Source organism: Melitaea cinxia, chromosome 8, assembly GCF_905220565.1.
Source record: "Melitaea cinxia chromosome 8, ilMelCinx1.1, whole genome shotgun sequence".
Taxonomy (NCBI): domain Eukaryota; kingdom Metazoa; phylum Arthropoda; class Insecta; order Lepidoptera; family Nymphalidae; genus Melitaea; species Melitaea cinxia.
The window spans coordinates 4,267,132-4,339,220 of NC_059401.1; the positions used below are offsets into that span (position 1 = coordinate 4,267,132).

General features: G+C 31.7%; 1 protein-coding gene across 1 annotated transcript; it reads right to left on the bottom strand.

Annotated features, from left to right (window-relative positions):
- Positions 1 to 15,912: 15,912 nt before the first annotated feature.
- LOC123655900 (igLON family member 5-like) lies at positions 15,913 to 38,620 on the bottom strand. Its single transcript, XM_045591646.1, has 6 exons — positions 38,548 to 38,620; positions 34,388 to 34,587; positions 22,541 to 22,751; positions 21,531 to 21,658; positions 19,805 to 19,973; positions 15,913 to 16,068 (listed from the first exon to the last, which is right to left on the bottom strand). Exons 1-6 carry the CDS (start codon positions 38,618 to 38,620, stop codon positions 15,944 to 15,946), a joined length of 906 nt encoding a protein of 301 aa, XP_045447602.1. The 3' UTR covers positions 15,913 to 15,943.
- Between the last annotated feature and the right edge of the window lie 33,469 nt (positions 38,621 to 72,089).

The window sequence follows — 72,089 nt, forward strand, 5'->3', positions numbered from 1 at the left end:
TCGCAACGTTAATTTATCAAAGTGTAGCGTTTCACCAACTTCTTCATTTTGATAGTCAAGCTATAGTTCTAAGTCACGTCTGACCTCGTAATTAAGTGTTGGTCAAAGTTTAAAGGGTTATATAAATCACCTACATCTCTTTTTAGTTAAATGATACTTTTGGACAAATTGAGGTTATTTTAAACCTTCAACGAAATTAACTCTTTTATTTCAAAAGTACCAAAATCTTTAAAACGGTACAGTATCATTATAAGACAGTAGATTTTTTTTTACTTTCATTATATTCATTATTATAACATTTCATTATAGTTTTTGAGTTTATCTATTACTGATATTCAATAATACAATGTTTCTTCCTTATTTATTAACTGACTTCCAAAAAGGAGGAGGTTCTCAATTCGTATATTTTTTTACCTCAGAACTTTGACTGTGTGGATTAATTTCAATTTTTTTTTAATTGAAAGGTGTGGTCCTATTTAAATTTGATTTAGATCTGACAAGTACTTTTTGGGTTAAATCTAATGATGCGTATTTACTTGACTATTTTTTCGTCTACCTACGTTGTATTACTTGTCGATATAATTGAAGTCGTTTTTTTTTCGTTCGCTTGCAAACACAATTATTAATTTAATCGAAAGCTCATACTTGTCATGTTTTTTCATTTAATCGAGAATTTGATCGAGACCTGATAACTACCTTTTGAGTGATCTTTGATAACGCGGATTTACTTGATTATTTTACGTTTACTTATGTTATATTACTTGTCGATGTAATTGAAGTCGGCTTTTTTCGTTTGCAGGCAAACAAAATTATATTAGTAAATAGATATTAGAAGTTTACATTCCTTTCACCATTCATCATTCTTAAGCACTAAAAAATAAAATTTAATATTTAGTTGTAGTCAAACGTAGTGAGCGAGTGATTGATATATGAATAAAAACAAATCGTCTATATGTATGACAGGGTTTGTAGAAAACTTAAGTAAATCGATATATTCACATAAAAATGGTGGTATGGAGATTTTTAAATCAGCTTGTTAAGTATAAAAAAAACGGCCAAGTGCGAGTCGGACTCCGTACCGAGGGTCCTGTATAAACAAAATTATTAAAAGTATTTTTCTTATATGATGTATCTAAAAATTCATTATTTTCGCAATTTTTCATTTGCGCTATAAGACGTTGCTTTGTACCAAATTTCAAGATTCTGAGTTCACAGGAAGAGTACCCTGTAAGTTTTGATTCTCGTGCAAATGTCGAAAATTTGCAGCATAAACGGCTGTATCTTTAGATTGTGTTGGCTTCGATGTTTGATTTTTTCACATCTCCAAGGGACAGTAGACGTGAATATTTTCTCTGAATTTCAGTTTGATACCTCCACGCGTTCCTGAAAAAAAGAGTCTTGACAGACAGAGACAACAAAGTGATTCTATAAGGGCTCCGTTTTTTCTTTTTAGGAACGGAACCCTAAAAATTAGATGTTATGTTCGATGTCCTATTTTTTTATTTACAAAAAATAGACTAGAATGGACATTAACAAAAAAAAAAATAGTAGACAAATACAGCGCTACATTACTAACCAAAAATACATGTAAGACATAGCTGTAAGAAAAGGCAGTTTTATGTAACATCGAAGTTTTCTTTCCAGTAAAAAAATCTACATTTAATTATCTAAGTTTAATTATGAATAATCCGTTAATTAATAAATTAAATTAATTGTTAGCTCATTAGATGAATTTTCGTTTAAACATTTCGTAATTAATTGGATGCGTACCTTTATATATTTTACAAAAGCCTCACGCTTAAACGAAGGAATCCGACTAAGACAGTGAATGAATTAATGACTGTTCATTATGTAATAATTTATTTCGATTTTACGATTCATTGCTCTTGGTTCTCGTTTATTTTAAAATGCTGTGTTTTCGTAACTTTTATCTATACAAATAAATAAAATTGAAGTGTCTGTTATTATTCGTAGTAATCTATTATTGTATTGAAATAATCGCTTTTTACCCGACTGCTAAGGAAGGGTTATGTTTTTCGCGCGTATCTTGTATGTATGTATATTTGTATGTAATATTCTTTACTACCTCATATTTCCAGAACCACTGAACGGATTTACATAATTGAGGTATCGTTAGGTTTGTCTTAGCTGCCCAAGTGTTCTTAGATAGGTGACATTAAAAAAAATCAAACATGGCGGCTGCGCGAAGCCATTGTAGTTAATGAAAAAAAATTTTTTTCTCGAATACTACAATATGGGTATCAAATTAAAGGGCACAATACAAGGATTTTAAAAAGGTATATCATGATTATTATTACCGTAATACTAATAAAGAAATACAATATTAAAGTTTAAAAAATGTGGACTTTGCTCTTTCACACGCCTATGCCATGCCAAACTCGCCTCCTAGACAACGATCAACTTCGGGGTGTAGCTAGTGTTGCCCAAATGCAAGAACAAGACGAGACTTAGCCAGTCTTGGTCTTGGTCTTGCGCCAATACACCTGGTCTTGGTCTTGGTCTTGGTCTTGCGCTCCCAGTCTTGGTCTTGGTCTTGGTCTTGCAGCAAGAGTCTTGCAAGTCTTGCAATTACCTATTAGTCTATTACTATTTATTAAAGTTTACTTTAAATCTTAGAAAAACGTATTAGAATTGGAACATTGTGAGCTTGAATTAACATAGCCATAGTAAAGATCAAGCAGATTAATAAATAACTGAAGATTTGATAAGAAATTCGAAAAATCAACTGACCTATATGTCGTTTTCCATGGAAGTAACTGTTTCTTAATAAACATTTATGATTTATAAGCTTACATTTGCTAAAACATGTAAAAAAAACAAATTAATTACAATAACTTGACTGTATTTTAAAGAACAATACTTATCTGTCTAGAAAGAGATTGAACCCTCAACTTATAAGAAATTTAATAAAAGAGTTTTACGATTTATCATTTATTTGAATAAAAAATTAAATACAACACAAATCAACAGCTTTATCATTAGGTTATGATAGTTTATATCAATTTTTTTGACCAAGAATTAATACAAAGTAACCATCTGGCTGACTCATCACTTAACCTATTTCTATGTTTTCTAATTACTAATGATGCTTTAGAAAATAACCTCTCAGGAGGTACTGAAGTTGCAGGTATTGAGAGAAAATCACGGGCCATTTTCGATAAAATCGGATACTCTGTCTCATGCGTCCTCCACCAATCTAAAATGTCTTCCGAGCTGGCAGTTCTTGGTTTTCTCAGGTACTCCTCCAACTCGTCTATCACTAAGCCTTGAAGACAAGATCCAGATGACGTCGAGGGACATTCATAGAGTTTATCAAAGTCTATTACGTCTTCATCTTCATCACATACTTTATTTTCTTTTTCTGGTAATTCCAGAGATTTGTTCAGTGAGTGTAGACTTTTATATTCTTCATAAAGTTCATTGAACTTGCGCAGACTTTCTGTTTTAAGTTGCTTCCCCCACATTGTCAGGTCAAAAGTCTGAGCCTTATGCCTTGGGTCTAAAATTAAAGAAGTACAATAAATCCAGTTGCTCTTCTTGTAATGTTTAAGCATTTTGTCTCAAGCTGCTTGGAAAGCTAGAATGAGCCTTTCATCCACTTCAGATCGATTAGGTTTCTCATCTAACTGTTTTACCATGGATTCAATTTTATCTAGCAAGAGATTGAATGATACAATGACTAGCGGTAATGTAACATATTTGTCTCCACCAAGTTTTGTACTTAAAAGTTTAAAGTTTATTAGAAATTTATGTAATTTTTCGAGTACCTGCCATTCATTAGCTGTGATTTGAAAATCATTTAATTCGGTGACAGAACTGCACAATATGTCAATGCCCGCTCTCACTTTTAAACCAAATCCAATCATATCATGTGTTGAATTCCATCTCGTTGGACAGTCAAGAATGGCATTTAGATTTGATGGCACGCCAGCTGCTTCACAAGCAGACTGAAACTTCTTCTTCACTATCTCACTTCTTTTTTTTTTACTGGAAATACTGCGTAACTTTGTTACAGATGTACGTGAGTCAGCAATATTTGGTGCAGATTCTTCATCTTCCTCATCCTCAGTTTCGTCTGCATAGTCTTCGTACTGCTGATCTTGCGCGTTAGTGTCAGACTCACAGTGTAATGCTAAGGTCTTTAATAAATCTTGTACACCAAGGTTTAAAATGTGAGCAAAGCACCGGAAATGTTGATTGTCTGAATCAAAGTGTGGCGGCAGCTGTTTGCCCAGTTCATACATAAATTTGGTATTTGCAGTTGCGTTGTCGACCGTGATACCTTGTATTTTATCAATTATGCCATATTCCAATAAACATTCATGGAAAATCGTTGCAATATCTTCCCCAGTATGTCGACCGCGTGATGGTATAAAATCAAGAACTACAGATTGATACTTCCATTCGTTGTCTATATAATGAATAGTAACCCCGTAGTAACTCCTACCAGCAATTGACGTCCACCCATCAATGGTAAAAGACATTTTAGATGATAATTGTTGAAGTCGTTCCTTGAGATTCAATTGGAGCTCTTCAAATCGCTCTTTGACTTTCCTTCTAAGTGTAGACCTTTTAGGAAACACCATATTAGGGCAAATACATCGAAAATATACTTGTGTAGCTTCGTCATCAAAAAATGAGAAGGGAAGATATTTTTTCACCACCCAATCAACTGTAGCTGTCGTGATGTTGTCACTGCTGTTTTCCGACTGAAACAAAACAATAAATCTTGTGTTATTATTTAAAACATACTAGGTTTGAGCGTATATAAGAGGAGGAGGTTTGTTGTTGTTAAATCGAGAAAATCGTTAAATTGATATTTGTTATATTAAGGTTGCACTGTACTGTAATTTACCAAAATAAAGTACTTAGTTGTTACTGGCCGATTAAATGAAAATATGGGTGTTTATAAAAAATATTTAAGACGATAATTACATACATAGTATGTCGCACCCCTAGATGAAAACACCACTAACTCAAAAATACTTACGTAAGTTAATGGCGTTTTTGAAAGTATCGCATGAATAGCTACGCAGAGTTAAAATTCTTTTAACTGTTAAAAAAATATTCTTACCTGTCCACTTCTTCCAGCGGTTACTAAAAAGCTTGTGATATCTCCACTTAATTTTGGTTTAACAGGAAGAAATATTTCTGATTCCTTTTTGTGGAAAGATATTAGATGTTTCCTTAAGCCTGAAGTGTTTCTGTTTTTCATTTTTATTTCAATCTTTTTATGTTGGCACAATTTACAGAAGGCAGTTTGGGATGCATGAATTATTTCGAAAAACTCCTCAAATTTGCTTTTGGGTCTTTTAGATCTGTGACTCAAACTCTCGTTACTCGGACTAGAATAATTTGAATCTTCGTCACTCATATTAAATTGTACACGTGATACGTTTTTAGAAAACAACGAGAATTAGTAAAAACAATTATTAAGTTAGACTCGAAGCACAGCTCAATTGGAAATGACTGGAATTAAAATAATTCCTTTATTTATAGTACGTTTCCTTGCTTTCTACCGCGCCGCCTCGCCACGTGCCGGCTCTATGAAAAGGATGCCGCCGCAAATCAAACAATGCCGCGTGCGGCGTACAAACACACACTAAATATTACCTACTTGTACAGACGCGACGCGTGAATAAAATATATGTAAAGAATTAGTGCCAATCACTATTCTTTACATATAAGTGAATGTTTTGGCGTACATCTATACTAATATTATAAAGCTGAAGAGTTCGTTTGTATGTTTGATGACAGAAGTTTTAAAATAAATAAATAAGTCCTGAACGTCACTATACCTCCAAAGTTACTATTCCTCGTGGACGAAGTCGCGGGCACAGCTAGTAAATACTTACTCTCATCATCTCTCTCAGAGATATTCGGGCTGGTAAGTAATACAAAACTCTTATCGCAGGCTTTTTATTTTATTAGTAGGTAAGTACCTACGCTTTTTATATTATTTTATTAGTTTTGTAGAATTTTTTTACACGTTTCAAGTATATTTAAAAGTGGCTACAATATTTATTAAACGGGTGATATTTGAACACTTTTTGCTATTTTTTCTTGTAAAAACTTAAGAAATATAATGACTAAATGTACAATAATAGTACCTAAGTAATTAGTTTAAAACCATATAAGTAATCAATATTATAATATATACTTACTAGAATGAATTAATATGACATCTACTACCTATCCTTACCATTTTATCCTAATCATAATACTACTTGCGTGATCAGTATAATGTATTCATTTTCATTCTAAGCACTCTGAAACTTATTTATTCTTTGGAACACCTGTAGGTACTCTTAAAATTCGAAATTATTTTGCATGAGTATACCTACGCCCTATGGCGGCAATCAAATAGTGTCAAATGTTATGATTTCGGCGTGGCGGCAACGATTGTTTTAGATTTCAAAAGAAGCCGCCGGCGCGTGTATCATAACCATGTACTTCCGAAAAGCGGCAAATTTCTTTGAGAAGTAAGTACAAAACCTTTGATGCCGCATTATCAAAGTGCCGATGGTTAAAACATAACTATGCATGCACTCAGTTTGATTTTAATAGATATTTTTTTATTCGCTATGTTTATGGTATTAGTCGTAATGCGCATAGGTCCAGTTTTTCATATTCTTTGATACAGTTTTTTGCGTCTCATAGAATTCCTAAGCGTACCTACCTATACACCGAACTGTTACACCTAACCACTCAGTGAAATAGCGCTAAGTCCTAGCTGCAAGACGCAAGAGTCTTGCAGGCTATGTCTTGTTCTTGCTCAAGTCTTGCACGGTCAGTCTTGGTCTTGGTCTTGCTAAAAATACGCGGTCTTGTTCTTGGTCTTGGTCTTGCAAAAACGCAAGAACAAGACCAAGACTGCAAGACCAAGACTGAATTTGGGCAACACTAGGTGTAGCCTTTCTAATAAAATACATTGTTAAAAAAAACATACAATTAAAATTACAAATAAAAATTAATAAATGTCACACCAATTTACAATTACATTAATAAAATCAATAACAAATACATAATACCAAATACAAACAAATAATTTTAATAATAATTTCATTATATTAAAACTAATAGTTGTTGACTTAAGCAGTCACCTATTTGCTAAAGGTCAGGCTTACGTTGCTTTGAGCAGAGTGAGATCTTTCTCCGGGCTTGCTATCAGTTCTCTTGACCCTAAAAAATTACTTAATCAACCACATGATGTAAACTGTTTTAATGAATTGAACCGATTACGTAATTTGTCTGACTAAAAAGACATAAATAAAATAATAATTTAAAAAAAAAAACAAAAAACCCGCCTGCGTGAAGAACAACTAATAGAAAATCAACTGAAAAAGCTGGAACAAGATAAAAATTTAATATGCACACAAAGTCAGCGAAATAAATAGAAACAATATCAAACATTTTGTGCTGTACATTTAAAATATATTAATACGGTAGTCCTTCGAAACTTTATGCAACGTCGTAGATAATATGCAGTCGGAGGCATGAAATTGAAGGATAAGTCAAATCATTCTCTCTTTGTTGAATGTTTGATATTGTTTCTATTTATTTCGCTGACTTTGTGTGCATATTAAATTTTTATCTTGTTCCAGCTTTTTCAGTTGATTTTCTATTAGTTGTTCTTCACGCAGGCGGGTTTTTTTTTTTTTTTTAATTATTATTTTTACTAAATTCATATACCAAAATAACATTTTTTATAATTTCTGTCTGTCCGTCTGTCTGTTTGTTCCAGCTAATCTTTGAAATGACTGGACAGATTTTGACGGAACTTTCACTAGCAGATTGCTCATGTAGTAAGGTAACTTAGGCTACTTTTATTTTAGAAATTTATTTATTTTATAACTAAGAAAAACTGTGTAATATATCTCTAATAATACATAATAATATATATGCAAAACAATAAAATTGGAGTGTCTGTTTGTAATATTAAAATAACCGCTTTTTACTAAATGCATATGGATATACATCCATACACGGTACATACCAAAATAACATTTTTATACAATTTTTATCTGTTTGTTTGTTCCGGCTAATCTCTAAAACGGCTGGACCGATATCAACGGGACTTTCATTGGTGGATAGCTGATGTACTAAGGAGTAACTTAAGCTACTTTTGTTTTAGAAATTTATTTATTTTATAACTCTGAGAAATGAACAAATACTTTTTTGGTAAATTAAACGTGGATGAAGTCGCGGGCACAGCTAGTAATAAACGTAAGTTTGTTTGTTACGTTTTCACGTAATCAACTAATTAAACGATCATCATGAAACTTTGTACACTTATTCTTGGAGGTATTAGAAGTAACATAAGATACTTTTTTTATTAAAAATAAATAAATAATAGTTATATATAAAAGTATAAATGATTTCAGCAGTATGTATTGTCTGATTTCCAGTAATTGTTAATTTTGAAGTTATGCCAGTATTTCGCTCGGAATGTCTTAGGGTTTACCTCAGAGATTTCGATTGCAATGCCGTTAATTTGCGGATTTGGAACATAAGATGCATTCCATGTGGTATGGTAAAAAGTATGTTTATTAAGATTCCCCTAAGATAATCCCAGAATGCAAAATTCTAATGGTGACAATTTGTTATTCTGTTACCTTATATCAAGAGGTCTTCCGAATCCAAACTTAGGATCCTGATGATGAATTATATAATTCCCAGTTCTATAGAAACATAATTAGGAATTAACTTTACAATTAGCTCTTGGCATACAATAGCAAACTTTTTTAAATCTATTTTTTGATAGGATCAAATTATTGATTATGTGTGTCATGAATATTACACGTTGCTGGACACTACGGTCATAGCCGTAGATAAGATACTTCATAATACGACGTACCGGGTATAGCCGTAAAATTTTAAAAATTAATAATTTAACCTACGGCCTTAGCATTTGGTTATGCACAGAATGAGCATAAAATACATTTAAACTGTCATATTACAATGACTTTTATAGGCCCTACTGTCATTCTATATCACTGTTTTTACGTATTCAGTTGTTTACGTGGGGCATCATACTTAGATAATGGCATATCGAGACTACGGCTATGACCGTGGACGCCTCAAATAAAATCCGTTGGAGTTTGAACTAGTGACGCGCCGACCACAAACATAAATAATAAATAAATATCTTATAACATACACATACGGTCGTCTGTTCGTATATTATCGTTCGTATATATGTATACGGTAAGCAACTTAATGCTTGTGTTACAGGTAACAGCTGACTGTTATAACTATATTTTTTTATATAAATATACATAGAAATAATACATAAGTATATAAATATTTAAATACAAATATTACACCCAGACTCAGGCGGGAATCGAACCCGCAACCCACGGCACAGAAAGCAGTCCTGCTTCACACAACAAAACAAAATGCGCCAACAAGCTAGTCAAACAGCGAAAAATCATTGGCCAGAAATAATTTCCACATCTGAAAATTATAAAAAAAAATTCAAATTTCTCAATTGTAAACAATGTTCCAGCAAGAATGTAAGAAAAGAAACTAGATATAGATGTCCAGATTGTGTTGAACAACCTAGTCTATGTCCAGAGTGCTTTACTGATTGGCATCAAGTACACGGAAAATAAAATCTTTTTTTTTTTATTCTATTATATACTTATGACAAAAGGCTGATTTGTTACTAAAGTTCTTATATAATTCCTACAAGGAGTACAAGGTAATGTTGCTGTAGATAATTATGTATAAGAAAATTTATGTTATGTTTATTTTTCGAATAGTAAAAGACGATAGTTTATTTTTGAAATAAATATTGTTGATTTTTTTATAAATTAATGTTTTATTTATTTTATACTACAAGAACATTACGATATTCCAACTTAAAAAAAGTGCAAAGGCGGTCTTATAACTTACTGATATCTTTACCCTATTTCTACAAAAAATATTGATTAAACTAGGTATATGGCTAGACGCCGCGTTGGCGCAACGGTTACGGTCATGGATTGTGCCTGATGCGCTGGCGGTTGCGGGTTCGATCCCCGCACATAATAAACATTTGCATTGGCCATACAGATTACAGATGTTTGCCGGGGTCGGGATGTTTGTGCAGTCCTTGTGGGTCTCCCCACCGTGCCTCGGAGAGCACGTTAAGCCGTCGGTCCTGGTTGTTATCATGAACACCTGATAGCGATCGTTACTCATAGTAGGGAATACATCCACCAACCCGCATTGGAGCAGCGTGGTGGATTAAGCTCTGATCCTTCTCCTACATGGGGAAAGAGGCCTATGCCCAGTAGTGGGATATTACAGGCTGAAGCGATACTACAAGGGCTTTAGCTGTACAGTCACAATACAAAATATTCACCATACATACGACGCTACGGTTATAACTGTAATACGGCTAGAGCTGTAATGAGATATTACGGCAAATTTCAAAGTATTGCCGTCAATTCTCGATGGTGGAATTATTGAAATTCTCGTGTCACGGTGTTTGTAGTTAAACTCCTCCGAAACGGCCTGACCGATTCTCTTGAAATTTTGTGTGCATATCGGGTAGCTCTGAGAATCGAACAACATCTATTTTTCATAACACTAAGTTATAATTTGGGGGGATTGAGAAGGTTAATAAAATATGTGACAAAACAACGTCTGCGGGGTCACCTAGTTATAATATAATATGCTACATTATATTAATAGATATCTAAATAACTACACAATGATAATAATTTGCGACACCTACAGAACCAAAATCAAAGGGTAAGGGTTCATACAAGTTTAGTATGATTTGAAGATAATTTGCAACTTTTTTGTATACCTCTTTTTATATATTTATATAACTTATATGTTTCGCCGACGATATTGTCATCTTTGCGGAGACGCTGGATGAGTTAGGCCAAATGCTGGCCGGCCTAAACGAGTCCTCCCGACGTGTCGGTCTCTGTATGAACTTGGATAAGACGAAAGTTATGTTTAACAACCAAGTCATACCGATACCGGTATCGGTCGATGGTACCCTTCTCGAAGTTGTTCAGGATTATATTTACCTAGGCCATACTATCCAACTAGGCCGCAACAACTTCGAGAAGGAGGCCGATAGGAGGATTCGGTTGGGCTGGGCGGCGTTTGGCAGACTCCGTCGAGTCTTCACTTCGAAGATTCCGCAATGCTTGAAGACAAAAGTTTTCGAGCAATGCGTCCTGCCTGTGTTAACATACGGAGCCGAGACGTGGACACTGACCAAGGGACTGGTCCACAAGTTTAAAGTCGCTCAACGTGCAATGGAACGGGCTATGCTTGGGGTCTCTCTCAAAGACAGGATTAGAAATGAGACTATCCGCGAGAGAACGAAGGTAACCGACATAGCCCACAGAATTAGCAAGTTGAAGTGGCAGTGGGCTGGTCATCTGTGTCGCAGGACCGATGGCCGTTGGAGTAGACGGGTCCTAGAGTGGAGACCGCGTCTTGGCAAACGCAGTGTGGGACGTCCTCCGGCCCGTTGGACCGACGATCTACGTAAAATTGCCGGTGTAGGCTGGATGAGGATTGCGGAAGACCGGGATGTGTGGCGCGAACTGGGGGAGGCCTATGTCCAGCAGTGGACTGCGATAGGCTGAAGTGTATATAACTTATATTGATTTGTGTTTTCTTCAGGGAAAAATAGAAATAATACACATATTAATTTTGTAATCATATAATCTATACTATTTATTCGTTGATTACTTATAGTATAATTATTAAAAATTGTTATTTTATTCCTCACTTTAGAACTTTTTTTAAAACTTTAATAAATTAGACTTATACTAATTGACAAGAACTGACTAAATTTTAACATTATTTTTAACATTAATATATTCTTAGACTTAGACTTGTGACACAAATATATAAATATAATTATTAATTACACGGAAAACTCATCGTTACCACTTTGCCTCTATGTACAAGTGTGAATAAAAAATATGACAATTAAAAAAAAGTCATGTTTTTTTTTAGTAATTACGTTTTCTATCAGCTAGTAATAATTAGCTACTTATTCCGTATATATTCGTCTTTACAAGTTTTTATTTTATCCTTTTTGACGTTTACTTTTTTTAGTATGTTTTAAATATATTGATTCGCGTTCCAAGTAAATGTTTTTTATATTTTTTTGAAATTGTTTCAAACGAAGGTATTTTTGTTAAATATCATAAAAAAAATATAAATACTTTAACATGTTTATCCCCTTGTTAAAATATTTCAGTAATCGGATTGTGATTTATCGATATTCGCTTATCACAGTCCTTAACGCGTCTTCCTCTCTGCCAATTTATTATCACATTCCGTTTCTGAGATGTTTAAGGAAATCTTTTGATACTGTTAACGTTGATGAGACATTTTACGAGGAATTCATTGATTGAAGTAAGTTATTTGAAACGCAAAGGCTCACACAGAAGAATCTTCAAAATTAGGTAGATATAATTTTGACAATCTTTGTAATGTCAACGATTCTTAGATACAAATATGTATTTCAGGGTAAAAAATGAATTTCTACTAAGCGGTTTGGTTTAAAAAAAATCTTTTACTCGATCACGCCTAAGGGTACTTAAACGTTTATAAACAGAAGTTAATTTTATATTCTCCACGTTTATTAAAAATCTGTTGTACAGCGTCTTTAGCAGGCCTTTATTAATAGAAATTTAGTGGTTATTTATCGATTATGTTACATTAATAACTGAAGAAGCAATAAGGACTTCAGATATTGTTGTTTGTGGAGGTACCTATATTGGGATGTATTCGAATATAAGACATTTTATTTTTTATTGAATTCTATCACAATACAGGATTTACAATTTATCGCATGTTTTAAAAGTTTAATAACAAAAAATCATATCATTTTTTTTTTGTCTTATATTTACATTTTTATGGTTCAAATAGTATCCGGAAATTAGCAAGTCTACTTTAACTTCAGAAGGATTTTTCGTCTAATACTAAACTATTTCCTATAGCTGAAGTCAGATGAAGCAATATAGAAGGGAAAAATATTTACAATATTATAATTTAATATTTACATCATTAGTAGATATACATATTTACATCATTAGTAGATATAGATATAAATACTTACTGATGACGGATATTATTTGTAGCAAGAAAAAATATTCGTATCTGGGGGCACGGTAGTGCCCCCGCCAAGACGAACCAAAAAAAAAAAAAAAAAAAAAACAAAAGAAAAACGAAAAGCACTACCTATCTTTTCTCGAAGTGCTTCGTCGTTTTTTTGAACCCTCATAACTTGGGTTTGGATTATACCAGATAAACAAAATTCTAGGGATATGATGTCAATAGCAGACTTATTAAACATATAAAGTTTCAATTGCATAGCTCTTATACTTTAGATTTTATTGATACCTAAAAAACCCCGATTTCGTCACTCACTGATGATCATCAAAATTCATAGAGTACTTCCTGAAGTCCCAGAAAGCTGAAATTTGGTATGTAAGCTACTATTAGTACACATACAACAAAAAAATTCTAAAACTTGGAACTTTTACCCCCCAACCCCTTAAACTAGGGGATGGAAGTTTGTATGAGACTTCCGCAAATTTTGATGCTAGAGGTCTGAAAATTGATATAGGGACTCCTTGTTATTAATAATAATAATAAAATACATAAAAAATAAAAATCGGTTATTAGTTTATGTCGAAAATTTACATTTTGTAATTTTGGTTTTTTGTTTTGGCGGAGATCACCGTTTGCATATCAGTTCAACATAAAATCAAAAACAGCGTGCTTAAACTGAATATGGTGAAGATTGGATAATATTTATGGTATAAAATGTCTCGGAGGTAAAATGCAACTATAATATTGTCATAAGCAACTTACAAAAAGAAGTGAAATCCCACCAAAAACATTTTCATGTAAAATGTTGCCAAGACGAGATCATATGGCTCGCACATTCAAAAAGTCATCAGATCTCATGTAGAGCCAAGCTTCTAACTCTACACGCCCTAACTCTACAAGCCCTAACTTCACAAACTCTACACCTTAGTCAAAATATGTGGCTTGGCCGTTTCGCTACCGTCACGTAAGGTGAAAATTTTTTTCACTGTTTTTTACTTTTCTTTCATACAATAGTTCTATTAAAGAAAAAATAAAAAGAAGAAGAATAATTGATATACATATAATACAAATAAAAATAAAAAGAGAAAATATATTTATATAAATGAGACAGGAAAGTCGTCATCTACAACATCGGTAGCCGGTAGTAACGAAACGGCCAAGCCACATATTTAGACTAAGGTGTAGAGTTTGTGAAGTTAGGGCTTGTAGAGTTAGGGCGTGTAGAGTTAGAAGCTTGGCTCTACATGAGATCTGATGACTTTTTGAATGTGCGAGCCATATGATCTCGTCTTGGCAACATTTTACATGAAAATTAATATATACATTATTATTTTCTTCAACATTATGTATTTAGTATATTGATTTTTTTTACAATTTGGCAGTAATTTGTTTTTAGTTGTTTTTCAAATAATTGTATAACTTTACTATACATTTTACTACATATATATAAATAACTTGAATTATAATACTATTATGTACTCCACATACATAAAATATATATACATAGATGTAACAACCATTGCTCTCACACACAAGCGAAGCGTAAGTGCAGCCTACAACGATACAAATAAAATTTGTTTAGTACACCGTAACAAACATTTTTATATTCAAAGCAGACGGTCGTTTTTTTAAAAAAACGTGACTTTTACCATTCAGTACTCTTGCAATCATTCAAACGTATATCTTTATAGACGATCGAATTTGTTTGTTTGACAGATGAATAAACAGAGAAACGGCTTTGACTTCTCTATACATATTAGATTAAACTTTGATCAAATTCAACGAGATTAACTGCTCAAAATGTGGAGCAGCCTGACTGGGATAGTACCTCGATCTTACAGAAGATCAAAGCAAAATAATACTGTTTCCAAGCAGTATTGTGTTCCTGTTGGTGAGTAAGGTGACCAGAGCTCCTGGGGGGGTTGGGGATTGGGTCGGCAACGCGCTTGCGATGCTTCTGGTGTTGCAAGCGTCTATAAGCTACGGTAATCGCTAACCATCAGGTGAGCCGTACGCTTGTTTGCCGACCTAGAGACAAAAAAAAGAGATTAAATATTGCAATGATTACGTAAATTGCTAAAATTGTAGAATAATAGAGAAATTTTCGTCTTCACCAAATATGTTATAGATATTATAAAATAAATTGAGGTAGAAATTAAATGCTAAGGTGGTGGCGAATGCTAGCGCGACCCAATCTCGCCCCACCCAGGCGACTGCTCACACGTGGTGATTTTTTTAGTCAGTAGGAGTCTGACATAACCCTCAGGCACCCCCGCGCCGGAGGGTATCTATAAGGTAATATCCTGCTCAAAATCTGGAGCAGCCTGACTGGGGAAGTACCTCGACCTTACAGAAGATCATAGCTAAATAATACTGCTTTTAAATAGTGTTATGTTTCTGTGGTGAGTAATGTGACCAGAGCTTCTGGAGGGATTGGGGGGAGGGCTTGCAACACGCTTGCGATGCATCTGGTGTTGCAGGCGTCTATAGGCTATAATAATCGCTTATCATCAGGTTAGCCGTACGCTTGTTTGCCAACCTAATTGTATAAAAAATGGAATTCAACACTATAGTGTTAATTTTGTTGCTATATAGTTATAAAAAATAGTTCCAGTTTTACATTTTTAGTGTGTTTTTAAACAAACTGATCAATAATTATTTCTTTTCATAATTGATTGCACTATAATAGTATTAGACACATTTTAGTAAATTAAATAAACTATAAAATACATATGATTGACTCCACAAAATTCACTCATAGCAATTATAATTTTATAAACATAATTATTTTATTTTTAAGTTTTCTTTACTGAAGTTTTAAGTTTACTTATTTTTTTACTATTCACGTTCCAAAGTACATGTGGTTTGTTAATAATGTATATAATGATAATACACAAATAAGCATTGACGCTGATAAATCTAGACATGACTGCGCACTGCCTTGCTGCATCGCTGCTGGGTGTTCACCTAAAACAAAACATACAAAATATTAATAGTCATATCGGCCACCAATTGCTCATATGAATCGCTTTTCTCTTAGTCACGCCGCAGTTTGTAAGCGACTTTGTCGATTTCATTTTTTTTTAGCGTTTCCTTATATTTTGTAGACAGTTCTTAAGGAATGCAAAATTAAAAAAATATTGCAGATAATTCGAAAATTTAAGAAAACTTAACGAATATTTTGACTTCACGCGTTTAATAGTTCGTAAAGGAGGTAATTATTAGTCGGATCACCTTGTATATTTATTATAACAATTGTATTCTCAAATACAAAAAACGACTTAAATTTATTACATGTACTACTTTTTTTTATTTAAATTTTAACATCCATAGGCTCTTGAGTGCCCATGCCTTTTTTATTTACATTTTAATTTTCAAGCGTTGAGGCGTATTATTTTCAACACTGCATGCTTCAAATTACGAAGTAAAGCTTATTGTCTCTAATTCGATGGTGAGTCCAAAACGGACCGTGAGAGATACCTATATATACATATATATTTATGTAGGTTACATGTACATGTACTACTATGAGTATCGATCGCTATCGGGTGTTAATGATAACAACCGAGACCGACGGTTTAACGTGCTCTCCGAGACACGGTAGGGAGACTCATAGAGACAGACATCCAAGCCAGAAAAAAATATTTGTACAAATACGAATATCAATCCCGAGTGGGAATCGAACGCACAAACCGATTACCCGCACCTCAACACCAGAGCGGTTGTTATACATCAACAGCGTTGTTGAAGTGAATTCAATACACGTTATTAGGAATTGCTCAAAAACTTCTACTACCCAGATCTCGTTCAAATTGTAATAGGACAGCACGCTAAAGAACAGCTTTCGAATAAAAAAAGAAAGTAACAACATTGGCATACCTAGTAAAAAGTTATCATGTAACATTCATAAAAAATACAGTCAAATTGAGAAACTCCCTCTTTTTTGAAGTCGGTTAAAGCTATGTTCTTTTTACGATGAAACGAAATTGGCCCATTTATTTATTATTTTTCTGGTTTGCAAGTTCATACATTTTAGATGTTTACATTTTTTCAGTTCCAGGAAAAATGTTACCGATTCCACGACTCGCGTTTTGTGAAAATGCCTTCAATTAATGAATGAACGGTTGAAAAAATGGATGTTTTATATTGAATTCATAAAGTTCGTAGAATGCCCGACAGCTTAAACAAAAGTGACTGAAATCGATAAAAATAATAAAAATCATATTGAAAACTTTTTTTTAAACTTAATACCAATGAAGATTAGATATAAATCTAAGCTGAATTTTATTTCATTAATTATTCTTGCTAAAAATGTACTTATATAATTGTATTCATTTAAAAATTTAGCAATTGCTATAAAGAAATATATGGAAAAACCTATTCATAAATATATCAAATACACACAGTATACAGAAAAAGCGTAACAGATTTTAGTTAGAATATTTCTACCTCTCAATCAGTTACGACGATAAATAAATAGCCACAATTAAGCCTATTAATAAATGTACTTAAATTTTGTCAAGAATGTAACTACTGGTATATCTCCCACTTGAAGAAAATAATAAGAATATGGTAGGTACAAAATCTGTCTGTAGTAATGACAATGAGGCGGGAATATCAACTACTCAATATATAGATTTTATTTTGGAAATGAACATATTTTAAGACCCAATGCTAGATGGAACGTTATGTGCATAAGTACTAAAATCGGTTTGTGGCTACAATGAAATATGAATCATTGAAGATTCATTAAAGATAAACTACCCACGCTTACGTATGTACGAAGCTATTGAAATTACAACATTTTTTACATTATAAAAAAAACAAATACATCAATAACGCACACTTGCAAATATTTTATTCAACAATTAGGTCAAGTAACCGTTTAACTTCTAATTAAAATAAAAATTCTGACAAACATGTCAATTATGTTCAATCGACCGAGTTATATTAAAGTGACACACAAATTTGAATTGTGTTAGTATATTGAAATTTGAAAGATATCTTGTTACAAATCGTAAATTTATACAGTAAAAAATTTTTAGACTGTATACTAAAACGTACATTAGTTAAATTACCATAAAAATAAATCTCCAAGCCTCTCGGCTTTTATTATCATATTAATGAAAATGTCTAGTTTAAATTATAACGCTTCATATTTTGTGAAATATGTAATTTGATAAAAGTTTACACCTGTTTCACACTTCTAACGCGCGTAGTTTCACTCAAAGTTATAACGACGTTGCCAATTAAAACTTATTTTTAATATCGTAACAATATCTCTTAGGTACAAAATTTTCTAAGCTGACATGGCGACATTTCAAAACTTAATTCATTGTCGTTTTTGTGTCCCTCTTTTTTATGTAGGTAGATAAAAAAGTGACATTAAGACTACGGTGCTTAAATATTGCCATCTGCATTAAAAGCTTTAACGTTTTTTAACCGACTTCCAAAAAAGGAGGAGGTTCTCAATTCGATTGTATTTTTTTATGTATGTTACCTTAGAACTTTTGACTAGGTGGACCGATTTCAATGATATTTTTAATTGAAATTCCTGTCGTAGTCCCATTTAAATTTATTTGAGATCTAACAAGTACTTTTTAAGTTATATTTAATAAAGCGTATTTACGTGCCTATTTTTTCATCGACCTACGTTATATTTTACCGCATAAATTTTCACTGATATTCCGATTTTGATAATTTTAATTTTAATCGAAAGCTGGCGCTTATTTTTTTGTCCGATTTCCGAAATTTGACCGAGATCTGATGACCAATTTTGAGTAATCTTCGATAACGTGTATGTATTTACTTGACTATTTTTTTGTCTACTTACGTAGTTTTACTTGTCGATATAATTGAAGTAGGTATTTTTTTTCTTTTACGAGCAAATAAAATTATTAATATTTATTATTATGCAGCGTTATTATAACGTTGAATATATATATATATATATATATTATATATATATTTTATATTATTATATTATATATATATATTATATATATATATATTATATATATATATATATATATATATATATATATATATATATATATATATATATATATATATATATATATATATATATATATTCTCCCAAATTCTTTTCGATGTATTAAAGAACAAGATTATTTGTAACGCTTGAGACAATATATGAAAAATCTAGCTAAATTATAATTAATAACTTATAAAGGGTTTGGTTTCTTGCACCTGAGAATATTGTACCAAAATTATCAGTATCGTAAACGGTTACGGATTTAAATCCCGCACAGAAAAAACTTCCCATTGCATACACATTTTTTTAGTCATAGTTGTTGTCCTTGTATTTATTTACGTTTCTAATTCCAATAAAACACTTAAATCTGTCAAGCCTGATCGCCATAAACACACAATATTAACGACGAAGTGAAATTACCCGCGAAACAGCGCGTCTGACAAATGGTTCAAACGTTGTTAAGTGAAACATTATTTTGTAGCTACTATTCAGTTCAGGTATGGCCGATCAATTTTTTTGATACTTTTTATAAAGATTAATTCTAGAACTTAATTTATTTTTTAATGGAACGTTAGTGAAATTACGTACAAAAATTATATACCCCAATTTTAAACTTAATTAAAATATTTCAGATGTATATGCTATTACTATACAATTTACTAATACGATGCACCATTTATGCAATTGGTTGATTATCAAATCTCTTACCGGATAATACATGTACTCGTATTGTTGCTGGGGGAGCATTGTTAGGACCGCATGTGTAAACTCCAGCATCTGATCCCCTCGCTCGCTGGACAAGTAGACGACTGGTGCTTTTAAGACCTTTTTCTGTTACCAGAGAAATCCCTCCTCGCGCTGAATCGAAGTTTATTATCTAAGTAGAACACACAAAATATAAGATACACGTTATCGATAAAATATCACGTATTACAAACAATTACTGAAAGTCATATTTTCACTTAACATTAACTAATTCATGAATAACGATATAATTGATAACACATACATATATATGTATACAAAGGAACGAAAACTTTTGTGTTCCCATAATTAATGTAAATATCTTTACACGTGTAATTTATCAATTGTTATCTTCATTTCAAGAAATGTACCAAAATATAACGAAACATTTTTAATAAAAACAACAGCATTCTTAGTCAGCAGTGCACTTAACAGCTTAAGTAATCTCTTTCTCGTTGCGTATTAATGTCACAAAATTCAGTCTCAAAAAAATTTAAATTATCTTTTCTGCGAAGTAAATGCTTTTTCAATGTATGGTTTCAAATAATACAATAAACTCTATTATATTAAAATTAACTTTTACGGATATACATAATTTCATGGTCAAATACTCAAATAGTATTTTTGATCTCGTATTGCTTATACACTTCTCCTACATTGAGAAAGAGGCCTATGCCTAACAGTGGGGTGTTACATCCTGTATTTCCTTATAAATTGTGTCACAAAGAAAATCAAAAAAATAAATAACGAATACCTTTATTTTAAATATTATTAATATCATGCGTGATAAACCAAAATTAAGAAAGTGAAAATTTAATACAATGTCCATATTGTACCCTAAAATGAATACAATAATCAATTAATAGGTATTTAACTGTAGAGTGAGTACAATTAATAAACGTTTCAAAGGTCGACCAAGTAATCTGAATAGTCAATTTAAACAGTTTAATCTTCAATAGAGTCTCAGGAGACATAGTCACTAATTATTTCGTCGAATTACTAAAATCGTTGGCAATGGAGGGTGGAAATTTCCGAACGGGATTTTCGTCTCATAGAGATAAAGCATTAGGATTTCGGAACCGAGACTAAATTCAAACCAGCCACCGTCCAACTTGTCCGACTATAATTGCCATCTGTGAACTAAATTTTCGACGTTATCAATTATTTCCACAGTTTTGTGCATGCTTTAAATTCGTAAATGGTTACCAATTTTAAGGAATTTATGTAGAGAATTTTATAATAATTTTAATTGGTATTAGTTGCTCATTGCGAGAAATATTTGAGAAAGTATTAGAAGAAATATTTACTTTTAATTTACTTAAAGCCGTTTTATCGTTTATTTTCAGATAGCACCGCCAGATTGTCAAAATATTCCTATTGGAATATGTACTTAATTGGTAGCGTACATTGCAAACAAAAGTAATGAAAGTATAATACCATCTGATCCAGGAATATTGAAGATATTTGTATACATATAAATACAAAAAAAATCGTCATAAAACAGAACCGTTCATTAATTTATTAGGAGTATTTAAAGAATTAGAGAAGGCTTCAAATATGACTCTTGTGATAAGATTCATAATCTTGATTGTGTCAAGTGATATTTTTGGAGATTAAGACAATACTATTTTTTATTTATGTATTATTTTAGAAATTTCTCTAGTATAACCTGATCTGATATAATATTTACCTGATCTCCATGTGTCCATGTTATAGATGTAGGTGGTTCGGGTGTATGTCGGACAGTACAAGTTAGATTGATAGTCGATCCTGACTGTATAAATAATTCTGCACCACTCGATATCGTTGTCTCAGGTTCTATAAATAAGGGAGTACTATAATATCAGTCTTTGCTTCTTTGTAATATACCTTAAGATGTACGTAATAGCATAATAAATATACATTTGATATTTAGTATAAATACTGCAATATATTTTAAAATGTTTATGGCGTTTTATTAAAGACAAAAAGTTGTAACGTTAACTAACGTTGTAACGTTGAATGTAATGAAGTAAAAGTTTTACTTCATCACAGTTTAAAAAACATATTGAGTGAATAAAATTATAGAAAAAACGCTTTACATCACTTTTTCCTCATTTAGTTGAATAAAATAATACAGAGTAAAGAAATAAGGAGAAGAGAAAAAAAATATTATCTTTCAAAATAATAATTTTAATATTTATGAGGGCATTAATTATACCGTAATAAAAAAAAAGAAGATTGTACATCGATTGGACGTGTGAACTATCTTTTCACCGCGACTACGAAAGAACATAATTTTTTTTATAATTTATCTGCTGTATTAAAATCCTAATTGTACAACAACTTCTTCGTTTTAATCATAGACTTAAGTTTTAATTTGATTAATCTAATCTTCTCTAGGCTTTTAATACATGAGATTATAAATCAAGCCGTAAATCTTTTTTTAAATTAGTTTTTTGGTAGATAATTATTTTGACACCATGGTTACTGTTAATTCTATGGCCTAGAGTTGATTTAGTATTTTAAGCTATAATGTCGCCATGTTTCATCCGATTCGCGTAATATTTTTGAGGCTTGCAAGGTCATATAACTAATAATGTAAGCAATTAAAGAGCCAATAATGTTTTTTTTTTTATAGATAACAGTTTTTTTTGGAACAAATTTAAACCGGTTTTTACGAAAAATTATAATTTATTTAAATTGTTTTTTCAAACTTACCGACAATGTTAAGAAAAACGGGATGACCTATAGGGGGTGTTGTGGATATTTGACACTCGTACTGGCCTGAGTCACGGCGCTGTGGACTGCGGATACGAAGCGCCCATTCCTCTGATCGTGGCTTATGTTGAGCTTCGAAACGTTGATCCGACGTGTAAGTATATCGTCCTACCGTTAAAAGATGGATGTCACGGTGACGTACCCAAGATACCTGTTGACAGAACACGTTTTTATTTTTAAAAATCGATCATGGGTGACTACTCGATATCAGCAGTACCAAATTATTATATTACAACTAGCTGACCAGGCAAACGTTGTTTTGGCAATAAACTATCTACCATAAGTGTGCGGGGATTTACTTATAATCGAAAGCGTTGTAGACAATAAATAATTAAAGGAAATTATGAAAAATAATACAAAATAAAAATTGCGATGGAAAATAAGGGTTGATCGTAGAGAGGTGGCAAATTAAGAGTAATATATATTTTTTTATTCTAAGTCATGATAAAACAAAAATAAAAATCTTGCCAAAAAAATTAAAGTTTATAATTAATAAATAAAATATAGGGGTTGATCGTAGAGGGTTGAAAATTTAGGGTTGTATTTATTTTTTAATTTTGTATCAAAAAAAAATAAAAATTAAAAAATTTATCTAAAAATAAAATATAAAGTTTAGTAGTGGACTACCCTTAACATTTAGGGGGATGGAAAATAAATGTCGTTCGATTCTCAGACCTACCCAATATGCACACAAAATTTCATGAGAATCGGTCAAGCCGTTTCGGAGGAGTTTAACTACAAACACCGCGACACGAGAATTTTATATATTAGATATATCAGGACCTCATTGTATTCCACATTTATGGTTCGACTTTGCGGTAGATCTATCAGACTGCTAGCAGAACTCGCTCTCGATTAGGCTTTGTAGGCCAGTCGTGCTATATCTATACAGTATTTCTTTAGGCTACGAAGACTTTTAGGTAATTTCAGTTCTACGAACTAATCTCCTATTCGGAGATCCAGAAACTTCGCAAACTCTGGAGTACTTATTACTTTTATATACAGAAAAAACTTTTAATGTATACCAATATCCCTAAATAAAACGTACGGCGCTAAAATTCCACTATGACTGAAACATATATTTACTTATTTATTTTTAACCATTACGTAACCGGGTCTAAGAATAACTTATGATATTTATAATTACAAACGGAGTGCAAAACTAAGGACTCGTGTAGGTAGACCCTTGAGAATATAGCAACTTCATACAAATTTCATACACAACTTAGTGAATGTTTACTAAGTATAGAATACCCCCCTGCTGTATTTCATTATTGTATGTCAAGTAGCTTACGATATTGTGAGATGAGTGTGTGGGTGATAATGTAGACTTAAGTATGCGCTAGTAATTATTTGGTAGCTAGAGTCCATAACTCAACATGAAATTGTCTTTCTATAACATCGATTATCGGTTCGCAGCTTAACTGAGGTAGGGCACAGCAGCAATTTCCTGCTCAAAATATGGAGCAGCCCGACTGGGGAAGTACCTCGACCTTACAGAAGATCACAGCTAAATAATACTGTCTTCAAGCAGTATTGTGTTCCTGTTGGTGAGTAAGGTGACCAGAGCTCCTGGGGGGATTGGGGATTGGGTCGGCAACGCGCTTGCGATGCTTCTGGTGTTGCAGGTGTCTATAAGCTACGGTAATCGCTTACCATCAGGTGAGCCGTACGCTTGTTTGCCGACCTAGTGACATAAAAAAAAAAAAAAAAGCTTGACAGCTCCAAATGGAAATGTATTCCTCATTTATTTTTTCACATTCATTCATGTATTCATATAAGTATGACTTCGTTATAATCTTTATGACTCGCAAAAGTCTACTTGTTACTTATTATGTTAAATAACACACATTCAAATGGTAATAAATAATTACTACATAACTACTAATGTAATGATTTTTCTGCGCTGACTTTCTCATTTATGTATGCTTTATGTGCAATTATGAGTAGGTATCTTTATGTTAACAATTCTAAAAATTAATCATACGGAAACACAACTGGACGAATTTTAAAAATACATAATTATAAATTAGGTAAATTTTCAACCAGCTTTAAGAAAAAGAATTCGAGTCTCAATTCGATTGTATTTTTCTGTGTGTTCGTCATAACATTTAAATGAGTGTACGGATTTCGATGATCCTTTTTTATGTAGTTTTTTACCGGGTGTACTTATTTTGATGATTTTCTTTGTATTCGAAAGTTGATGCTTTTCATGTGGTCTCATTTTGACGGGCAGTTTTTGAGCTATCTCTAATGGTGCCTTTTAATCAAAATAAAATACGCGGTAATCAGTTTATCTATTGTTTGTAATCAAACACAATTTATATAAATTATGTAATAAGAAGAAGTAAATAATTTTAGTGATTACACTATTTGTCTAGAAAGCTATGTATATCTGAGGTGATATTTTTTTAAGCTGTATAAAAAGTATTTCAATTAAAAAATAACAGTGAAATAAAATGACTAAAGTTATATAATGATATAAAGTGGCATCGTAGGCGAAAAGCTATGTAATAATCTTTCTCTCTGAAGCTAAGAAGTATTACGGCGTAAACTGTCCTTTATAAAATGGCGGAATTGATATAACACTCTTAGGAAATGCTCGGCGTTAGAGAAATTTCTAGAGCTTCTAAGCATTATCCGCTCAAAGAGTTAACCGTCTCAGACAGACAGACCTCTTGATTATCAAGTTGAACAGAAATTGAATTCAATTACGCAATACCATCGGACCATTTCATTTTCCATTTTATTTTAATTATATTATAAAATACAGATAAATATATATTTATTTGTTAATTAAACAAATAACTCTCTCTACGGTCATATCGAATCGGTCATAATCGAAGTTCATTTGTGATCAACATTTATTTGTTATAGTGTATGCTCGCTCGCTTCTGCTATCGCAATTCACTCCTAGACATTAGCCTCCGGGTTATTCTAAACACTAATAAGAACTGTTATTATTATTATTATTATAAACTCGCAAACACACGTGTCTTCTACTGACGACTACATTATTTTAAAAATATACGTCGTTTATAGTAAAAGAAGCCTTATTTAATTATTTCATTTCAATTTCTTTCATATTTTAAATATTTTGCTATGCCCTACCCCAGTTATATTAATTTAACCGTTTGAACTAAACTGTCACTACTAATGCCTAGGGTTAATTTTCAAATTTTAATGTACCGTTTGGTTTTATACTCCAAAAATATTGTCACCATGTACCTCGCTTCAGCCTGTAATATCTCACTACTGGGCATAGGCCTCTTTCCCCATGTAGGAGAGGGGTCAGAGCTTAATCCACCACGCTGCTCCAATGCGGGTTGGCGGATATATTCACTACTATGAGTAACGATCGCTATCAGGTGTACATGATAACAACCGGGACCGACGGCTTAACGTGCTCACCGAGGCACGTTGGGGAGACACACAAGGACTGCTCAAACACCCAGACCACGGCAAACACCTGTATGGCCAATACAAATGTTTGTCATGTGCGGGGATCGAATCCGCAACCGCCAGCGCAACAGGCACAATCCATGCTGTGACCGTTACGCCAACGCGGCGTCTAGCCATGTACCTACCTAGTTGTGTTATATTATCAATATTTTTTGTAGAAATAGGGTAAATATGTCAGTATGTTATAAGACCGCCTTTGCACTTTTTTACGTTGGAATATTGTAATGTTCTTTCATTTAGTTTTAAAGTGTACTTAAGAATATATTAAGCTATGTTGATTTTAATTACTTTAGTTTCCGAATTAAGCTCATGATACTAAGTGATTCTTTAAAAAAAAAAGATTATATTAGATTAGCTTTGTATTAATCTTGTATCAAAAATAAATCACTTTCATCACGTTTAAAACTTAGTAAGCCCTATACTTTATCTTATAAAAACTTTTCTGTTTTCTAATGACATTTTCTTAGTTTAAAAGCTTTTTAATTGCAGAGTGGGCTTTTGCACTATGTTTTATTAATTTTTTAAAGAAAATGATTTTCAGATTGAAAAATTAATGTTACAAACTAAAAAAAAAAATGTTGCATAAGGTTACATATAACTACATAAAATTATTTTATTATGAATATTTATTGATTATATAAAATAAATATTATATTTTGTGCTCTAAAAATTAATGGAAAAATAGAAGTATTTTTATGCGTTTTTTCTAAAAACAATCCATTCTCTCTAAATTGCATTCTAAATTAACTAACTCATCTTGCTCAGTGACTCGAAGTGAGTCTTGGCCTCCGAAACAAGATTTTGCCACTTCGCACGATCTTGCGCGATTTCCCGCCAATTATTGGCTTGGATCTCACTCAAGTGCTCTTCAACCACGTCCCTCCAGCGGTATCTGGGGCGACCCACTGGTCTACGTCCACCAGTCGACCCAGATACGCTCTCTTAACTGCTCGATCCTCCCCCATGCGTTCGATATGTCCGAGCCACCGCAACCGATGGGATTTGGTAACTCCAGTGATGCTTGGCTCCGACACCAGGTTTGCAATTTCAGCATTAGTTTTTATCCGCCAGCTGCCGTCTTGCCCTTTAGTTGGTCCAAGGATCTTACGATAAATTTTCCTTTCCGTAAACAGAAGCCTCTTCTCCTCTCTGACTAAATCCCCCCCCCCCCCTCCCTAAATTGCATTCACTAGTTTTAAATCTATAAAAACAATAATAGCGACTTTTCTTACTTAATATACACAGAGATTTCTAAATAAAAAAACATTCCGTAAAAACACAACCCATATATTTTCACTAATGTTTTAGACGTAATGATAAATTGTATACAACCGTCATCAACAAACCGTGAGTATCTGTATAAAAAAAAAAAAAAAAAACGAACGTCTGATTTGTATGCAATAAAGAAATAAAATAATAGGTTGGGGAAAAAGTCTCTTCGTGTTTTATTTCTAGTGAAGCGTTGCAATAAAATCTTTTTCGTTGTATTATTTGTAACTGGCTAGTTTTGATACAATGTAGAGGTTACATTTTAAAAATGAAATTAAAAAGTAAAAAACAGTTTTCCGCCACTTCTCATTTGTTTTTCTGTCCGCTAAAATAGGTGAATCCAACGACGAAATTCGGTACATTTGAGAGTTCCTTTAAAAAAGAGAAAAATGCGACTCAAGCCGCGAAAAAAACCTTGCGACGTGTATGGATACCTACTGCAGTGTAAGTAAAAGTAGCACAAAATTGGTTTAAGCCTTTTCAGTCAGTTAATTTTGATGTCAAAAATGCATTTCGCTCTGGACATTCAGTAGCTACGATATAGCTGAAGAGCTGAGAATATACCATGAAACAGTTTTGAGAAAGGGTGGTTATACAATAAGATATGGGCGTCATATAAACTTACTGAAAGAAACCTAAAAGACCGCGTCCTCGTTTTGCGATCCTATCTTAAGACGTAATAATAACAAACCATTTTTAAAAATAATGATCACTGTTGACGAAAACTGATGAAAGAGATCGTAGTCAAAGGTTGGTCAAGCTGCACAGACTAACGACATGAAGCCCGAGGTGACACGCAATAAGGTGGTGTTGACTGTATGATGGGATTAGAAGGGGATCATTTATTATGAGCTTTTACCGCCTAGTAAAACTTTACTTTTCTTAAGCAGGAAATTGAAAATAAATAAGGATTTTTTCCTGCGTCGGGGGTCCGGAAACACACACAATATACAAGCACAACGCCCAGACCACGACAAACATCTATATGGCCGATACAAATGTCTGTTATGAGCGGGAATCGAACCCGCGACCGCCAGCGCAACGGCCAGTGCTATGACCGCTGCGCCAATGCGTCGTCAAACGTTAATAACCTTGCAGCCTAAGAATCTCATCTGTTTCGGTCTCTTCATAATTCTTTAGGTAGTGTAAAGTTAACATCAAAAGAGGACTGTCAAAACTACTTGTTATGGTTTTTTATTGAGGATTCCCAGTTCTACAGCAACGGAAGGCTGTCACTACCTATGAGATCGCGGTAAGTCATTGAACAAAATTGTACATACATATCTATACAAATAAATAAAATTGGAGTGTCTGTTTGCAATATTAAAATAACCGCTTTTTCCTAAATTCATATGGGTATATTATGCATATATGGTACATACACCAAAATAGCATTTTTTTTTACAATTTTTGTTCATGTGTGTGTCTGTCTGTCTGTTTCTTTCGGCTAATCTCTGAAACGGCTGGAAAATTTTGACGGGACTTTCATTGGTAAATAGCTGATGTAATAAGGAGTAACTTAGGCTACTTTTATTTTAGATTTTTTTTTAACTCTGTAAACTGAACAATATTTTATTCTTAAATTCCACGCGGACGAAGTCGTGGGCACAACTACTTATAATTATTACTGAAAATAGTTTTTGTAAAATCTTAGCTTGATTTTCTATGTAAAATACGAAGAAACTTTTTCTCCGGCCTAATAAAGATATATTAACAGAGTTTTTTTTCATATTAGCTATTAATTTTGCTCATTTTAGATATGTTGACAAATTTTGCATGAATTACAAATTACAATAATAACTATAATAATTTTTAAATCACTGCTACGCTGCTGCTATGTACACATACGAGTATTCCTCAGTTTCCGTCTTAGTATATCTACTCGTACAAACGTTCTCCTTTGTACGTCCTAATGAGAACTGGCATAGAATGCTTTTAGTGCCTACCGTTTTGTATAATTTAATAATATATTTTACTATAAAGCATTAATAATGAAATTATTTTGCACAAAACAAGAAATAAAATATTTATTTATTTATTACTTAAACATATTATGAATATATAAATAATACATGTGTACACAATTGAACTGAATTCGGAAGCTACCGGAAAATTGAGTTGTCTTTATGAAAGCAATATAAGCCATTTTTTGGAATTTTATCCGCTGTCCATACTTTTATTCTTGCGCCACACAAAACGTAATTGGATGTGCTATCCACAGTTGTAATCCTGGGGTTTGACTTAAAATGTGTGTAGCTTGTGTAGCTTTCATTTTGATACACCGTAAACGTATTTATACCAATTTATTATTATTTATTTGAAAATAATTTACTGTAATGCATTTTTGATTTTCTTATCTTAATGTATAAAACAAATTCGGGTTTGTTAGAACACTTTTAAATCAAAAATGGCTGGACCGATTTACATGGTTTTTGATTTGTTGTATTTTTTTACGTCCCGAATAGCAGAATAACTATTAAAATTATTGGAAAATTGTAAAAAAAAAGAAAAAATTTCCATTATAAAATTTTAATGGGTTTCGTAACTGACAAACACATTTAAAATTTATCCCGTCGATGCGGTAAACTCGCCCCTCGTATTAAAGAACGAATTTAAATAAAGGTTTCGAATACACAAGATATGTCCACAATAATTGGATAATGGCGTATTTTAGATTAAAAAAAATGTAGAATAATGTCAGAGAATAATGAAAAAGGATTGACATATATATTGGTTGTCAAATATTTATGCGTGCGTTTAGAAATTTATGTTGTGCAAGCAGCTTTTAATTTTTCAATCAAATCTCAAGGACTACTTTTTCGAATTGAAAATTCTTTTGTGTTAGGTAGTTCGTTTTCCGACAAGGGCTATATAAGGTTTTTGGCCTTTTTTCTCAAATAAATGCGATGAAATCGCGGCGGGTACAGCTAGTAACTTTATATTTATACTATTTCAAAACATTTCTATATGTGTAAATGTCTATAATACTAATATTTAAAATTGACAAATCCAGTAAAAGGCAAATTCAAAAGATCTCTTTTCTTTAAATATTATATTGTTTTGTCAAAGTAATATAAAATATATTAAACTTTTACGACAGCGATACAAGGAGTAATATCACTTAAAACGACCTCGACTTCCAGCTCTTTGAAAAAACATTAAACTAACATATAAACTTTTGAACGAATCTCAATTACTTTAGAAACTTCGAAATATCGATGGGAATGAAGATAATATGCAAAATAAAATTTTATGAGCGTAATTCATCGTAAACGCTATTGTTATCTTTCTTGTCGTTTTCGTAAGAGACGTTATAAATTAGATACATTTACATAGTTACATTTTCATAGTCACCTATACTGTATGCGTTATCTTCATGTTTTGTAATACACATTATACAGTTATAAATTTGTTCGCCATTTTCTGAGGGTTTCATATTTTATATTTACGTTATGTATTATTTATGTCTTAGGGATGACAACGATCCACATTAGTTAAAAATGTGAACGGCGCTGAAATGTAATTTCAAGATTCAATCATTACAGCCTATACAGTCCACTGCTGGACATAGGCCTCCACAAGTTGACGCCAAAAATAACGTGAACTCATGTGTTTTGCCCATAGTCACCACGCTGGGCAGGCGGGTTGGTGACCGCAGTTACTGGCTTTGTCGCACCGAAGACGCTGCTGCCCGTCTTCGGCCTGTGTATTTCAAAGCCAGCAGTTGGATGGTTATCCCGCCATCGGTCGGCTTCTTAAGTTCCAAGGTGGTTGTGGAACCTTGTTATCCCTTAGTCGCCTCTTACGACACCCACGGGAAGAGTGGGGGTGGCTAAATTCGTTAGTGCCGTAGCCACACAGCACCCGTAGCCACACAGCACAATTTCAAGATTACGAGGGCAAAATATATATATTAATACGTGAAGTAAAAACTTTGTACCGCTTTTTACAGAAATTTCGTGGACGGAGGAGTATGAAATTTTGCACACTTATAGTTTATATCAAGAAGGAGTGCCAATGCAATTTTTTTAATTATACATAAAAATTATTAAAAAAAATAAAACACTACATACACCACCATGTATTTGAGACACACATGCATAATTATATACTCTTTTGTTTATAGATTAATATTGTATAACTATACTGAATGTCAAACATAACCATAATAAATACATTAAAACATTGACAATGTTCAAAACTATAATTTTAATTAATTACGACCGAATTTCGACAACTAGGCGACCTCTAGTATTAAGTAGTTTGTTTAATTCTTGATTGTCTTACTCATAGTTGGCATGTTACATATCTATGATTGAGTGAAGTAAAATACTAACTGCATGAATAAGCAGATGTATAATACTATAAACGACTATTAGATAGTTATTTGATTCTTGACTTAGTCATTGTTGGCATGTGATGTGCTTATGATTGAATACACTTAACTTTAACCTCACGTTACATTTATTATTTTCGTGAATAAAAACAAATAAGTATTTACAATAATTAATTAAATAATTCAAAAAAAAATTATACACACCAAAACCATTATGTTCTAAAAAAAATACTATAGAATAAATTTTATAACGACCGATATCCAAAAAGCATACAATAAACACTTAACTTCAAATCCTAATTTAAAATCGCCGTATTTTAGTATACGCTACGAGTATAATGGCGTCTAAGGGTATTTGCAGGCTACGCTCTATCAATGGGATACTTAAGTGCGCGCTTTAGGGCCGAGACGATAGCTATCAGAAAAGCTAATCATAAATATAAAACCTCTTGATCCCATAACACTGAATATTTTATGTGCAAGCCAAATAAACATGCCTTCAATATATTAGGCAACAACTTTATGGCGGAATATAATATAGATTACAATCAATAGCGCTGTTACTTAGTGATAATGAACAAGTACAGACAATGATCAAGTTATTTTAGAAAATTTGCAGATAGATAGCTAGGCATATAATCATATATCAGATATATTAAAACTGATGTTTAAAACGGATGGATTATAAAACAAAAAAAAAAATTATTCTAATTTTTATGACTTTTCTTTCAATATATTCTTTAATTCCTTTAAAATATTTAAGTCGTATATTGAAACATTATATCGGAATGGAGCTCATAGTTAGTTACAATTTAATAAGAACACAGAAAAATTTCGTTTATGTAATAAAGAAAATTCAGTAAAACTAATCATATCAAAAGAAATATTTTTGGAGTGAATCCGTACAACAGGTTAATAAATTGTCCAATTAAAGAAGTTTTCATTTCGAAATGGCAACCAGGACGAAAGGCATAACGGGTAAAAGCGAATGAAGTCACGGCCTTGTAACAAATTACTTTTCCTTAGTTTATTTTTGATATGGAAACTTACATACCAGTTTACCAACAGATAGAGATTTTTTTATTGGTATCAATTATTTAAAAGACTTCTTATACTTATTGTTCGGTAATATCTCGTATATATCGTTTTATTATATTTGTGCCGGTCAAATTCAGTTTCAGATAATTGTGTTTGCAGGCAAACGAAGAAAAACCGACTTCAATTATATCGACAAGTAATACAACGTAGGTAGACGAAAAAATAGTCAAATAAATACGCATTGTCAAAGATTACTCCAAAAGTTGTAATCAGACCTCGATGAAATTTAAATGTGACCACATGATAAACATCGGATTTCGATTAAATTAAAAGTCATCCAAATCGGTACACCCAGTAAAAAGTTATGCGGATTTTCGAGAGTTTCCCTCGATTTCTCTGGGATTCCATCATCAGTCCTGGTTTCCTTATCGTGGTACTAAACTAGGGATATCTCCTTTCCAACAAAAAACGAATTATCAAAATGGGTTCATAAACGACGGAGTTATCCCCGAATATATATATATAATTAAAATATATTAGAAATAGACGAAAATGTACTTCAGACATTTTAAATATTTCAAATTTTTAATAAGAGTTAATAATTGAAAGATACTTTGTATGGAAATTTTTACAGTAGATTAAAGTTAAAAACACAAAAAATTCTTTCTTTGGTTATTTCACTACAAAACTATGGGAAAATTAAATGTTTTTAAAAATATTATATTTGTATATCACACTTTATTACCTAAGTATTATATGGAGCGTAGTAAAGTAAGATTTGTATACATTTTCATCTTTATCACTTCTTAAAATATTATTAATTTCAAATCACACTGAACTAGAATATTCCAAGGAGATTTATTTTTAAAACTTACAAGCTTGGTTCGTTTATAGAACTGTTTTATTAAATAATACAGTAACCGTTGCACTATTGATACATAATTGTGTTTGCTCGCAAACGAAAAAAAAACCGACTTCAATTACATCGACGAGTAATACAACGTATATCGACGAAACAATAGTCAAGTAACTACGCGTTATCAAAGATTACTCAAAAAGTAGTTATCAGATCTCAATAAAATTTATATGTGACCACATAACAAACATCAGCTTTCGATTAAATTAAAAATTATTAAAATCGGTACACCCAGTAAAAAGTTATTGCGGATTTTCAAGAGTTTCCCTCGATTTCTCTGGGATCTCATCATCAGATCCTGGTTTCCTTATCATGATACCAAACTAGGGATATCTTCTTTCCAACAAAAAAAGAATTATCAAAATCGGTACATCCAGTAGAAAGTTATGCGGTATAATACAACGTAGGTCGACGAAAAAAGCGTCAAGTAAAAACGCATTATTAGATATAACTCGAAAAGTAGTTGTTAGATCTCAAATAAATTTAAATGGGACCAATTGGCACACAAAACCTTTCGATTAAAACAAAATTTGTCGAAATCGGTCTACCCGGTCAAAAGTTCTGTTGTAACATACATAAAAAAAAAAATACAGTCGAATTGAGAACCTCCTCTTTTTTTGGAAGTCGGTTAAAAATGGCAATGAAACAATCGAGGATATGAAAATCTAAAATATTTAGTATACAATTAAATATATACTAATATATTTAATTATATTTTTAGCTTATATAAAAAAAAATATAATATAAAGATATAATTATTACTCACGGTTCTATTTTGTAAATTCTTGACTCTGCAAAGTAGTCTCACCGGATGTCCAACAAGGCCGGTAATATTTCTTGGTGTACTAGGATCGAAGTATGGTGTGTCTTGCGCACTGTGCCATTCTTGTAGGAATTCTGAACGGAACCGCTGCGATGATATGTCCATGGTTGTATTATCGAGTGGAGCATCTGTTCCGGAACCAGCTAAGGAATAACTAGTTATAAATATAGGTAGTTGTTTCAAAATTAAATTAAAATCACATATATATATCTATTTTTATATATTATTGTATATTATTTATACGGTCCGTATTTGAATTAATACGATCCAAACAGTAGGGTGTATATTAAGCGAAGCTTATCAACTATTACTATTTACTGTAGCTATACCAGTCGGCTGTTACCTATAACACAAGCATTAAGTTGCTTACTTTAGGAACAGATGACAGTGTGTGTATGTTGTAAATATTTATTTATTTGTTGAACTATATCTATTAATAATAGTGTCTTGAAAATTTAAATAAAAAATAATTATTTTGTATCGTAAGATCCTCAACCATGTGTTTTAAAGTATACAACATATGATTAAGGCTGTCAAGGGTGGAAAACCTGTGTGATGAGGCAAGTTCGTTTTGAAGTAAAGATAATTTTGAAAGTTTAGAAAATGAATGATTAATAATATTTTAAGAACTCAAATTATGTATCATTAAAGTTACGAAAAACTGCTATCATCATTCCAGCCTATTGTAGTCCACTGCTGGACATAGGCGACCACGAGTTCGCGCCAAAAATGTGTGAACTCATCATGTGTTGCCCATAGTCACCACGCTGGGCAGGCGGGTTGGTGACCGCAGGGCTGGCTTTGTCGCACCTAAGACGCTGCTGCCCGTCTTCGGCCTATGTGTTTCAAAGCCAGCGGTTAGATGGTTATCCCGCCATCGGTCGGCTTCTTAAGTTCCAAGGTGGTAGTGAAACCTTGTTATCCCTTAGTCGCCTCTTACGACACACACGGGAAGAGAGGGGGCTAGTATTAGTGGTAAAAAAAAAACAAAATTGATTGTAAAAAATTAACAATATTTTTCTAAGTTTGAAAAAGTAAGTGAATCTAACTGTTAATTTCTTGTTAGTTAACTAAACATTGGATTATGTATCTTTCACCCTCACGACAGCGAAAAGCACTCAAAGGAAGAACAGGTTCGAGCTGCGGATATAATATTTACATCGTAATAGAGCATTTATTATTCGAAGAAGGAAACATTATATTGAAATACGTCGACTATATTCTTAAGAATTAATAACCTTAGAGGTCTATAAAGAGACAAAGAGCACGCCACTTCATTCAGCTTTATAGCGATCTTATCAAGCTTCGATACATTCGAAGCCAGTGGACCGAGAAGGAAATAAATACAATATTTCAAATTTGGAGTATTGTATACTCCGACAAATATCGTTTTTAAAATATTTATACATTATGTTTTAAGAAAATAAATTGGGTCAAAATCTCTTTTTTACAAAATAGATATTAGAGCTACCACTGTTCGGCCTGTTTCACCAGCTGTTCGCTTCAGTCTGTAACATCTCACAGCTGGGCATAAAACTCTTTTTCCATGGAGAAGAACGATCAGAGCTTAATCCACCACGCTGCTCCAATGCGGGTTGGTGGATATATTCCCTACTATGAGTAACGATCGCTATCAGGTTTACGTGATAACAACCGGGACTGATGGCTTAACGTGCTCTCCAAGGCATGGTGGGGAGACCCACAAGGACTGCACAAACAGCCAGACTACGGCAAACATCTGCATGGCCAATACAAATATTTGTCATGTTGTGCAACAGCCACAAACCAGTTTTGTGACCGTTGTGCCAACGCGTCGTCAGTTGTGGATAACCATTGACGGATTTTCACCATCAAATTTTACTGCATTTATGATATATATTTCTATTCGCAAAAAAGCAATAGAAATATGTTTATATTTGCAAAAATGGATTTAAAAGCTGTAGTTTATTAATTGATCTTAAACAGGTCTTACGTCTTTTAGGTCGACTGTGTGGTTAAGGCAGCAAAGAATATAGCCACCTCCTCTCTTCACGTGAGTGTGGTAAGAGGCGACCAAGGGATAACACAGTTCCACTACCACCTTGGAACTTAAAAAGCCGACCGATGGCGGGATCACCATCCAATTGCTGGCTTTAAAATACGCAGACCGAAGACGGGCAGCAGCGTCTTCGGTGCGATAAAGCCAGCCCTGCGATCACCAACCCACCTGCCCAGCGTAGCAACTATGGGTAAAACACATGAGTTTACGCCATTTTTGACGCGAACTTGTGGACGCCTATGTTCAGCAATGGACTGCGATAGGCTGTTATGTAAACTGGTCTTAATGACATGTTCTACCCGCTGCTGTTAAAGTGTAATCGTAACTTATTTGCTAGATAAACTAGTGAAACAGGCCCTTAATAAAATAAATTTTATATTAATAGCTTGATTTAATTATAACCATATTTTTATATATCTTATCTTGAGTCGACGTTGTTCATTTTGAAATTGAGAATCAAAATAAGCTTGCACAATTCATTCATAATTTGATACTTGTCGAAGGAAAGATAATAGTTCTAACTTCTTGACTAAGGAGTTTTACTCAGTTAACCGACTTCAAAAAAGGAGGTTCTTAATTTGACTACTTTTTTAAGTATGTTATCAAATAATTTTGTCGGTGTTGACCGCCTGCCCAGCGTGGTGACTATGGGCAAAACACACGAGTTCACGACGATCGTTTTTGGCGTGAACTTGTGGAGGCCTAAGTCCAGCAGTGGGCTGCGATAAGCTGAATCGATGGAGACGATGACGACGACTAATTTCGATGATTTTTTTTTCAACTGAGGTAGGGCCAGCAGAAAATTTCCTGCTCAAAATATGGAGCAGCCTGACTGGGGTAGTACCTCGACCTTACAGAAGAGAAATGACACTGTTTTGAAGCAGTGTTGTGTTTCTGTTGATGAGTAAGGTGATCAGAGTTCCTGGGGGGAACTGGAAATGGAGTCGGCAACGAGGTTGCAATGCTTCTGGTGTTGCAGACGTCTATAAGCTACGGTAATCGCTTACCATCAGGTGACCCGTACGCTTGTTTGGCGATCTAGTTACATAATTTTAAAAAACGAAAGGTGGTGCGTGTCATGTGGCTGGATTTAAATTTTTTTGACTTGACTTATTTTTCGTCGATCTACGTTATATTACTACAACTTCTTAACAATACATTATATAATGCTATTTATTCGTTATCTATGATGAATAAATAACGTGGCATACTTAGTTAAAGAACCAAAAATATATACGTAAAATATTTATTTCTGTTACAAGTAAAGCTGAGACCCAGACCTAGGTCACGCGGTAAGCAGAGTTTTGAGAAGTATGTTTCTAATGCCTCTCAGAATATTAATAGCAGTGATCATCTACTACTATTTACGTATGTACTTCAGCTATCGGTATTCTTACTTTCCGTAGAATAAGAGTAATATTTATTTAAATAGTAGTTTCCTTATAATATTTACTTATCTTAGTAATCCATTATTAGCACAAAAAAACATATAAATCCATCAAACCGCAATATTTACAGACCAACCACAACTACCTTTATAAATAAGGATTGAATTTACTAAGTGTAAACTATACACGGGAAATGTATAACCGCTCCATTAATAATGCTAGCCTAAATTAATGTACTCATTATCAAGACATATAGCGCTACACTGCTAGAGTACAACAGGTATACGAAAACGATCAATATAATTTTTGACGACGTAGTGGCGTACGGTTCATATAACTTGTCACTGGTTGATGCGCTGCGCTGGCGGTCGCGGTTTCGATCCCCCTGACGGAAATTATTTTGTACTAACTGTGCAAATATGTTCCGTAGTTTGGGCATTTGTGCTAGTGTATTGTGTTTGTTTCCGGACCCCCAAAACAAGGGTGATTCCTACTGGTTGACGTTGCGTCTAAGGCATTTATTTATATATCACTGAACTAGCAGACTACCACAAGTACAAGAAATTTTCTGATTCTCACGTAGAAGATAAACGACGTCATTAAAAATCTTATCATTGAGTTAAAATGTTAACCTTAATGATCTTTTTAAACCTTACGGTAATGAGCGTCATACGTACCGATGAGAAAAAGGCAGCCATGCAGAAGAGATATCCACAATGCGGATTTTACTCCACTTGATGCTTGGTTCATAACGTTTCAGTCACTTGATTATCTGTGAAATAATTAACGATATATTAGAAAAGGTGTAAATATTTATATTATAAATAAAAAAATATATAAATAAACATTACATTATTGAGATTTTGAAAAAGACTTCAAGGACAATAAGTTAGAACTAAGCTTCATACATTAACATACATTTAACTGAGGTAGGGCACAGCAACAAAAATAAAAAAATGAATTTTGAAAAAGACTTCAAGGAAAATAAGTTAGAACTTAGCATCATACATTAACATACATTTAATTGAGGTGGGGCACGGCAGGAAATATTCTGCTCAAAATCTTAATCTTCTCAATATTCTCAATATTTCTAGAGTATAAACCTAATGGTAACATTGATATATGAATATTAAGACATGATATTAGTAGTGACAGTTTATCTTACTAGCTTTACAAAGAAATATTCTCCTCAAAATCTGATGCAGCCTGACTGGGGAAGTACCTAGTCCTTACGAAAGAGCACAGCTAAATAATACTGCTCTTAAGCAGAATTATATTTCGGTGGTGAGTGAAGTGACCAGAGCATCTAGGGGGATTGGGAGAAGGTAGGCAACACTTGTTTTCTGTGTGTTACCTCAGAGCTTTTGACTGGGTGGACCGATTTAAATTATTCTTTATTAATTTAAAGAGGGCGTGTCATGTGGTCCCATTTAAATTTAACTGAGATCTGACTTCTAATTTTTAAGCTATATTTAAGGCTATAACAATACACTATTTCGTGTCATTTATATGTCAAATAAAACTTAACTTAGTAAAATAATTATTATATTTAAAAAGCTTATGCTGATTCTTATTTTAATCGAAAGCTGAATCTTGTTTTGTGGTACCATTTAAATTTAATTTCTACTGTTAGAGAACTATTTGATAACGCCTACTAATATCTTTTATGATCAAAAACTTAGGCAAATAATGCAAACAAGTTGTAATATTTCGGTAATATGAATTAAAGTACCACTATTACATATATTTCCAATCACAAGTAATGTATCTTTACTAATTTTATTGATAATACGAGTACTTACATAGAAACACTATTCGCGTAAATACTTTTTATACGTTTATACTATTGTTAGCGGTTGAAGACAAATAATACTCACGTATAAATCACCACTTTTTGTAATTATTTTCTAGATCGTCACATATTTATATATGATTAAATTCAAAATAATATCTTTTTTTTAACAGAAATAGTCTTTTACTACTCATTCCACATTCGTCTTGTCTCTAATTACATCTTACCCTCCCCAGTCCATGTTTTTCTTTTTAATCTTATTTCTACCCACAAAATAATACTCGTATATTTTTAAAAAGCGTTGCAATAGTATAAATTTAATAAATATTCAAAACAATACTTCTAACACATATATTTAAAAAAAAACTGTTGTAATAGTATAAATTTAATAAATATTCAAAACAATATTTCTAACACATATATTTAAAAAAAGTGTTGCAATAGTATAAATTGAATAAATATTCAAACAATATTTGTAGTATACATATGACGAAAATAATTGTACTATAGGTTCAAACATTTCCGTAAATATTTTCTTCAGAATTTCTGCAAGGTGTCGTTTACCTCTTACTAGACAATTAACCACATTCTATTAATTATTTAAGACGTGGAAAGGTCACAAAATTACTCTGCAAATATTTCAATTAAGGGATCTCCATCAGCTCGACAAATATTTCATTAAATTAGTCTTTAAGGGTGTGTCCATTGTAATAAATTAAAGCCAAACAATCAGTGACATCACGTGGTAATAGTTCTAAGCTTGGTATTTCAATTAAGGCAATTATATGAATATTATTAATCTTTGCCATATAACATGTGATATTTAAACTATGATCTATTTTGATATATTTTACTTTATAACAGGTTTTATTATCGGAAAAACTATATAACAAAAAAAAGTGTGTGTGTCAGCTCCGACGCACGACTTTAGTTTAATCCCTAATATACTGTCTAAATAGGCACAAAAAAGGCTTACTAGCCTAGAAGAAGATTAATTAATACGTAAATAAACGAATCAACGAAATCAATCAATCAAACGAAACGTAACGAGGTCATTAGTTCAGTAGATTTTACTTTTCATATTTTTTAACACCGGAAGCCTTATATGAAAATGGATTCTTAAGGAGTTGGTCCAAAATTTAGGACCATTTCTTTGAATTTTATCTTAGATTAGATAACTCAAATGACTTTACTTACAATCGGATGTTCCTAGATCCTGTTTTATATGACACGATGAATGATGTAAAACTTGGAGGGTAGTTGTGTAAAAATTTTGATCGTATTGTTAACAAATTAAAGTTGTTATAATATTATACTATTATCTGATTTTTAATATTGTGAGCGTCCGATGTCAAATGCCGGTGTGCGGATAAATCAACAATGATTTTAGTCACACCGTTGCATGCTAATGTTTTTAGTTAAGATTCTTTGTATTTTAAATAAATAAATAAACATAACAAAAAAAAAAAAACGTAGCATTCTAACATTCATGTCATTAAAATGTACTTAGTTTCAGTGTTATAATCAAATGCGAAAAAAATTGAACTTTGAAATATTTCATAGTCATTATTAACGAAATGTTAACTTAATTAATGATTAAGCCTCAAAAGCGAGAACATAATTGAGTCACGGTTAAAATATTTTTGGCCACATCAAAGGTTTAATTTATTGCGTTATAGCATACCAACTAAAAATAAAACATTAAAAATGATTTTTACCTATTAAGCTGATCAAGTCTACAAATATAATTTAAAAGAAAAAACAAAAGTTACACATCACCAGTACCTACCTACCAGAAAACCATCACCTGCTTTCAAAGCAAAAGTTGATTAAATAAAAAAATTCGACTAACATTAAATTAAATATTTTCGATATTCAACTGAATCATTCAATTGCCAAACGATAATCGAAATAGAATCGTTTCATCATCATACCGTGAAAAGTTAAATCTCAAATCAAATGTATATACAAATACGTGTCGTATTATGAACATAATCTATTTTCATCGGATCTAATTTTGCTATACGATAAATATTAAAAAGTTCAGATATTATTATCTATATCTATACAAATAAATAAAATTGAGTGTCTGTTTGTAATATTAAAATAACCGCTTTTTACTAAATTCATATGGCGACATAACATTTTTTATAATTTTTGTCTGCCTGTCCGTCTTTTTGCCTGTCTATCTGTCTGTTTATTTCGGCTAATATCTGAAACGGCTGGACCGATTTTTCCGGGACTTTCACTGGCTGATAGCTGATGTAATAAGGAGTAACTTAGGCTACTTTTATTTTCGTTTTTTTTTTTTTACTCTGCCAATTGAACAATTATTATTTTGTTAAATTCCACGCGGATGAAGTCGCGGGCACAGCTAGTTATATAACATTTTTTGAAGATCGTTGACACTTATCAAAAACAAATAATGACCCAAATTGAGACCTTATAAATATATATTTTCTTTTTAAATAACGTTTGGAATCAATTTAAAAGTAACTTGGTATTGTATGTAATTATTTTAGGCAAAGTCGAAAATAAATAAAGTTTGTGTATTTTGTATATGTCTATAAATTTTATAACTTTTTTATGTCTTTTTTTATTACATACTTTTATGAAATAACATATTTATCACATGCCACTTTTACACTTCTAAATAATTTTTAGTGATTCAAATCAATTACTGTTAAGTTTTAGTTGTAAACACTAATTTAGCTTTAAAAAAACTTTATCATTTAAATTATACTCGTATAAACCTAGCACTAGGCTTTGAATATTTTTCAGATATTGTTTTAAGATTTAGGTTAATTAATTTAGATAAACTGGAAAATACTTATGTAACAAATTATAATTGAATATTTTATGTAGTTTCACATTACTGGATCTTATTACTTATCTTTCATTACCTTTTTATTTTATTTTTTAACCGACTTCCAAAAAAGGAGGAGGTTCTCAATTCGACTGTATTTTTTTTTTCTTTTTTTTTATGTATGTTACATCAGAACTTTTGACCGTGTGGACCGATTTCAACAATTTTTTTTAATCGAAAGGTGATGTATGTCAATTGGTCCCATTTAAATTTATTTGACATCTAACAACTACTTTTCGAGTTATATCTAATAATGCGTTTTTACTTGACGCTTTTTTCGTCGACCTACGTTATATTATACCGCATAACTTTCTACTGGATGTACCGATTTTGCTAATTCTTTTTTCGTTGGAAAGGAGATATCCTTAGTTTAGTATCGTGATAAGGAAATCAGGATCTGATGATGGAATCCCAGAGAAATCGAGGGAAACTCTTGAAAATCCGCAATAACTTTTTACTGGGTGTACCGATTTTGATAATTCTTTTTATGTTGGAAAGAAGATATCCTTAGTTTAGTATCATGATAAGGAAACCAGGATCTGATGATGTTATCCCAGATAAATCGAGGGAAACTCTCGAAAATACGCAATAACTTTTTACTGGGTGTACCGATTTTAATAATTTTTGATTTAATCGAAAGCTGGTGTTTGTCATGTGGTTACATATAAATTTTATTGAGATCTGATAGCTACTTTTTGAGTTATCTTTGATAACGCATAGTTACTTGAGCATTTGTTCGTCGATCTACGTTGTATTTATTACTCGTCGATGAAATTGAAGTCGGTTTTTTTCGTTTGCGAGCAAACACAATTATTATTATCTTTTATACCTAGAATCGTTTAAAACACCACAAGCATATGTGAGTGAATGTTAGCATCTATATCAGATTCTAGGCTAAACTTATTTTTTCTAGAACATACTGGTTTATCAGGTTATATTAACTGATTGTTTAGCAAAGGACAAAGAAAAGTTAACAAGACAAGAAGCAATTTTAGTTAAAAAGAATATTTGTCCAACTACTGAGAAAAAGTCTTTATTTTTTTTTTAAGAAGAAGAAAAACTGGTGTTCTGTTCAACATAATCCTTGACTTTATATATGGTCTCATAATTTTCTCAGATTCCTTTACCGAGTACGATTTGGAAGAATTGTAATAAGAATACGCAGCGATACTTTTTCGTATTTAAATCGCAGCTTCGCTAGAAGATAAGATTTTAAAAAATAAAAGCAATAAACATCACGGTCAAATTAATATAAAACTAGGACAGTTCACTATCATATTTCTTCCAGCCAAATGAAACAAACAAAAGTAAGCGTTCATGTTCAGATGTTTTTGGAAACTTGTACCAATTAGTCTCTGTTAACTCTCGACAGACAAACAGTTTATGGAGTAGTTATGGAGTTGTACCTGCTCGATATATTGAATTTCTAAAAATACATTCGAATGTAGCCCAACTTCATGACATATCAAAAGTTGTTATGTCAACGAAAAACACATATATATTATGTTTGCATACATGCATGGGTTTTTTGTATTTGTACATATACGTTTTTAGTCTAAAAGTATATAATATAATATTTTTTCAACTTCTTAATTGATTCGTGTTAGATAAGCAAACTTTACTCACATTAGTTCAAGTACATTTAAGTTTACATGATAGTGATATTTTAACGCCAAAATAGAATTTGAAACAAGTTATTCACCTCACCTTATATACTTGATGACGCCTCTAAGATCGATTACTTATATAATTATCTGATGAGTTTTAAATTAAATATTATGTTAGATGCATGATATTTTTTTTTACGTAATAGTGAACAGAAAAGTTACTATTGAGTTACGAGTTTGCCGTTAACTCAATCTGAGTTTGAAACAAGTTTTTCACCTATACTTATATACTTGATGACGCCTCTAAGATCGATTACTTATATAATTATCTGATGAGTTTTAATTTAAATATTATGTTAGATGCATGATATTTTTTTACGTAATAGTGAACAGAAAAGTTACTATTGTGTTACAAGTTTGCCGTTAACTCAATCTGAGTCACACTTTACTTTCCTTGTAATATATATTATGCAAAATTCCTACAGTTGTCTTTTGTACGACAAATATGAGCTTAAAGCTCTTTCCCTTTTTCATTCTTAGTTGCTTTCGGAATATAGTCGTTATTCCTATAAAAAGCGTAGCATTTATGGCTCCTCCGAAGTTGCATATATTCATAGGCGATGTTAATCACTCAATACTACAACTTATGATTGTTTTTAACAACTTGTGACTGCCTATTAAAATATGTAAAAGTATTTATATATATTTATGCTAACCTTTAAAAGCAATTTTATTATTGCCAAGATTTTAAGTAAAAGACAAATATGTAAACCCCTGTTTCCTCATATTCTCATTTCCACAACATTTTTGACACGTGTGAACTGTGTGGAACTGACGCAGCGTGGTTAAAAAAAATAAAAAAGTGCGTGCGTACAAAGTATACATGTTAGAAGTGAAACTTCTTTATCAAACAAATTTTTAAAACTTTAGATTTTCATTTCAGCGCCATCCAGTTAGTTTACAATGTGATACTATCGATATTAATGTAACAACCTTTGTAGTTTCTATAGTACACGCTAGGTGGCTCTGTTGTTCGACAAAAACGTTTCACATCTTCGTGACGCTAATATTATTATTATTGCGTTTCATCCGTAAAAATTTTACCCTCGTGCACCTAAGAAGTTTCACTTCAAAAATTCTGTAACGCTATTAATTAATAAAAAAAAAAAATACACTTTTTTCAATACATAAATTAGTAACAAATATATATTTTTGATTTCTAAATAATATAATGATATAACTAAATTTTACGGAACAGAACTGTTGATACGTCGTCGAAGTTGAGCGCTTAAACAAGTACAACCACATGAAATTTTAACTCGCGTCATGGAGTTTTATTACGATAAAAAGACATTCCTTATTTTTCGTTGTAAACAAATTGCCATGTAATACGCGTGTCACGAAGACCACATTCGTCATGAAGAAATGGAAGGAAATATAATGTTTTGAAGCGAGTTCAGTTGCTATGTCATTGTCGAATTTTCATTTTGACGGTATAAAACTTTGTGAAATACGAAGTGATACTCTGAGTTTCAAACGTGTTGAGTTTCAATTAATTATAATTAGTTGGTAGGACGCCATTTACGGACATTGCTTCAATTTGATTAGTCGTTCAAACTCATATGTCGCTGTGTTGTGTGTATATTTTTACACTAGTTGTAAATCTAATTACTTTTAATTTTTAACCGACTTCAAAAAAGGAGGAGGTTAGTCAATTCGACCGTATATATATATATAATGTATGTTCGGGGATAACTTCGTCGTTTATGAACCGATTTTGATAATTCGTTTTTTGTTGGAAAGGAGTTATCCCTGGTATGGTACCATAATAACGAAATCAGGATCTGATCTTTATTCATCGAGATCTGATTACAACTTTTGGAGTAATCTTTGATACTGCGTATTTACTTGACTAATTTTTCGTCTACCTACGTTGTATTACTTGTCGATATAATTGAAGTCGAATTTTTTCGTTTGCCTGCAAACACAATTATTACATATGGTATGGTATGATTAACACGGGCTGGTTTCCGCAACTCGAATTATTACACATAAATTTTATGCCAGAGCTTTTCTTAGGATATAACACTTATATTAATCTAACTGCTATGTCTGACACACATCGCACACTTCCGGTTGCGAGAATATCATATTATATTAATGTTTATTATTGCCTCAAGTACCTAGGTGATAACATTTTTTGTTCATACATATTACAAGACATATTGATTTATTTATATATTATTTATTTTGTTTGTATTATTTTTGTGTAATACCCACGCTTGAGGAAATTATAAACATTTTTTAATATCGTATCATAAATACCGACCGTTCCAGTGGGGATTGAACCCGCACCTCGAACTCACCGTGTCGGTGCTCATAGCCAATTAAGCTATGGAACGATTTACTCGTCCGGTCGAAATTCTTGATATGATGAATTTTTATTCGGTCCGAAGAGTCGGAGGTGGAGGTTTGATCCCCACTTAAACGGTCGGTATTTTTGATATGATATTAAATGTTTATATTATTTATGTGTATTTTACTTATTTCTTATTTCAATGTGTTTATAACCTAGTCAATGCCCCAATTACAATAGTATTCTTGTTCCTCACGGGCATTTTGAAATAGCAGTGTTGAAGATTAACGAAATAGTTTCTATTATATGTACTAATTTGGCTACGATTTTATATTATCGTTGTTGTTGATTTGGTAGAAATTCAGTTTATATAATCACAGTCAATTCACACCTTAGACCCTAAGTTTTTAAAATGTGTGCGTCAACATCCCTAGCTTGAGTTTATACAAGATGTTGCGTGTGTATATTTAACGTACCTATATATTTTCTAATATCAGCACTCATACGAGTGTGCCAAAATAGACCTCTAGAATACTTCACCATTGTGTTACAATAGTTACTAATAATTCTAACTTTTATTTTCTATACCCTGGAGCAGATAATTTTTTACACTAGAAAAATATTTTACATTAATATTACCTGTGTGACATTACGGAAAAACTTTGAATGTCGATCAACCTAGAAAGGGGGATACTTTCGTAGCTTAAACCTTAGATTTATTGTATATAGTTTTGGTTTTTTTTTTTAGTGCTATTTTTCTTTTATTTCATAAATATTTACTTTATTATCATTGTACTCTAATACTTAAAAAATTTTTTTACTTATAAAAGGTAAGAGAAAATGCAATAAAAAGAAAAATTTCTTGTATGTATTGCAGGTAATTGTTAAACGTAAAGTTGCTTCGTGTAAAATTATATTCAAATAGTTTCCGTTTATTATCCATTTACATTATAACGAGTAATATAATATCTATTGGATCTAAGTTTCATTATTTGTTCAGTCTTAAGCAAACAGAGGACAAACACAAATACGAAAGTAAGTCCAATCAAATTGTACAAATCTCCGACGCTGACGTGGACAAAACTTCTGAGAAATTCGTTGATAGCGAAGTTACTTGTCACGAACAAAAAAAATATAACTTTATTAAGAGCTTAATTATTTATTACGAGTAGATAGATTTAGATAGAATTACCTTTAAAATACGTTATTAACCATTTACTCAAATTATATTCATTTATTTTCAATTCATTTCACTTCAAACGTGTATTTATTTGGTAAAAAATACGAGGTTTCTTTTTGACGAAAAAAGTGACGGAATATTGAAGTCAGTTTTTATTGTGAAGCCCATTTTTGGTTACTACTACCTCAACTTACTTAATACTACCTCAAAGTTTTGTAACTTAGTATCACACATGCAATTATTTTTGACCCACTTCAAAAAGCAGGGAAGTACCTTATCCCTCCAGAAGATCATAATTAAATACTACTGCTTTTAAGCAGTGTTGTGTTTCTGTGATGAGTAAGGCGACCAGAGCTCCTGTGCGGATTGGAGGTAGGGTTGGTAACTCTTGGTTACTGGGTAGACAGATTTCGATTTCGTGCTTGTTATGTGATTCCATTTAAATTTCATCAAGATCTGACGAGTGTTTTTTAAATTATCTCTAATTATGCGTATTTATTTGACAATTATTTAATCTTTACCTACATTGTACCGATTTTGATGATTCTTTTTTAGATCGAAAGCTGGTACGTGGCATGTGGTGATCATATTTTCTTGACTATTTATTCGACTACCTACGTTGTATTACTTGTTGATGTATGTCCTTTTTTCGTTTGCAAGCAAACACAATTACGTAGTAGTTACGTTATTGACATTAGCTCCTAAACCTTACCTTCCCACGTCTGTAAATAAACAAAATAATTGTAATACATACCTTTATTAAGCTTATATAACTCAATAAAATAATTTATTCTTACCACCTTTGAATCCCCTATCTGTTACGCGATTTTCATTAGTAACAGATTTCCCGGAATGTATCCATTTAATTCATCAATGTTAATTAAGGTCATTAATAGCAAGGACAGAGTTTAATGAAGCTCATTAACATTCTTATTATTACTTACTTGCTTATTACTGAAATGTGTAGGTTTTCCTTTTACAACGGCATACTAAGTATATATATATTACGAGTATATATTGAAATTGATAGGCGTCGTTAAGAAGTAAACGAGAAGAGAGTAAAGTAGAACTTCGCTGCTTTTTACAATTTAAAATCGTCAGACGTAATAATTCAGCTAAAATGCGTAGTACCCTGTGATGATAAAACTGTTACTGTAAATTGATTATTTTCGCAACAATTTTGTGGCTTTCAAATTCACAAGTTTAATAAGTAGATATTTCCTTTGTTTTGTCTTTAGTTAACATCAAATAGCCCGCTCTTAAATCTATGATAATAAATAAAGTAACATTTTTTTTTGTTTGTTATAAAAGCCAAAGGAAGAACACTCGAAAACTGGAATAACATTCTTTCATTATCATTTCAAAGAGAATTTAAGTTCCCTAATTGAATTAGCATTTGACCTCACAAAAATGCTGTTTTTTTTTCTTCGGCAAAGTTAAATTTGTAAACGTGCCATTTTGTAACGTTCGAATAGAAATAAGCCTACTCTGTACCCAAGAGGGTTTTTGGTCATTACCAAGAAACTTAAAAGGCGTGGAAACACCCAACTTGAAAAGTATTAACAATGCGACGAGAAGAACTTTTAATTTCTTATAACGGTCATATAATAATTAAAAAGAAAACTGTTTTGTTTTTCGCTTTAGTTTTTCAACTAGTTGTCCCTGCGACTTCGTTCGCGTGGAAAAATCTTCCTGGATACTCATTATTCTTTTAACGGCGTAATCCGGATCAAGTGCGAATTAGGGATAAAAATATATGTTGCGGTTAAAAAACGTTTTTAATTTTTAAAAAAGTAAAAATAACTTTAATTTATTTGTTTATTAATATGTATATTCGCCGACCCGCAGTGGAGCAGCGTTGTGGATTAACCTCAAATCCTTCTCCTCCACGAGGAAAGAGGCGTATGCCCAGCAGTGGGATGTTAGAAGCATTAATATTTATATATTTTGTTTTATATTTTTTTATAATTTAAAACTTTTGGGATTTTTCAAATTCCTAATCAAGCGTCAAAAGCATTTTTTAACCGACTTCAAAAAAGGAGGAAGTTACTACAAACCGATTTTGACAGTTCTCTTTTTGTTGGAAAGGAGATATTCCAAGTGTAGTAGCATGATATGGAAACCAGGATCTGATAATGGAATCCCAACGAAATTGAGGGAAACCCTCGAAAATCGCAGTGACGACTAGTGCGTTTGTTAATTTTTTTCGTCTACTTACGTTGTATTTATTACTTGTGGATGTGATGAAGTCGGTTTTTTTCGTTTGCGAGCAAATACAATTATAAAATCCCTACATGGGCTTTAATAATATAATAATAATACTCTTTATTGTACACCATTAAAAGAAACAACAGAGAAAAAAGGGGCTTTATTTTTCGACAAACGTTAAATCTTTCAATATAATTTTTATTTGGCGCAAACAATAATAATCAACACATAATTCAACTTCAAATTCCAGATGATAAGCTTTGAGGAAACTCAACTAAGTTTCTCAACAAATCAAAGAACATCTTTAAATATTAACAAATGAAAAACTAAAGTTATTTCAAATGCTCGTTTTTCGCTTCCTCCCAATTCTTTAGAGCTCTGCAAGTGAACTTTTTGATTTTTATCAGAGAGATAAACCGCTGAATAATATCGGACTGAGTGACGTTGATGTGATGGTTATGTTTGGCGTGAACTTGGGGAGGCCTATGTCCAGCTGTGGACTGCAATAGGCTGAACTGACTGACTGGCTGAGTAACGTTCACTACCTTCTCTAAAGTTATTTTTTTTTTATATAATTAATAGCAGGATAGGTACAGATTTTCGTTTCAATAAGCATACAAAAGATATATTGTTCGTGTCATAAGTAAAATTTTTATCAATGTTTGCGCTTGAGTGGTCGTGTAATGGTCCCGAAACATTGTCAGGTTTTGTGTATTGAAAAATTAAATATTTATAATATACATTTAAGTTCAAAATTTCCTTTCATTGTTTTGTGCAAATGAAGTAATATTAAAATTTAAAATGTCGATAAAACACTTTAAATTTATAATCGAATAAAACAATGTCATGAAATATAAAGTGACGTTATCCACTTACTTATACGTTTTAAAACAAAGAATTTTGATAAATTTATTATATTTTATTAGTTATCAACGTCTATATTCAATCTATACAAGTAAATAAAATTAGAGTATCTATTTGTAATATTAAAACAATCGCTTTTTACTAAATGCATACGGATGTATAAACGGTACATACACCAAAATAACATTTTTTAAATTTTTTGTCTGTCTGTCTGTCTCTCTGTTTGTTCCGGCTAATCTCTGAAACGGCTTGACCGATTTTGACGGGACTTTCACTGGCAGATAGTTAAAGTAATAAGAAGTAGCTTAGGCTACTTATTTTATTTTAATTTTTTTTATTTTATAATTGCAAACTGAATTATAATGTCTTTGTTAAATTCCACGTGAGTGAAGTTGCGGGCACAGCTAGAACTTTAATAAATTCAAACAATTTAATTTCAGTATACAAAATACTATTTATGATAGATAATATATAAATATATCTTGATAAACATATCACCGCGAACTAACAGCAGGTCCATTCCACGTAATTTGTGGGATGCCAGCCCCGTATCCGCCTTTTATCCAATTTGCTACAGGATAATAATGGCACAATGAAATACATCGTTCGTCTGATCGTCTCATTCACTCCTCTTTGAGCGATGCAATGAAAAAGTCACGGTCGTCACGAAGAAAGGTCGAGTGGTAATCGGTCTGACCTTTATTCAGATATCATTCTTTTAGCAATAAGGATGTATTTCGTACTGATTAAAATGTTCATGTCTTCCATTTTTAAAGTAAGTTTAGTCAAAATGTTTTAGGACTATAAGAAAATGGTTGTAAAACATTATACCCGGTTGAAACAGACATATACATGTATAACTCGAAGCGAATATGTATGTATATTAATTACTGTTGTACCTATAGGTAAATTTTAAATTAAAAATAGTTTTTTTTTTCATATTTTTTTAGTTCCAACAAATAATTGCAAAGTCCAAATCTAATAAATGAGCTATAAGTTGTATAGCGTATGCAATATACCTACCCTTGTAAAACATAAAAAATAGGTACCTACCTTTTTTAAAAAATAAGAAAAACTTTAGCCCTTTATACATATTTCCCTAAAAGTTGGTAGCCTAAATGACTTACCCAACAATACTGAATCTAACAGCACCGCCTACATTATAACCTTCCAAGTGTTTAACCCACAGAGCATGCCAAGATTATTGTAAACAAATATGTGAGTATACATATATATACATATACTATATATATGTATACTTATATATCTGTATTACTATAAATATTACTCTAAATAGAACCAAAATAAATCCTTTACAATGGTGCTTTTGTATGTTAACGTATAACATTAAACAAAATTAAAAAAAAAAAGAAACACATTTGTTCCCGACATTACACAAATCGCAGACATTTTTTAACAAAAAATATAAAAAACAATTAAATAGAACTAATGATAAATAATATATTTATATTTTTAGTTTAAAATACGATAAAATACGAACTTTTATTACTTGTCAGTGTATACGACGTTTAAAAGAACAAAATGATATCAGACGTAGATATCGTCAGCTGAACAGAAAATAGAGTCCATAAAACTAGTCAGCCCAGGGTAAACAAATAAATCTTATAAGGAATTCCGCCCCTCGACCAGAGTTAACCACAGCCACATAGTTTGCTTAATATCAAAGAATTTGAAACGGATTTTAGTTGAGTGAGCTTATATTTTGATAGTGAATGTTAAGATTTAGTTTTAGTTTTTCTTGTAATATAAAAATATAAAAAATTCCTGTGTAGCTGTGTATTCTCTTTTATATTTTAATTAAAAATTACCTATTGTTGCGGGCTGATTTAGTAAAAAAAGTGTTGAAATCAGAATTTTTTTATTGTAATTTTTGTAAAAGTTGGTAACAAAAATTTATTTGTATACACTAATAGTAAGATTGTTTTTGATAACGATTTTTAAATGTCTTCATGAAAAAGGAATTTCTCAATTCTACTGTTTGCTATTTACAAGGAATCCATTTCTATGCTACAAGCAATCCATTACGTAGATATTCAAAATGAAGGTATTAAAAAGACGTATACAAAAGCCTACATCTTTAATCAAAATGATTGATTTAGGGCACAACATTGTTGTGTTCAATTTTTTTTGTCCAAATTCACTGAGTTTGCCATCATCGTGTATGGTTTCAAAAGCGAGAACAACAGAGCGAGTCATTTTATGAATTAATATTTTAAAAATGATTATTTATTTTTAGAGTGAAGTTTTCACCGATTTAGCATATTGATTCTGCTGAGAAGAATTAAAAAAAAACTCCGCAGTTTCACTTTTAATATATATATATGTAATGCTTTACCGAATAATAAACTTTATCTATTAATTTATTTTTAATAAACACTTTAAATTTATGTTGAGGTAATTGTAAAAGTGTTTGTCTAACGATTAAATTTAACACATATATATGTAAATCACTATAAAAGTAAGCTGTTGCAAATGTAAATACCACTACTACCTACTATTATAAAGAAAAAATAGGAGGCAGATGAAGATATATGAAGAAGGATTTTTTACAAAAAGAATTCTAGAGATATTTGTGTTTCCATACTGTAGGAATATAGTACTGTATAAAAAAAATTGTACGATTTTATTTTTGTGTTACCGACATTAGGAAATTCTAAAAAAATTTTTTAATATCATATCAAAAATCGACCGTTCCAGCGGGGATCGAACCTGCATCTCCGACCGTGGCGCCGTTCGCTTAAACCGAATATAAAATCATCATATCAAAAATTTCGATCTAGCGGGTACATCGTTCCATAGCTTAATTGGCTAGAGCACCGACACAGTCACTCGGAGATGCAGGTTCGATCCCCGCTGGAACGGACAATTTTTGATATGATATTAAAAAATGTTTAAAATTAAAATAAATAAGATAATTCAAAGAGAAAGTAATAGATTTAAAAATGCAATGTTTTCTAAATATTCAACATTACAAATTGACTATATTATAGGTAAATAGTTGATTCGATGAAATCCAATTAAAACTTTATTTCCAAGTACGTAGGTATTTTTTTATACTCATAATTCCTTACTTTATAAACTTAGTCTACAAAGTAACGAATTCTTCCATGTCCCTTCTATTTTAATAATTTATGTATGTACAGAAAGTCAAGGAAAGGACGCTTAAAATAAAAGTCATTCGTTGAAACATTTTCTTCATAACTTACAATTTAAACTTGGAAATCTAATTTACCCTCGCTGACTGAACTGACTGACCGAAGATTTCTGACGCCTTCATAACGTTTTTATGCCTTTTAATAAAATAAAAAAACCACAAAATGTAGGTTATAATAATGCCACGGTTTATAAAGTGGTAACTCAAAAGGTAAATTAAATTATACCCAAATGAACAGTTAATATTATTCAGAGGTAGTAATACAATTTGATTAATGGAAGAATACCACGACAGTTTCATTAAAGCCATATTTTATTAAGACGGTGTTTTCTACACTCTTCTATTTCCTGGGTTTGAATTTGTCACGGCGTTTATTTAGATTGCGTTTCACGGAGAATTCTATGGGGAAAAACTTACGAGTTTTTGTATGGTCCTTCGTAATGACTCGTGTAAATAACCGACGTACGAGATTATTAGCGTGAACTAGATGTTTTCTTATCATGGAGACAATAAGCTTGTGTTGCGTTTTGGATAATCAATAAGTTACGTGTGTACCTGTAGTGTGCAGTAACATCCGATAAATATTGTATTTTGTATAAAGCCGCTTATCATTTAAATGGTACGTTGTAAAGAGTTAAGTATACATAGTATGGCAGATAGATCACGCTTTCCTATTGTTGGATGTTTAAATTATATTCTAAAATCAAAATGTCATCGAAATATTATCGAAGTATCATTCAATAAATGTTGTATGGATTATTGTTTTATATCTTTAGTATATAAAAAAAATAAGTTTTTATTGCTCTTACATTTTAACTTATTTGACTAAACATTACTTTTTATGAATAAACTACATAATAACAAAAGTAATAAAACTATAAATTAACTAAACTAAAACGTATTCTTGTCATTCATTCAGCATATCTTTCCTCTCAACAGCTTGTCTTTCGAAAAAAGGCCTCCTCTAAGGATTTCCATTTGTTTTTGTCCTCTGCTACACACACACACGCGCGCACACACACACGCGCACACACACACACACACACACACACACATGCACAACACGCACACACGCACACAGACGCACACACACGCACACGCACACACGGCTATTTATATTTATCGGCTCCACTGGTAATCAAAATAGCCGGCAACTAAGGGCCGAAATTTTCGGCGCGTACTCATGAGTTTTGCCCGTAGTCACCACACTGGGCAGACGGGTTGGTGAACGCAGTGCTAACTTTATCGCAACGAAGACGCTGCTGCCCGTCTTCGGTCAGTGCATTTGAAAGCCAGAAGTTGGATGGTTACTCCGCTACCCCGCTATCTGTCGGCTTCACCAGTTTCAAGATGGTAATGAAACTTTGTTATCCCTTAGTCGCCTCTTACGACACCCACGGGAAGAGCGAGGGTGGCTATACTTTAAATTACCGCAGCTACAATGCATTTTATCAGCACATATTATTAGCGTCAACGAAATTCAATCTGTTTTTTGCATTTAAGAGACTCTCTTACCCATTCTTATAAAACAAAAAATCCCAAGTCTGAACATGACATGTATTTACGTCACTTCATGAATTTAAAACAACATCATGAAACTATTATAAAAATACATTCGTTAAGCACGCAATGGTTACCACATCACATATAATTGTAATTTTTCTTTTAAGAAATACAATTTAAGCATTATTTAGATTTAAATTCAAACATTTCGACGATAATACTTTAAATTGTTTTATTGGTAATTTATTATTATGGAATAAATTGAACCATGTACTCGGTAAAGTTATTATAAACTTTGCTTGCGCTATAAAATTAAAACGTTGTTATAATATTCTCAGTAAAAACATACTACTAATGGGAGTTTGAAGATAAAGCCCAAAATGTGATAGATAAATATATAATAATAAATAAATATCTTATAACATTCACACATAGTCGTCTGTTCGTTGCTTAACTTAATGCTTGTGTTATAAGTAACAGCCGGCTGATATAGTTAAATCTTTTTTAATCGGCTTCTAAAAAAAAAAGGAGGTTCTCAATTCGACTGTATTTTTTTTTATGTATGTTACATCAGAACTTTTGACCGGGTGGACCGATTTCGACAATTTTTTTTAATCGCAAGGTGGTGTGTGTCAATTGGTCCCATTTAAATTTATTTGAGATCTAACAACTACTTTTGAGTTATATCTAATAATGCTTTTTTACTTGACGCTTTTTTCGTCGACCTACGTTGTATTATACCGCATAACTTTCTACTGGATGTACTGATTTTAATAACTCTTTTTTTGTTGGAAAGAAGAGATCCCTAGTTTGGTACCATGATAAGGAAACTAGAATTTGATGATGGGATCCCAGAGAAATCGAAAGAATCTCAGAACTCTCGAAAATCTGCAATAACTTTTTACTGGGTGTACCGATTTTGATAATTTTTAATTTAATCGAAAGCTGATGTTTATCATGTGGTTACATATAAATTTTATCGAGATTTGATAACTGATTTTTGAGTAATCTTTGATAACGCGTAGTTACTTGACTATTTTTTCGTCGATCTACATTGTATTACTCATCGATGAAATTGAAGTCGGTTTTTTTTTGTTTGTGAGCAAACACAATTATTATAAATATACATGGAAATAATACGTATATAAATTTATATATACAAATATTACACCCAGACTCAGGCGGGAATCGACACAACCCGCGGAGCAGAAAGCAGGGCCACTACAAACTGCGCCAACGGACTAGTCAAAAAATATATACAAAAAGATATAAAACAAGTCAGATTAATGATACGTATCTTTAAAACCTATGGTTTATCTAGACAAATATTTTGCTCAATAACTAACCCTGGTATTATGAAAAAACCTTCGTACGTTATCTAGACATAATCCATTACATTTTTTTCTAGAATTATATACATATATCTTTTAATGTTGAACCAGAGCTATTTACTATTGTATCATGTAAGACGATAAGTTATATTTTTTCTATACCTTTGTTTCATCTGATTTTATTTCGTATTAAAAATATTGTTCTTTGGTTATGCGTATAAGATGAAAACAAACTTATTCAACTACATAATGTGGAAAAAACTCGTAATATAAGTCTTAAGTACTTAAGCGGTGAAAGTATAAAAGAACTCTCTAGAATTCCAACGTTTTAATATATTCTTGAATACTCTAATGGACAAAACATTGTTTTACTTTCGCAAAGAAAGAAGAGTACATTATTCATAACCCTAGTTTCTTTACCTACTTATACTGAAAACTCTCCTACGTAACGTTTATCAAATATTAAAAAAACTAATGTTTAGCTTCAAAGCCACATCCTGATGTTCTATTTTTGTGAATTTTTTCTTTTTTTTTTTACAAGTCATATACACCCACGGGCTTATAAACCCATGTCCTTTTTTTATTCGAAATACATGCAATTTTTATTTTTATTTTTTTTTGTATTTCAAGGTAGGCGTTACTCAGTAACATCGCTGTTCAAGTCAGACTGTTTTTAATGTCTCCAAAAGAGACGTGAGTCCACCGGACCGGTTCTTAATCTAATGTATGGTACAATTTTTTTTTTGTATTATTATTATTTCCTTATAATACTATACTTATATCTAGCTAAATCTTACATTATTTACAGGCGTAATAATCGTTTTCTTAAAAATATAAAAAAATTATTTTTGTGAATTATATTATTATATATTTGCTATAACATCGCGTTGGCGCAACGGTCACAGCACTGGTTTGTGGCTGTTGCGGTTGCTGGTTCGATCCCCGCACATGACAAACATTTGAATTGGCCATACAGATATCTGCCGTGGTCTGGGTGTTTGTGCAGTCCTTGTGCATCCCCCACCGTGCATCGGAGAGCACGTTAACCCGTCGGTCCCGGTTGTTATCATATACACCTGATAGCGATCGTTACTCATGGTAGGGAATACATTCGCCAACCCGCATTGGAACAGCGTGGTGGATTAAGCCCTGATCCTTCTCCTACATGGGGAAAGAGGCTATGCCCAGCAGTGAGATATTACAGGCTGAGGCTATATTTACCATTCAAATATTGTGGATGTGTATGAACGATATTTGCATGTAAATTATATCAGGGTTATTATTATAGACCTTATGATAAAATAATTTCCAAGTACGCTAATATAGTGAAAGTAAATATAACAGTAAAATATATAAAAGATAAGTAGGAAGAAAGAAAATAAATTAAATCGGATACGCTTCAGATACTAATATGGGCAACAAAATACCGTTTTTATTGAGAAGAAATGAAATACGTAATACTGATTGCTCGTTATAATATTTGCTCATTTTGCTCTGTTGCTAAATTTATCTCGGCTAGACTGGTAGAAATAACGTCTCAACTAATGCGAAAGTTTAAAAATTTATTGCACAAGAAAAATTTCTACTAAGCACTAACTAATTCTATTGACCTAAAATTTATGTTTTAACGATAATTAAATGCTATTTAGAGAGTTTATAGTAATAGGTAAACTAATAATCTAGGGTTATCAATCATAATTATGTCTTGTACATAAGTACGTATTTAAGTAATTTTGTTTTCGCAATTGCGAGGAAAGTGACGAAATTAATTACTTCAACTAAATATAATTTAGTTTCTTGCCTTCACTAATCACACCCTAATTCACGTAATTTCCACACCCTGGAGGAGTGACAGGTCAATACCAAAACGTTTAAAAATAGATACTGACTAAGTTTCACGTTTTGATAATTTGTACACAGTTTTATACTATTGTCAATTTATTAATGATTGTGAGAAAGTGACAAATGTAAGATTTAGATATTCTACGAAAACTATCGATGTACAGAATAATAACATTTTCTATTTAATTTATAAATTGCTATCATTTTTAACATGTAAATTTTATTTATTGTACTAGTTTTCCTTTGTAAGTACTTAGTTGTGTATAATTTAGATATGATTACAAAAAGTAGTTTAATAACAAAAGCATAATACAAGTAAACAATTTATGTCAGCATTTAATGTACACGAAAGTTAAATTGTAGTAGCAATAAATTTTTGAACTAATAATAAAATAACTGAATTATGTAACCTATATTACAGTCTAAAAATATCTAAAAATATAAAAATAATAGTTTAAAATATCTTTGATTTGCTGCAACTTTTCTCGCTCAATCTTTATACAAATTTTCATAATATCCATATTTTATTTACGCAGTATATGAAGAGAATCCATTAGGAGCACAAGAGTCACGGTGACTCGTCAGAAAACGGGAACCACAAAGACCTCTAATATTTACGATCATTCATCTCTTGTCACTTTGCGATGACAGATTGCTCAGAATTTACAATAAATAAAACTCCACCTACCTAAGCATATCACTTAGAAGTGGCTCGGGCAAGTTGATCAAAGTTTAGTGGGCGGTGTAAACTTTACGCCATATTCGTTCGAATTGTTTAGGTGTTAATCAATTAGTTATTTTGACGTAAGGGGAGAGCGGGGTGCCGTCGCGACGCGTTGGAACGCGGTATGGTCGCAACGCAGCGATATCAACTGCGGGGTTCGAAGAGCGCGCGAGACGCGTTGTACGCACGCATGCGTCCCAACTTCAATGACGTTGGCCTCCAACCGCAAATTTTTCTCTATGCCAGTACAAACTAAATTGCAAAACCGCAAGCGAAGGCAACGCTTGGGGATTTCTGTGTAATGTAATCACCAGCACAACATGTACAACAACAAGATTTTTTTCCTTCCGGCTGAATCGGAGTTAATCTCGTGGACAAATCTTAGAGAGAAATCGCATTTAGAAATATATTTTACCGCTAAAGTGATGGAAAATTTAAAAGTTATTTTATTTGGCAGGTTGTCACTTGCTAATTGACCCAAATTGGCTTTGGATTCGTCTATTTTCTCCAATAAAAACACAGTTTTAATTTATTATATATGTGCAATTTGGCAAGCATTTTACTTTTGGCTTTAATGTGAGGTAGATTTATTTATCAGATGCTAATTTTAGACCACGTTTCTAGAACGTTATTCTTTTTCCTACTCTTTCATTCACAGACATGAACAAAAAAGGTATCAGGATATAATTATAGTAGGTGATTTTCGACAATGAAAAATATTTCAAATTTATAATCGTTCTAAACTGGAGGCTATGAATAGCAGAGGGTAATATTTTTGAACTGATATAATTGTTACGAAATTAATTATTTAACAGCATTCGTAGTTTAATCGGAAAAAAATACTTGATAAAGCGAAAATGTTTCCTTGAGACCTTTCTCATTAATAAGTATTAGAAATGCATACTGATCGATTCAAAATATATAAAATATGAAATACTAACCTATATAATAGCAAACTGGAATAAAATTGTGACTATCAACTTCTCATTAAAAAAAGTGCTGAAACTAATCCACCACGCTGCGACACTGTAGGTTGGTGAAAATACAAAATATTTCTAAGCTTATAGGTTTTCTCAAGAAGTTTTCGTTCACCAACGAGCACGGGATGAATTTTAAAGACAATTTTAACACTTGCAAACTAAGCGACGTTATCTCGCATATCTCAAATATTATAAAATGGTGTAAGAATTCGTATATTCAAAAATGCTCATATCTAAGATCTTATGATATTAATATTCATATTTTTTGTTTTGAAAGCCTATTTGTATCTAGCAAGCGTCATATCATAAGTTTCGGAGGCACAGCAGTGATCATCCAGGTCATTTCAATATTTTTTTTTTTTTTTTATGTCACTTGGTCGGCAAACAAGCGTACGGCTCACCTGATGGTAAGCGATTACCGTAGCTTATAGACACCTGCAACACCAGAAGCATCGCAAGCGCATTGCCGACCCAATCCCCAATCCCCCCAGGAGCTCTGGTCACCTTACTCACCAACAGGAACACAATACTGCTTGAAAACAGTATTATTTTGCTGTGATCTTCTGTAAGGTCGAGGTACTACCCCAGTCGGGCTGCTCCATATTTTGAGCAGGAAATTCCTGCTGTGCCCTACCTCAGTGATATATAGTCATAAATCGATCAATATTTTTAACATGTCATTTTTCTCCATTTCAATTGTATACAAAACAATTAAAAAAAAATTACGAAATCTCTCATAAATACATACATCTTCGACAAGGGTGTTAATCAATTACTGTTATGCTGTTTCAATTGTAATCGTAACGAAGAAGCTTAGAAGATATTTTACGTGGAAGACACCAAAATGAACATAACTTGTTTTAAACTAATTTCTGAAGTCATAATTTTAATATTATAACGAGGCCGCGACCGACCCTTAAAAGTAGCTTCGATTATTTATGTCGAGATAAAGCTACTTCAAACGATTACGTTTATGTCAAAAAACAAAGTAACTACGTGTTTTTTATAAAACCAAAAAAATATAGGAAATAGCACAATGTATTCCCGCTGTGTGATTTCCCATTAAGTGCAATTTATTTTATAGCTTTTACAATGCTAGGAATACTTTTTATGTCATTTATATTTTTTATTACTTTCCAAAAGCGAAAACATGGCAATCACTGATAGATCTTTAAATTGATTCTACAGAGTATATATTTCTGAACAACTATTGTAAAAGTGATAAGCATTCAAGTATATAAAATTTTCTAAATATTGAATTACTAAATGAATATGCTTAGGCAAAAAAATAATGCATCAATATTCTCAGATTCGTCAGAAAATAGGCACTAACACAAACTGCAATGAGGAAAAATGAGCGTGAAACCCAAAAAAAAAAAACGAATTCGCATAGCGAGCGGTTTTAATGCTCCTTAAGACGATGAATAGTAAAAATATTTCAGAGAAAGCGCGTCACGTAGGACCTCCCTGGTGGTTCGGGAAATGCCAACGCGTGTTCTACTCCGATATGAAATGCCTTAGACATAGAGTAAAGGCTATCTAATTGTGTCTTAGAACACTTTTATTTTTATTATTTTTTTTTATAACGTCGGCCGATTTTTCATTATTATCAATGACGTTATTAAAAAAATAAATAGTATTTTACTATTAATGCACAAATAAGTTTAAAAATCGGCCCGGAATGAATAATACATAATGCATTACGAAACATTAAATGCGCAATTTGCAATTTTTTAAATATATTTTCGGAATAACCAAATAAATACAGCTATTGAAAAAACATTGACGTACTAATAAATAAATTAAGTTATCGACCGAGAGAACTAAAGACGCAAAATTTTGTTTGTGTAATTCCCGTTAATAATATAAGCAAGCAAAGAATATATTATGATAAAGAAGTGGTAAATTTTTAAGTTTTTATTTCATATATTCATATAATTTACTAGCAGTTGTAAATAGACAAAAGTAAAAAAAGAAAGATGTAGGATCTTCTAGTATAAATAACTCCACAATGTGCAGGTAGATAGCTATCTTATGTCGTCGTCACGAAATACATTCGAAGCGTGCGATTTGAGAGTATTCACCGGATATTCAAAGCTATTGGGTGAATTGGTGAATTTGATTACCCTATGATATTGAGGTGTCTTGGAGTACGAGAGGAAAAAGATAATGATTTTTTTGTAATAACATTTTGTGGGTAAAATGATCAGGTTGGATAAGCCCTAAATGGGTCTATCATAATATGAAATTGTAACATTTTATAACTTCTAAAATTAATACAATACTATGGAATCTAAAGTTGTAATGTTTTATAAAACTCTATCGCTTAACTTATAAATAATATATGTTGTAGTTTTTGTAATTATGTTTTCATATTATAATCGAGGCTCTTTAATGTTCTTTCATTTATACATATTTTATTAGTAATAAACAAGCGTTGACAACTACACTAGAAAACTTTACTAGAAAACATGAACACCGTTGCATTGTCAAATACTTCAGCAGAGACTTAACTTAATATTTCTGTGAAATAATATAATATCTTTCACGGAAATACTAGCCGGAATTCATTTCAAATTTTTCACATAGCAGTTATAGTTGCGTAATGAATTCCAGGAATGCTGATATTATTGTCTATTCTGGAAAGATCTAAAATTAGAAATCTTAACTGTTTGGTAAGGTAATGTAAGGCATAGTAGTCAGTATTCTTGAGGGAGTAAAATTTTTATGAAAATTTAATGTTAGCGTCTAACCACACTGACTCGTTTCGTATTTGTGAAAAACGTTATGAATTGAATGAGAAGCTATGTTAAAGAGTTATTACAAAAAAAATAATGTAGTGTTCTTAATTTAAATTTTTAAAATGCTACTTTTTTATTATAACTATTACTTATCTTTGTAACACAAGTTCAAGTTTTAAATGACTAGTATATTTTTTCCCCTTAAGAAAATAAATAATTTTTTCAACTTTCCAAATATAAAACTACAAAGTTATATTCTTTGCTTGCAATTCAGTTACTATATTATAAATCATTGAGCGTAAAATAGTCTGAAGTTTTGAAACTATTGAATATTCAAATCATTCATTTACAGTTTTAACTTTCAACTAGGTATATTTTTTGCTTTAAACGCCAATTTAGTTAAAAAGAAAAAAGTATGCTAAAAGGAAAGCGGACAGGAGGGCTACGTATTGAGTTATAATTAGTTCACGTATGTTTGCGAAAAGTTTTATAAACTAGTTACGACCAGGTTTATACTAAAATTATGATAGTCGCGTTAAAGTTGGTTTACTATATTTTGGAATTTATATTATAAATCGCAGTTCACGCCACGTGTAGAATATGATAGGAATTACTGTAGCGTGAAAATCTTGTGTTGGAAAAAACACATACAAGGGGAGATTGATATACATTTACATTCATGCCCGCTAGTGCAGCAGTCACTAAGTATATAAAATATTCAGCATCGACATACCATCCCCATTATTTTTGCTATATAATACAAGTAAACTAGCGGTAAACATTATTTAGTTTTAATACAATAAATAGAAAGTTATAAGCAGTTAAAAGTAATGAAAATATATTTTATATGATATTATATTATGAACAATTGAAATAAGTTATTTTAATAAACATTTAACATCTTTAAAAAAATCATATATAATTAATGTGAAATTATATTTAAAAATAGTACTTAAATTCTGAAGCTTTCATAAAACCGTTTTATTGCGAACGTAAATAAGTCCTTTCCCTTTCTTTTTTAACATTTATTACGGGAAAAATATTTCCCTATCTAAATGCAGCGTCTGACTTCTTGAAAAGATAAGCAGGCGTCAAATGACAAGCCCTCTATTGTTCATTCGACCTTAATCCGCCATTTTTGCTGGTCATTTGCATCGTTTAGGAAAATAAAAATAAGATTATTTTATATTTCTCAACTACTTCCTGCTATTTAAAAAAAAAAATTAATATAAATAAATAACTGACTTTTTAATATCAATAAATAACTGACTTTTTACTAATTATAAATAAAAAAGTAATGATGGTGTAAATAATTTAAAATTAAATAAAAAATTAAAGTTAAAATACTTTAATTCAGATTACTCGTAAGAAATAAATGCGGATGTCAAAATCCTAAATATCTAAAATGAATATTACTGCCGCATACTTTTATCTTCTCATGTTCCTTCATATTGTAGTTCGCTCTGTGGAATTCATATTCTTAGCGTTGTATACGATCTTTTATTTTATACACAGGATTATAAATAGGACATTGTGTAGCAACAAGATGTTTGACTCTTTTTTAATCTATATGTAATGTTCGTATGTACTGATTTAAGGATCATTACCTAAGAACAGCTTTTTCAAAGCTATAGTCCGAACTATTAGAGACTAACATTACGCGATATTTAAAATTACGAAATGAAATCTTATTTATATAGACCGTTAAAATTAACATCGTTTTTATATATTAAAAGCACGTCGGATATATATTAGTTCATATTGAGTGAATTTAAACAATATATTGTGATAAACATCTCTAACTACGTGGCAATAGCGTCATTGTCACGACACCTGACGTGTTTGACGTAACAATAGATTATTGGCACTGTAAATCAACAGAATTGGACACGCTCACTAGCCGATATATCACCTGCAACCAATCTTCAATATAGAAGCATATTGTTAACCAATTTTACGGGAAATCACCACTACTTTGTCCCGATAAAGTGAGGATCGAAACGATTTTGTTCTTGTTTCTCGAATGATTTACGATATGTGCTTACGCGTACAGCATTTAAGCTTCTTTTTTTAAAACATGTTGTTTTCAAAATATAACGGCTCGTAAGTAAAACCAATCTTTTTTTAAATTTAGAAAACAGGTTATTACAGGTATTTACAGGTATTAAAAAATTAAGCCTTTAGCGAGTAAGCGTCACAATAGTAACAGATATACGAAACAAACATAATTTTACGTACAATACTAAAGTTAGTTTTCTACAGTTTTTGCTATGGCTTACTTTATTATACTTATTTATTATTGCTTTATTATACTTTTTAACAGAACAATATTTATAGCGCTTTTTCCTTAAAGTGTGTGTTGCAGTACAAGTTAAGATTTTAATATGCTTTTGGCAATTGCAACTTTTCTTTATTTCAACAATTTTGATAAATAATTAATTATCTTCTTTCAGCTTAATATATGTCAGAGAATAGACTTGTGAATTTATTGGAAAAGTTTTGACCTTCAGATCCAGCATTTTAATCTGTACTTATACAGTTTAATATTGAGTTATTTCAATTTGAGACTACTTAAGAAGTAATAAAGGTTATTCGAAGTTATAGTATTGCGAGAAATAATTTCTTACGATATCACGATAGTTTAAAATTAAGGAATTATTTAATAACCCGTCGAGAGACACCCTTATTTACAATCGATACGTTTAGAAACATATTAAATTTTTTTTTGTTAAATAATTCCAACACACGCTTTTCAACTTTAGTTTATTAAACTATAATTAATAGTTAACTGGTCCTGAATTATGTATTAAACTTCTTAACAATAACTATAGGACCTAGATAGAATCAGAAATGAGAATATTCGCGAGAAATGAGGCTATATTAGCAAGTTGAAGTGGCAGCTGACTGGCCACCTGTGTCGCAGAACCGATTGTCACTGGACCAAACGCAGTGTAGGACGTCAACCAGCCCGCTACCAGTGAAGGCTGGATGAGGATTGCGGAAAACCGGGATGGTTAGTGCGAATTTGGAGAGCCCTACGTCAAGCAGTGGACTGCGATAGGTTGAAGAGAGAACAATAACGAAATTACCATGCTAAAATAACTTATGAAAATGGAAACCGAAAAATTAAATATATAGTAATAATATAATTAAATATATAGTAATAAATAATAGCTTTTTGTACTTTTTCCATGAATATAATATTAAAAAAGTTTTCTTGCCTCAGCGATGTTACATTTGTATTATATATGGGACAAATATTTACCTTAAACCACAGGGTTTCTAATATAAACATAAGGCTTGTCACATGATATATTCAAGAGATTTCCGCGCCTGTCATTTCCATATAATTTACTAGAGTCTTGAATGGCATCAATGTTATAAAGACAGTGTATTACGTATAAAACGGAGATGATGTATAAAAAAAAAATAAAAAAATACTTTCATTATAAGATTATAGAATTAATATCTAAATACATACTTTAATTGTTTGTAATAAGCAAATATTATTATGTTTGTACTAATAAAGAGTAAGATGATCCTTAGATCTCGCTAAAATAGAACCACATTGCAAGTTTAAGTTTTTTTTTAAAAAAAAAGAAAATCAAATTCTCAAAATACATTCGAAGCGAGGACCTTCTTCCTCCTGTTACTTAAGTCGTTTGAAATGGGCTTGAGTACGTATATTGAAGTAGGTATAAATAAGTTATAGGTACATCAAGTGAATTATGTTTACAAATAATATGACTAAATTAAGCAGGCCTAGCCACGATGTTCGTTTGAAACTCCATAATGTTAGACAAAGTGTTACAATGATACTCTTGTACAAAGCAATCCCCGAAATTCAATTACTTCATCACTAATCACGTTTATATTACGAATGTCCTTTAATTCGTTCCTCAAAATACTATCAATGTCTGTTCGCTTCAAGTGTATTACTATTGGCTTGAAGTAGTCTCGCAAACAACGCACTTATTGTAATTTTCACTTTGTAATTGATAATTAAAAGTATTGACCTTAACCTATCCGACCTATTCTACTTAATTTTCAGTTTCCAGAAAGACAATTATTAAATTTTGAATGTTTTCTTTTAAAACTAACCTATTCGAAGAAGATACTAACATTATTGCTTACATAAGTTAGTATATCAATGTCGCGACTTCGGGTTGAAGTTCTTGACGTAAAGTAATTTAGTAAAAGCATAGGCATTCTCGCATAATAACGCAATTATGTAGATTGGAGTCCTACGTTACCATCTGTTTCTGATATACTTAACTGTTTCAATAGTTAATTATAAACTTAAGGACCAACATTTTCGTAAGGTTTGTTCTTCGCATAAACTTAATGCTAATAAAGCAAAAAAAAAAAAACAATGTGTCATGTACATTTATTTTCGTAGTTCAAGTTAAATCTGTGTATAAAATGTATCACTCTGTGTATATTCTTGGATCTACGAGTATGAATGTAGCGATGCAGGGTGGCGAAAATCTGTTAAAGGAAATTTTGTGCGTTGTGCAATCATTTGCAAGTCATGACATCTAAAGGAATTACGGTGTTTACCTCGCAAGAGTTTCGCTCAGTTCACGATATCACATGCCCTTTATTCACTAACCGCTTAAAAGATTGTGAGACGATAAAGTATAAATCAACCGCGGTACAACTAAGAAACATCTCAGTTCAGTTACTCTGCAAACATAATCTAATTACTAAATGTAATAAATTTTAGTTATACCTTTTCTCGATTTCTGTGTAATAAAAGGATGTACATAAAACATTTTTGAGTTGAAACAAATAAGGAACATATCCTTTGGAATCTTCACTTGTAAAACAATTACATAAGTTACTTCATAAACTCACAAGCCATCAAACAAGCTTACATGTGAGCACCTAGTGGACGGTGATGTCGGTAATGGCGTAAGTTTGGCTCCTAACGTCCAAAACGATCACGTTTACGATCACTGTATTTCTCGGCTCACTAATTTTGTATGGCGAACGCTTGCGCTCGTTACGACAGCGCTCGACGGTGTGACTTTTTAGCTCATTAAATTGAGCTAAACTTTAGACTGTTAAAATTTTAGTGGAAATTGAAAAGCGAGTTTTAAACAGTCGTTTCGATTTATTTATCTAGTTTATATATATATATATATATATATATATGCAGCTTTATTTATTTATTTATTATCAAACCAACAACGTTACAATTCGTATATATATAAAATTTAACATAATATTAACAATAATAAAGCCAATAATAGGTTTTCCTATCTATACATCTTAGTACCGTTACAAAAGGGCAGTATTGAAAGCCGATATTAAAATAACTTAAAAAACAAAACAAAACAAAATTAAAGTAGCTTTTTAAGTAAGCTTTAATAGTGGTCTATTTTCGGCTCTACACGTGCATAGCTGCTAAATGAATACTCAATACCTAGTTTTTCATTATCATAAAATGATTATCATATAACTATTACGATTCAACAACAAATAATAAAAAAATATTTAACTTTATATATGTACATGAAGAACCGTCTAAGAATATTTAAAAAAATACACCAAAGTCAACAAGGCCTATAAGCTGAAACGATGATAAAATGCGGTTGAACCCAGTAGCAAATATAAGTTAGTGGCCGCATAACGTTGGGTTAAAACAGGGTTAAAATTTTAGAAACGCCCATTATCCCCGTCTAATTAGGTCTACCTCTGACTGACCCGTGTTGTGGTAATGCAAAGGATTAGACTTGATGAATGAATTTCGTACATTAAAGCATTAGCCTAATAATCCATCGCTAATGAAGCGTTACCCTTCTCAGTTTCCGTGATAGATTGCATAGAATTATTCGTATTTTTTCTTAGTACTGGATTAGTGATATAACATTTATTGTTTTTTAGTCAAAGATTCAAAATCATAAGATTCGATGTTTATTTATTTACATTACAGACTTACTCAACAGAGTAATTTTATAAGAGGATTAAAATATATTATACGAAATTTAATTTACTAAGGACCTTCAAACTAACCTTCGAACGACTCAGTACAACTAAACATAATTTTAACAAGAATGTTGTCACAGTGATCTACCAACAACTTAACAATAGTTATTTCTGTTCCTTGTATTCACTAGACATACGATAGCATACACAGTAGAGTGTATATACACTGAAAAAGAAAAAAAAAAAGAATGACGTTGAAAAAGAGTCACGGTTTCGATTCCCGCTCGGAGTGCATATTTATGTTTATACAAATATTTATTTCTGGTCTAGTTGTGTGTCCTTGTGGGTCTCCCCCCTATACCTTAGAGAGCACGTTAATGTTAGTCCCGATTGTTATCATATACACCTGATAGCGATAGGAAAAATATCCGTCAACCCGCAGTAGAGCAGCGTGGTGGTTAAAGCTGCGATTATTCTTCTATATGAGGAAAGAGGCCGCAAATAAGCATCAAATATTACTATGACATTACCTGCTGAATCGAATGTAGAGATTTTTTGTTCATTATCTTACTAATTATCAAAAGAGATGGCTTTGCAATAACTATAATAAGAATGAATAATAAATCTATACAAATAAATAACATTGGAGTGTCAGTTTATAATATTAAAATAACCGCTTTTACTAAATGCATAATATATGGATGTATACACGGTACATATACCAAAATAACATTTGTTTACGATTTTTGTCTGTCTGTCTGTCTGTGTCGGCTTCTTTCTGAAAAAGCTGAACCAATTTTGACGAGATTTTCACTGACAGATATCTGACGTAATAAGGAGTAATTTAGGCTACTTTTATTTAAGGAATTTATTTATTTTATATCTCTGCAAACTAAACAATAATTTTGTTAAATTCCACGCGGACGTAGTCGCTGACACAGCTAGTATAATATATATATATATATATATATATATATATATATATATATATATATATATATATATATATATATATAAGAAAATAGTTAAGTTTTCTTTCCTTAATGTAAAAATTGGTTGTGTTTTCTTTTACTTAAGGAATCCGAATAGTTACGTTTGAATAAATAAGAAAGGAAGTCTGAGCGATTACTTTTGTGTTTTCCGTGACGTTGATTCGTAGTTGTGTATTATTTCGGTTTTTTAGGGTGATTTAGTTAAGGATACAATATTTTTCTACATACACTTATTGGCATTAAAAGATTATATAAAATTGAAACATATAATTATCGTCATAAGTCAGTTTTACTCAGTACTTATAATGTGTTACGTACATTTAAAGATAAGTATTCGAACAAAATTTACTTTGATCAACTGCTTTAACGCTTATTCAAATATGAAAAACATTTTAGCCGGCTTATAATGAAATCCCAATTTAAAATTATCATAATTAGATATTTCAAACGAATTCCACAATTACTCATTCCTCTTAACTCGTCTAAATTAAAAGGCACACGAATATTAAATAACGATAATATAAAAAGGCTTTCTCCATTAATCATTCGAGTTACTTTCCTACGTGTTGAAATATTACACAGAACCATTATTCCTTGGGGCTAAGGATAACAAGTCGGGAAGGCAGTTTTTCGAATCTTTAATGTTTATAATATGTGGGCTCTTTATTTTCACAGCTTAGTAATGGTACTACTTTATGGTCCATTCTCATGCTACGTAATGTAGCTTAGTGTTGTCACGCGAGATTTAATGGCCCACGACAAAGATTTAAAGCAGGACATTCGCCCTCTTTAGATAACGGTGAAATAAAATTCCGCTTTTTGCATTTTATACATTATTTTTATGTGTATATTTGTACTAAGTGATGTTTCTTACGCAATCGGATATCTTTTATATTTAATAAGTTATAATACACAACAATGGAAATTTTCGTACTAAATGTAATTTTTAACAATGGGAAAACATGTGTTTTTGATAGTAAATGATATTTTGATTTTTTTAGATTTTTGTGGGTTGATAATAAACATTTGTAAAGATTAATAGAGTCTATTATCAATCTAATGAATACACATACATATAGCAATACTTATATAGCGGTGCGTGTGGTGTAATAGTAGACGATGCGGTTTCGATTTCCACTCGAGACAGACATTTGTATTTGTACAAGCTTTTGTTTCTAATCTAAGTATTTCATAGGGTCTCCTCATCATACACTCATGAAAGAACCTAAAATTGTCAGTCCCGGTTGTCACCATAGGTACATCACTACTACTGCTTTCACTAGTCGCTGTAAAACAAATTATTTGGAAATATGTAGTGAAGTAACGTCCCTATTCTTGTATGGAGGAGTTCTTTGTCTAGCAGTTATGAACCAATCAATCATTGGTAGCATAAATAAGTAGTTTCAATACTAATACAGAAGCAATAATTAATTCATTGTCACCGTATAATAATTATCATCAGAAGCAAAGCAACCTCATCGAAAGGTACGTTTGTCATGCATTATTTCAAAGTTATCACTAACCCGGCTCGAGCATTCGACTTGTGACATATTCGGTCTTCGTTAAATAAGACCCGTTTTGTGTCATATCCTCCTAGTACATTTTTATGGTGATAATTTTTTTTTTATTTTGATTTTGATTTTATTTCTCACTTTGTGTCGTTTTATCTTCGATTTATTTGAGTAAATATTCTTATATTATGTGAATCTATAGTAGTTGTAAAGACAAATTAATAATAACAAAAAAATTATGTAAGAAATTAGAAGGTTTCTAAGAATATCATATTACGATATTTTAAATTTTGTTTTAACAAATTAAATATTACCCAGATGGAACTATATGTGTGGGAGTATATATGTGTGGGAGTATGATAAATAATAAAAAAGGTAGTAAGCCTTTCATCCCAAATGGATATAGGACTTTTATAGTGATGAGAAAAACAGATATTTAAGACAACCTGACACTATTCGACTTGATTGACACAATCTTACCAATGAGGTTGTGTTTGTTCGGCTATAAGTAATCATTTTATAAACGTCAATAAATTGTATCAAGTTCATTCTATCTAATAAGTGTGATTAATATGTGGCAACGTTATGCGTTTTAAATTTTTACGAATAATTTTAA

Coding starts and splice junctions, on each gene's coding strand:
- LOC123655900 (XM_045591646.1), bottom strand. CDS start 38,620: ATGAACCAAGCATCAAGTGGAGTAAAATCCGCATTGTGGATATCTCTT. Junction 22,752..34,387: donor AGAATTTACAAAATAGAACC/GTGAGTAATAAT, acceptor TTCTGTCAACAG/GTATCTTGGGTACGTCACCG. Junction 16,069..19,804: donor ACGAGTACATGTATTATCCG/GTAAGAGATTTG, acceptor GTTTTGTTTTAG/GTGAACACCCAGCAGCGATG.